The following is a 70141-nucleotide window of genomic DNA, read 5'->3' as shown; positions in this document are numbered from 1 at the left end:
GGATGTGGAGCTGTTGGAGCGAGGCCAGAGGAGGCCACGGAGATGCTACAAGGGCTGGGGCAGCTCTGCTCTGGAGCCAGGCTGAGAGAGCTGGGCTGGGGCAGCCTGGACAAGAGAAGGCTCCTGAAGGGGAGACCTGAGAGCAGCTCCAGTGCCTAAAGGGGCTGCAGGAAACCTGGAGAGGGGCTTTGGACCAGGGACGCAGGGACAGGCCAAGGGGAATGGCTTGAACCTGCCAGAGGGGAGACTGAGATGAGCTCTTAGGCAGAAGCTCTTCCCTGTGAGGGTGCAGAGGCGCTGGCACAGGGTGCCCAGAGAAGCTGTGGCTGCCCCATCCCTGGCAGTGCTCAAGGCCAGGTTGGACACAGGGGCTTGGAGCAAGCTGCTCTATGGAAGGGGTCCCTGCCCGGGGCAGGGGTTGGAGCCGGATGAGCTTTGAGGTCCCTTCCATGGAGCCTCACAGCCCGGAACGCCACGATCCTACCCCACGGCCTTAGCACGGAACCCCACTCACCGCCCCATGCCACGCACGTGTTCTCGCGCGCAGGCGCGTCCCGGGCCCAGCCCGGTGCGGCTGCGCACAGCGGGGCGAGGCAGGCGGAAGCAGCAGCCGCGACAGCGCCGGGTGCGGGCCGTGCTGCCCCGCCGCTTCCCTCCCGTCCGCCGGAGCGCCGCGGAGCCGCCCGCCGCCATGGCCAACATGGAGAGTATCCTCGGGGCGCGGAGCCCCTTCAGCGTCCGTGCCGCGGCTGTGGCCGGTCCCTGCTGGCGCGGAGGCGGCGGCGCTTCCTTGCGGGGGCCGGGGGCTGGCGGGCCTCAGGGCGCAGGGCCCGCGGCTTGGGCCGGGCGGAGCGGAGCGGGGAGCCGGCGGCACTGGGCCGGTGCTCAGTGTGGGGCGGGCGGCAGTGGTGTGCGAGGCCGCTCCGCCCGGGGAGGGGCCCCCGACGTGCGACAGGGAGGGGTGGGACTGGGGAAGCGCGCATCGTCGCTCCTGGGGGCGGTGGGGGCCTGGGCTCGCCTCGGAGGGGCTTTGCCGGGAGGAGAAGGAGGGTTGGGGCGGTGGGTGAGACCCTGCCTGGAGACGGGCCTCGGAGCCTGGGGACTGCCCCCTCTGCCTGGGGGAGAGGGGAAGGGGAAGCTCATCTTGTTTTGGCAAGGCAGGGTCGGCAAGTGTTAGCGGGGGGCGAGACGGGGGCGGCAGCTTTCCCAGGCAGCAGCAAATGACAGCCCGGTCCCTATGGCCGGAAAGGGATTTATAGGGCAGAGTTGTGTAAATGCGTACTGGGGACATCTGACTGCTACGGTGTGTGTATACAGACTGGACAGATGTCCGCCCTAGACAGCTACCGCTGTCGGGTGAACGAATCGTGCTGTGCTTCCTGGTGTTCAGGAGTTGCACACAGGGAAAATCCTTGAGGGTAAATTTAAACGTTCTTGCTGTATAAAAGTATCTTAATGTGTAGGGGCAAAAAGTACTTTAAAGGTTACAGAGGGCCTGGTGGGGTTGAGGTATGCTGGCAAGTGCTCAGCATTGCTGTTGTTGTGGTAGGGCCTGGTGGAGAGCTGGAGCAGGTGACTGTGAGTCATGGTTAATGGTGGAAGTTCAAGTTCTGTTTCACTTTGGTTATGGCACGTTGGGAAAGATGCTTCAAGGGAGGAGTGGGAGGGGAGAGCTGCGGAGCTGACAGGGTGAGCTAAAGCCACAGGTTGATGGCCCGAGTGAGTAACTGAGGAAGTTATTTCCAGATAAACTGTTCTGAAATGGTGTTTCAGTGTAATCGGTGTTAATAGGTGGTGTCATGTTTTACCTGGTTGTGCCAGTCTCTGACCTGAAGTATGCTTGAATGAACAACCTAAAGGTGTTTTCCTGTTTGGTAAATGACCTAATCCGTGGGCTCAGTGCAGTACTGCTGGTGAAAGGGATGGAGACCTAGCTTTTAAAGCAAAGAAACTGAAATGCAAGCAGCAATTCGGGTGTTCCTGGCAGCTACCTTAACAAGTACCCTCAGTGTATGGGCACAGCTGTTACTTTCTGTGGCCTGCTTATGATGTTTATAGGGTAACAAATACATCAGCAGACTTCCTAATGTATTCAGGTTGCTGTCAGAGCTCCAAGATGTGTGGCTGGGCTTTAAAGGGAAAAAACAGTTCTGGAGTAATTTATATACTTGAAATATTAAAGAAACCACAAGTACTTCATAATGTTTAGCTTTATGTGCTTCCTCTTGGCTGTTAAGCATTTGGTACTTGCTGCATCTTTCTCTTGGGATATCAAAAGGTGGCATGAAAGGAGCCTATAAAGCTTTGTACTTCCTTTTTGTTTGAGAAAGACTGACCTTATTTAGAAGCTCTCATCAGCAGCATTTCAAGAGTATAGTGTTTTAATTATTATTTTCACAGGAGGTAATCTGCTCCCCGTCAGCAACAGTTTCATGCTGTCGTTCTAAGACACTAAGAAGTTTTGTTCTATTGTTGTCTTAGACCTTTAAGATTAAGCAGGACTTGAACTTCTTAAAAAGAGAGGTTTCTCTTGCTTTGGTGTTCTTTCCCAAAAGTCGGATGCCAGAGCTGCTGTGTCCCCAGAATTGCTCACATGACCCAGGGCTGGGAGGCTGCTCTGTGAAGAAGCTGCATGAGCAATATAAACCCAAGATCATACTGTGGCTTCAAAGGGCAGCCCGTCCTCCTGCTTTGTACTCGGGCATAGGCAGCCACTCCAGTTTGTTATTGCGTGGCTATTTTATCTTTTTGTTCCTCAACAGCCTGCTTTTTCAGGTGGGGGTGTTCCAGGCAGGCCAGTGAACTGCAATTTCATATCTCTGAGAGTCCAGGACTCCGTGTGTGTGAGTGAAAGTAACTGGCAGAGCAAGACTTTCAGTTCCTCTTGTGGGATGTTTGGTTTGTTGTATTTATCAGTCTGAAGTAGATCTGTTAAACAGAGACAGTTTGAGATCTGAACTTATGTTTTATGGCCTTACATTTTAGAAGCCAGATGATAAGTGGCATTATAATTGTAAAATAGCTTGGTAGGTCTCCTTACTGCATGAATTTCAGGGGCTTATTTAAGTAATATTTTCCAAGTTTTAAGATCACTAACAGGGAAAGACAGCATACACTACATTTGGTAGCACTTCAAACACAAGAGCAAAATCCTGTGATGAAAGGGTTGATCCTGTTCTTGAACCCTTAACTTGTGCTGCAGAACATCTGTTTAATTTGAAGTTTGCTGCAAAGGAACTCAACAGGAACTCAAAAAAATGTGACAAAGAAGAAAAGGCCGAGAAAGCTAAAATTAAAAAGGTAAGCAGTGAGTCTGAAACAACTCTTTAGATCTGTTTACAGATTATGGCAGATTCTACCATTTTCCTGGTACACACGCTAATAATACCTTGGTAAATGTCTGATTTAAAATACATGATTATTAATCTTCCCATACTTAAGAAATACGAGGATACATTCTTGTGTGTCCTCTTGCACAGCTTGTGGCATTTTCTTCCTGAGAATATTGGTTTATGAATTTTGTTAGAGACTGTTGTTCTCAGAGTTAAAAATGTTTAATCTTATTGTTTATCATCTTGAACTGAAAGGGTTTATGAAGAGGAACTGCAAAATAGGTTTTGAGTCCTTGGAAGTAGTAAAGAGAGAGGCTAAATTGTTTTTTTTTGCTATTTTTGACCATGAGATACAACCATGCCAACTGCATATGTCTTTGGGTCTTAATACTGAAAACATTCTTAGGAATGAGAAAATCATGTTTCTGCAGCTCTGTAAAGCCTCCTACTCAAAGTGCATGTCGGATAGCATCCTTGAAAAGAACTTAGGAGTTCACATCTTGGAAAGTTTGAGAACTTACGGGGAGGAAGGAGGGGTTTATTTTCTCTTTTAGTAGAAAAGACGCTGTGATGAATTGATGCTTACTTAAAAAAATCAGACAGTACTCGGAAATCATGCTTACAGGAGCAGGGAAGGTTAAAATGCTTTTTCTTTTTTCTTTTTTTTTTCAGGCAATTCAGAAGGGTAACATGGAAGTCGCACGGATACACGCAGAAAATGCAATCCGACAGAAGAATCAAGCCATCAATTTCTTGCGCATGAGTGCTAGGGTAGATGCTGTAGCAGCAAGAGTTCAGACTGCAGTGACAATGGGCAAGGTAAGTCTGTTTTCACAAATCTATTGCAAGGATGAGACCTCTGATCTTAGAAGTGACTTAATTCTGTCTATAATGAGCTGAGAATTTCCAGTTTTCGTTTCAGGTGTAGTCAGTAGTTAATCAGGTACAGGAATCACCCGGGCAGCTGCTCTTTAGGAATAGATTGCTATCCACTATGTTTTGTAGCTAGTAACTTTTGTTAGCTGTTACTAAGGAGACAGTGTGTTTTACTGGTTACACTTCTGATTATTTTGCAAAGATATTGCTCCCCTTCCATATACATGAAGGCATGTTGTAGGACTTGTGACACCAGAGATTGTTTTTAGCTCAAGTAGTTTTTTATGGTAAATGGCTGTACTGTTGTTCTGTGATCTGTATGTTAAATATATCCCTTAATACTGGTAGGTCTTGAGACCTAACAAGAAGGTAATGCCATATACACCTCATTTTCTATTGAGTTTCAGCTCAGAATGCATATTTCAAGTGTTTGAGTTAATTTATAGAATTTTAAGTGTACGAGCTATAGAAAAGTGGTGTTCTAGATGGCAATAGTGGGTGCCCTACTACTTGGTACTGTAGAAAGTCTGGCTGGAGATAAGAGAGCTTGGTAAGAAACTGCTCATTTTTCTTTCATTGTAATATTTTCCTTTACCTCATTTCAGGTAACAAAGTCAATGGCAGGGGTAGTTAAGTCTATGGATGCCACACTGAAGAGCATGAACTTGGAAAAGGTAAATAGACTGACTTTTCTTGGAGCTGCATGTCAAAAGCAGAAAGGGCAACAGACATAAGTTTTAAAAAGGGGAATTCCACTCAAGAGAAAAGGCTTTGCAGTGGGGTAGATCCTAGAATAAGTTGTGAAGTCTTCATAAATGGAGATGCTCAAAACTTGGCTGAACAGGGCCCTGACCAACCTGCTTGAACTGCAGCATTAGATAAACTTCACACTTGACGTAGGGAGGGGGGCAAGCTTCTGATCTCTGAAAGCTGCCTGCCCCTTGTACTGTGGTTCTCTTTTTACCAGTTGAGAGGTACTTCTCTTTTGTCACCTGCAGAACATTGATTTGATGTTTTTTATAGATATCTGCACTAATGGATAAATTTGAGCATCAATTTGAAACACTAGATGTTCAGACACAACAGATGGAAGACACAATGAGCAACACTACTACACTAACAACGCCACAAGTAAGAATTTTTTTAAGGTGATTTTAAATGTTGTGTCTAAATGTATGGAAATGTCTGATTCTCTCCTTTCTATCTACTTCGAGGCGTAGCAGCAGCTGGAGCCTTTTTACTTTGCTTTGTGCTTTTTTGTGACGAAGAGAATATTGCAGATTATTGTCACAAGTAGAGAGGATCACATACATGTATTTTGGTCTATTTCACTCTTACAGCAGGCTTTATTTTATATTATATCTTGAAAACCTTAACCCTCCTACTAAATAAGCAGAGTTGTGAACCAGAAGACACTGCAGCATTAATTATCAAAACAGAATATGCTGTGAGAAAATAAATAGTTCTAACTCATTGATACTAATGACATGACATTAGTCACCACCAAATTAGTAGTGGTATATGCAATGGAAAGGTTGTTAATTACATACTTTCAATTTGTGGGAGTGTGTTTACTAAAATAAATCTTTAAATAATGCTTGACATAGTTAAGAATTCCTAGCAGCTGTTCCCTTGTGCTCTTCCACAAGGAACTAAATGTGCTATTCTCACAGAAGTTTTGACAGAGAGAGAAATTTGCTGGAGATAGTGCTTTGTCAAGAAATTAAACCTAAACCCAAATCCAGTAAACCACATCTATTGGAGATGAGCTTTTTTCCATGTTGTGCAAAGCAGTGTTTTAGTAGCTAATAATCCACACTTGCAATATTCAAGTATAAGTTTGAGAGTATTTATGGATAAGTTTAATTCTTTGAAAGCTAGAGCTCATTATTTTGGAAGCTAGAGTTCAATTAATGGGATTTTAACAGGCTGAGCACCTCTACTCAATTTTTTTGCGTTCATACAGGCCCTTCTGGTATTCTGTAAAAAGGCATTTACCTTTAAATCACTTTTGTTAATCCCCATTCTCTCAAGATTTAACAGAAGAGGTTGTCATAAGCTACAATATGCAACAATCAGATTTTTCTTCTTGCTCTAGAACCAAGTGGATATGCTTCTACAGGAAATGGCAGATGAAGCAGGGTAGGTAAAATTTTGACTGTTGCTTGATTAAATCTTGGATCCAGCAATCCTTCCTGATTAACTTCAAGGTCAGATACCCTTGTTTTATATGGTTCTGTCTCTTGGAAGAGAAGACAAATCACTGTTTTTCTTTCATCTCTGGATATAATTCTTGTAGTAGTTTAGTTGCTGGTATTTCATTCTGTTCTCACTCAGAGTTGCTGTGTCAGGATGCAAGGGTTATTGTTCAAAAGCCTAAAATCACTTGTCATGTCATGATAGCATTTCATTATTTACTTGGATTGGCATTAGCAATCCTTGCCATGTTTCTCCACAATTTTCTCTTTTTTCCACCCCTCTTACCACATGAAAACTTCCTGTAGTTCTGCTTTCATAAGCCAGATGTTGCTAAACAGGTTGTCATGACATATTTAAGCCTTTAGGGTTATACTGAAGTATTTCAGAGACTTTTACTTGGCTTCTTGGTGACACGGAAGTTAAAACTGTCAGTATTGGCTTGAGCATATTTTGTCATTCATAAGTATGCCTTGTCTGATACACCTCTGTTAAACACCTATCTTGCTCAGTCCTGATTTCGTAGAATTAATTGAGCTATTTCTAATTATAATATGACTTTTCTTTGCAATGAGTCAAATTTATTGATGAAGTTGCCTAGCTGGAGTACAGCATTCATGGGATGTGGGTGGCCTCATGCTCTCTCAGTATTCCTCTGCTTATCAATTACCGTGCTTCTTCCTGTAGCCGTGTATGCCTGACTTGTGTTTTTTGTTTTGTTTCTCCTATTAGTCTTGATCTGAACATGGAACTACCTCAAGGACAGACAGGTTCTGTTGGTACAAGCGTTGCCTCAGCAGAACAGGTAAACATTTCATTCCATTGGAATCAATATTTTCTGGAGAAATGTGGTATTATGAGATTGAATGCTTCACTCAATCAGACTTGCTGAAGTGTAATTAGATTTTAGCTGTCCCAAAGAAATGGCATGTAGTTAAAATAATCTTGCAATTCAAATAACTGTAACAATGCAACTTTAACATTAACAAAGTATACAACTGCTTTGTAAATCCAGAAAGTTTAGATGTTCTAGGTTTATTTTTGAATGGTTATTTCAGAGAGTTCCAAATGGCTGACTCTCCTGCCTACTCCAGAGTTAAGGAATCCAGCCATCTCCTATAGCATACATAAGGGGTTTGGGTTTTTTCTCTTTAATGTGTGGAAGGTCTTCAGAGACTAGTGGCAAAGATTCCACATTTGCTGTAGATGAGAGCTTAGAATTTCTTGTGCATGAGCAGATCCTGATGTCAGGGTTGCACAGATCTTCTGGTGAGTTGCTTTTCCCATTCTAGAGGGACACATTTGAGGGAATGAAAAGTTTATTTCTATCATCCTTCGTGGAAAAGGCTTTAGGGAACTTTATCTTAACTGACCCATCTTTGGGAAGCCCCAGGTATCCCAGGTTCTATGAAAGGTTTGGTTTCACCCTGTGCTAGGTCCCCTAAAACCTTCTGCTGTCATGCTGTAGCAGTTAAGTTGCATACCAGCCTTGGTCAGCCAAGGCTACATCCAAATAAGGAGGCATTCTGTAAGAGCTGATTTGCACTTGCAAAGATGATCCATGTAAAAACCATGAACAAACCCAGCCCTATCTCTGCTTGCTGTGTTCTGAAACTCCTTCCTAGATGTCTACCACTGGAGATAAGGTATCTGTATGGACCTGGGGTCTCACCGGGTACAGTCGTTCTTGAGGTCTTAAGTAAATCTTTTAAGTCTTGTGCATTAGAGAATTTCCTGTTATCCAGACACAAGATTGCTTGACCATTGCAGAACTTTGCGAAACTGAATTTTCGTGTTACTGATAGCTGGTTTCTTTGTGTTTTACAATTCTGCAGGATGAGCTGTCACAGAGACTGGCCCGCCTGCGTGATCAAGTTTAAGTCAAACAAAGCTGCAATTCTTTGTACATGCTTTCAAAACACCCTTTCTGTAGCTCTTCCTTCTTTACACAAGAGAGGTGTATACAGTATGGCTTATGTTATTTGAATACTTGTAATATAGGGTTCTTCACTCCTAGCTTGCTATTGTTTCTAAAATTCATGAAGTAACCCAAATATATCAGCTCTTTAATGTCCTTTCCTGTACATTTTGAAGTTGATATATTTTTGCAAGCTTTTTTCACGAAAGCAAGTTTAAGTTTTAAGCCAGCTGGTAATGTTGGTACCTTTTAGCTAAAGGAAAAGCAGGGTGTCATTGATAAATATTTTAAATTATGAAGTGATTTATTATTATTTTTTTTTTAACAATGAGAACTGTTTATGGTTGGGGAACTGATGTATTCAGTTCAGATGATAGTTGTTGTTAACTTTCTTACACAGCCAAACTCCTGGAACATGCAAAGGTGGACAGTGTGGTCTTAATGGAAAATATGCTTGTTAAATCGAATACTTTGAGGTTTTTAGTCATTTAAAGGTAAGGTAATTGTGCTGAAATTAATGGTTTAGTTAAAAAATGAATTATAAAAGCTGTTTTCATATAATTGGGAACTTGTACAGTGTCATCACTTAAGTGCAGGATGAATAAAATATATTTTTCAACTCTGTCAGTTCTGTTGAATGTTGCAGCTTGCTTGTAGAATAATGTCAAGTGCTATAGGTTCTTCATTTTGCGTGCTTCTCAGCATCCTGGGGTGCAGCCAGTTATGCCACTCACACCTCTTTTGTATCAACATGTAGTTCCTGTTAACAGGGAGCTCATGCTATCTGTTTTTATGGATTTGAGCTCAGAAGCCTTGTATGAAATAACTGAAGCCTGCTTTTCTCCATTCCTTCTTACTCTGTCTTAGCTTTTAATCTTGTCACTCCTTTATATGTAAGGACAAGTCTTGTGATCATATTCTATGCTTCAGTGCTTTTCCATACGTGAAAAATACAGAAGTGCTTTTCCTCAGGTTCAGATCTTCAGTCCTCCTTCAGCAGTTGGGGTCCAACCCTGTCTTCTCCAACCAGGAGAAGACCCTTAGATCAGCTTTTCCTCCTCTGCACTTTGTATCAGGTGAGATGTGGGTGAGTGGCACAGGCCAGCTCAGTTGAAGGGGGTTAGGCTGCATTAAGAACAGCTGTTATACCTCAGTTTTTGAGGTACAGTGTTGCTCTTTGCAGATAAAATAACATCATTTGTAGTATTGTGGGTTGTATGGAGAAGCTAGTTTGTTTTAGTAATACCTTTGTATTTCTGCACAGTTAAGAGAATCTACTGGCCTCCAACACTTGGCTGCAGTTGTGAATAAATGGTTGTAGAAATCTATAGCTGAGACTGGTCGTGATGTGATAAACAGTGATGCTAAAATTTCCTTTCGACTTTTGAGGCTTATTTTTTTTGTTCTATCTTTGTAGGGGTGAGGGAAGGTGTAAAGCACTGGACTTGGCATTAGTACTGAATTCGCTGGTGTTCAGGTTCACTTGGAATTCCCAGTGTTGGGAAGTATTTAAGAAAAAAACCCATACTTTGCTTTTTTTAGTCAAGCAGGATTTTTTCAGTGAAAATGTGCAAAAATGGTGAAACATTTCAGAGCAGTTTCAAACTATGTTTTGGATGTGTTTGTTGAATCACTCTGAAGGTTTAGTGGGATGTTACATGCTGAAGTATTCAAGGCTACTGTAAAAAGATAAGGAAACCAAGATAGACAAAACAGCCTAAAATGCTGTGGAATTCTCTCTCCCACTGGCAGCCTAAACTAAAACAATTTGTTTCAAATGTGGTTCTTTCACTTGTTTATGTTTCCTTTCAATGCAGTTTTCTTTTCAATGCCTTGAATGTTTCTCTTATAAATGGGAGAAATTGGAAGATGTTTAAAAATGCTGTGCTCACAGCTGTAATCTTGGTAAAATCCTTTCAAATTATTAAAAAGCACTGTAGGAAAGGAGCTATATATTACATTTATTTTTTTCCCCAAGCTCCTTCTGAACACTATAACAATACCATAGTGGTGTATCTATGCAACCAGGTTACCCCCAACTGGGTAACTGTTTGTGTGTGTGCCTTTGCCTTGCTGAATTTATCTTTTTTTTTTTAACTCAATTACTTCATCTCATTAGAGGATTGGAAACTCACTGTTGTGTGATAACAGCTGCACACCTCAGTTCACTTGATTGGAAACTCACTGTTGTGTAGTAACAGCTCCACACTTCAGTTAACTTTGTGGTTGCTTATGGATTCAGCTGTACTATGAAGTCCTGAGGTTTTTGCTGCTTAATATTAGACAACTTCAGCTCTCTTGTCAGGGTCATGCTAATGTTAAAGCTTATGCTGCCTTCAGACTGTTCCTGGCCATTCTTAAACTGTTTGAGGAGGCAGACAGCAATTCTGAGGTTCCATGCGGTTTGTTTTCTGAGTATGTTACCTTGCTGTGAGCCTTGGGGCTTGCCTTCGGGGAGTTTAAAAATAGAGGGAGATGAGACTGCTGCAAGGCAAATATTAAATAAGCTTCATTATCTTACTGGCTATACACAGCCTCTTCTGTGGGTTTGATCTCATTTCAGGCTTGCGAATTCCAGTACCAGAATAAATTCCCAGTATCCTTCAAAGGGATTGACAAGTAAGCATACGTGCTTGACTGACATCATTAATGTTACCCAGCGGGACTATGATGCAAAGAGGTAGGCAGGCTTAGGTGACCGGGGGAAGAAATAACGTCTTTGAAACAATGAGTTTGTGCCCTGCTGACTTCACTCGAGAAATGCTGTGTATTTCAGCAGCGCCAGGGTTTTGTGCTGGCTGCTTCTGAGTGTAGAACTCCTGCCCTCTCCTGGAGGAAACCGTTTCTCTTTAGAAGCGCTTGTGTCAGTTGGCATTCGGGAAGTTTGAACAGTTATTTTGTGAATATGTGTATTTTGTTTTTCTCAAGTCTTTTGGAAATGCTTGAAACTGAAAGTTACTCTTAAAGCAATGTTTGAGTTTCATATCCTTCCTCCATTCAGGCTCTCCTCAAAACAATGGCTCTTTTATGACAGCCCTGGCTGCTCCCTCCTGTGTTTTTTCTAAGTTGTCTGTGTTTGTAGAAGTTCATTTCATGTTAAATAAATAATGTGCACTTTTATGTAACCCTACTATCAGATAATGTTTCAATATTTGTGCTCATGAGCAGAGACATCTACAGTGAAACATTGCTTGAAATGTTGAAAGATGGTTTTGCTTCATGTTTTTTTCCTTGATTCCCAAAGTTGGTTGTGTGTGGTGGCATTAGTCTTCATTCATTTGAATTCCAGAATGAAAAGCCATGAAGAGCTTCAGATGAAAGAAGGGAGGAAAAGAACAACTTGAACTTTCTCAATTGCAGTGGGATAAAATGATCAAGTTGCCTTTGGAGATCCTCAGAGCCAAAAAATAGTGACATTTTGTTAAATATAATTAGCAGTTGTGTACAGAGATAAATTCTGAAGCTGGTGACATGTATAGAGAGGAGAATAATTTTTGTAGCTCTGGTAGACTTCATTTTGAAAACTGCTTTACTTGTAAAGGACAGTTTGTAAATGTAACTTCAAGTGGTCAATAAAATTGTACAGACAACTTCAGGTGTGTTCCTGGGCTATGTGGCTCTTTGCTGGTGCATCTTGGTCCCTGGGTAAACAAGCAGTTGTCATCATTATTTTCCTGTGAGATTATGATTAGAAATTTAAACCTTTATGGAGAGAAAGTAAGAAGTAGTGTGGGTGCTATTGAGAAAGATTTGGGGCAACAGTAAGTATAGCAATATAAAATATGATCTGCTTAAAATTGGTTGGGTTTTTATGTTTAGTCTGTTATGGAGTGTATCGCTTATGCTTAAAAAATCTAAGAGGGTTTTCTGCACTTGCCTGCGTATATAAGGGGTTGTGTGGGAAGCTGGCAGGAGCTGATGCGAGTTTGAGCTAAAACTCTCCCGTCTTTCTTTTCCGCATCCACTGTATTTTGGAGCCAGCAGAGGGAGCCTGAACCTTTGTTTTTGCTGCATAGGTCCTACACAGCTATTGTAATTCTTAAAGCAAAGAGGACTACCAGAGTCCTCGCTAGCTGGTTTAAGGAACAGTCCTGTGGAACCCGTGGTTTTGGGCAGTATCCAGTCTCTGTGCATGTGCCTGTATCAGGGCTTTGATCCTCGCCTAAAAGCTGCTCTGTTGCATGAAATACAACACGTTGGAACACCAGGAGCACGCTGCCGTGGGCACATCTGCGTCAGCCCCCAGATACCTTCACTAAAGGTGTTGAAAAGCATTTGTTTGATGTCTTTAGGCATTTATTTGGGACTGTGAGATCTACTGTAAGCAGTGAGATGACGAGTAACATCATGCCTAAAACTTGTTTTAAATTGTTTAATGTTTAGTTAAGTTCTCTTGTGTTTCTTTAGCTATTGTTGTTCTAGTTTTGTCCTGTGGTACTACTTTTACTTTATACAGAAAGGAACACACATGCTGTGTATGGATGGAAAATGCACTTTAATATCAAATTTAATTTTCTTGTCAGAAGTGTTGGCCACGCTGAGATTTGATTTGGTGAAGTATTCACTTTGGTTTCAGGATTCTCTGTCCGTGCATTGTGCTTTTAGCTTTAGCATTAGTATTCATCTAGTGCAAAGGTCTGGTTTGAACTAACGGCAGCATGTTGCTCAGGACTTCCCTTTTTGTCAAACAATATTTTTCCCATGAAATCCCAAGAAGGGTCAGTGGCCTCACTTGTATCGGAAGCAGCTCTCTTCATTACCATTCAATAGAGGAAAAGACCGATGCAAACAATCTGTAACTAATTTCAAGTGCCAATTGCGCCTTTTTAGCTTGGAAGAAGATGCAGTGAGTGAGTCTCAGAGGCTCTCGCTTGACCTTTACTACTTTTTATTAAGTGCTGAATCAGCTGTGATACACAGTTCAAGATAGAAAATCAATGGAAAATAGAAATTCCAGCTCTTCCCAGTTTTTTGGAAAGCTTTCCCATGTCTTCCAATGGTGCCAGTTTCTATGCATGCAGCATGCGAAGCAGCAGGAACCAGACCATCTCGCAGCAGATAGGCTGCCCTCAAGCTCTTACCTAGGTGAGGGTGACTTGGGGGAATAAAAGTACTTCAGTATCACATATGTCTAATTTAAGACCTGTGCATGTTGCTCAGGATGTTCTCAACTTGTTACCTCTGAGTGAAACAGTGTTCTTGCAAAAGTCGAAAGCAATAAATGTTACGTACCAGCTACTATGTGTGTCTGACAAGATAACGATCAGCTTAATTTAATTTCCCTACTATCTGATCCATAATTTTTATTACAATCCATTTCTGTCAAAATGAGCTGTCCAGGACAGTAAAACATTTTAAAACTTCCTTTAAGGGTACTCAGGTTTTCTAAGTTCAATTTTTAAAGAATTCTTTCTTTTTCATTTTTTTTTCCCCTAAAGATTAAATTAACATAATCCAGGAATCTTTATAAAAGATATTTCATATTGTTCTTACTCTAAAGGCCTCTGTTTCTCTTGCTGTAAAATGGGTTAATATTGGTACTGTTAAGCTCTGTTTCTGTTGCTGGAGATTTTGCAGTTCCAGGTACCAGTGTGAAGCCCCAACATTAGACTTGAAATCCATAGGAGACGCAGGCAGTCCCATTGAGAGTGTTGTAAATTAGTTCCAGTCTCTGAGAGACTGCTGTAACTAATTGATATGACCTGGAAGTGGATAAAATCCATAGCAGTAAGATCAACTTTTCCTCTAGTAATTTGACAAATAGAACCCTTTTTGTTCAAGTCCCTTGTAGGCTACATACCCCATTTGTTCTCTTGTGATGGGCATCGTTTCCGCATTGAAGTGATAATGATTTTCCAGATTTCTGCTGGTTTGAATTGCAGGTGCCTTAATTTGCTAATGCCGTAAGCAGGGAGAGATTCAACAGCACCAAGAAAAAAAAAAGGATTCCTGGTGGCAATTGTGTATCAAAATCATTCCTTATCCAGTGACATTGCTGTAAGTATTTGACCACTGCTTGAAATATCTCTATGCAAAATGTATACTTCTGACAGCCGCTTCTGCAGAGAGAATTGTTTGTAAAGAAAGCAGAAGTATCAATGTGTATTTAGTGGTAATTATTACATTTAACAATGACACTGCTTTTTTATTCAAATAGTTAAAAAATTACAATGCAGAGAGGTTCATACTTGTCGAACCCTGGGTTGTCTTCTGTAAGCAAATAGAGAATGTCCTGGGTTCTCTTTCAAATGTAATGCTTTTGTTGAAGTTTTACAGTTTCAGTTAGCCTGTGGTTAGAGTACTAAGTAGGCCATGTATTCCCAAGCTCTTCTTAAAGGTTTATGCCCGATGTTTGGGAGATCTGGATGTTTTCTCAGGATACTGTTTACCAAACCGTGCAAGTGTTCCTCCTGCTGCTCTAAAAGAAGTGCAGGGAGACTGGTGGGTTGTGGAGCCACTGGTTCTCATTTACGAACAACATGGAAATCAGGAGATCTCGGGGGGGGGGGGGGGGGGTTGACTCTTGCAGAGTAAGCTAATGAAACGGGACCGGTGTGCTGGAAGCCATTGGAAACTGTCAGTGCCTAATTAATTTTATAAGAATAATTGTAGGCAGTGAACTAAGTAACTAAATACATGCCACTTTCTGTATGGGCAGTGACCTGAGTTTGTTTGTGAACCTCTGATCCCTGCCCCTTCCAAGCCTTCATCCCACCTATCCTCTCCCATCCCTGCCACCAACAAATCCACTGAGCTCCAAAACAGTGTCTCCATGAATAGAAACCCACCAGCAGTAAGTCAAGGGAGTCCGGGCTCCTATTTATCTGTGCTCTAGTGGGATGTAAACCTAGGTCTTCCAGGGTGAGAGGTTGAGGGATGTGTGTCTTGTTTACCTGTGCTTTTCAGATTATGTTTTCCTTTAATCTATTAAGCAGGCACACCATTTTGTCCCATGCCGTACAATGGGATCACTAACGATGCGCTTAATTACTACCAAACCACATCTGAGTGACCATGCCAGCAGCGAGAAGAGTCAAAGCCCCGTTTGTCAGCCAGGAGGAATTCAGCAAGGCTGCCCCCACCTTCCCTGTTTAATAGAAACATCTTTCCACAAGAGTGCTGTGGTGTCTCCCTGATTTATACACAGCTTCAGTGATGGGATGAAGTCCATATTGGATGGCTTTCGCATGAACTCTGGCTGATGGCTAGAGGGAAACTAGGTATTTACAAGTAGGAATGAGCAGATTCCAAACTATCAACAGATTTAAAAATCGAAGTTTAATTCTTTTGATAGTTATTAAAAAAAAAAAAAGAAAGCCCTATGGATGCATGGATTTAATTCATCCGTTGTAGCCACTTCTGCCTTTCAACACTTTTGAAGCTCTTCTCTTTGCTGAAGCTATTCCATTTAGATGTTTGCATGTCAGTGCATACTGAAGAAGGCATTTGGACTTAATTTTTGGCCCTGCTGCAAAGCTGTTGTATAAGCAAATCAGCCAAGGTATATGCTATGCTGGGCTGGTTCACAGACACAATGGGATGGAGAAGATACAGCAGCACAGCTGCTAAACATATTTACCATTGAATGGTTAGTCACACTTCTGGAGTTTTAATTGAATTACCTTTGACAGTGAACAGCAAACCTGGTGGGTGATCTACTAAATTTAACTGATGAATGGGCTCCCTAAAATCAATTAGTGTCTAAGGCTGTGAGCATGAACACATCCTGTCGCTCTGCAGGGACCAGCACGGGATCAGAATGACAGCAGCAAATGTGAGACAAAGTGAAAGCATGCATCTCCTGCCGCTGCTGACCTCTGCTACCCACATGAAAGAAAAACAGGAGTCTAACAGGAGCTGAAAGAATCTGACAGTAAATCATTTAAGCTCTGTTTTGCAGAACTGATACAGGATGCTTCTAAACTGCTTGATTAATGCTGGGCAGTATATTAAGAGCAAGATGTGGCAGAGAGAGAAGGCTACTGCCAAATGCCTTCTCTGCATCGGTGCACCAAGCTGTAAGAAATACCATCTGGTTGCTTTACTGTTTTTCAGAAGGCAGGGTAGTGTGTAACCAGCAGGAATTAGCTATCTTCTTTTCTTTCACTACAGTGATAGGGTTCTGTCTGCAGCCACAGAGAAGCCTTCAGTCTTTTGGATGGTTGTTATCTGAATAATCAACTGATGGCAAAATGCGGGCTGGAGGTTCCTCTGACCTTTGCCTCGTCGCAACCTGACTCCGTGCGCTGCTCAGTTAGAGCATGTAATGAGGTACAGATGCCACAGATAGGATAATTGAATACACACAAATATTTGAGAGACTTTCAGGTTGACAAACTGATGAAGGCATAAAACTCTTGATTGGGGCTGCTATCTTTGGGTTTAGGGGTGAGTGAGAAGAGCAGAGAAAGAGGAACAAATGGTGCATTAACCTGCTTGCTTTTGCCTGACTTTGTCCAACGACCAGGGAGTGCTTCCTGAGGAGTAAATCTGTGCAGACACTTGATGTATTTGGTTTGAGTGTTGACTTCAGTGAAGACTCACTTTGGACCATACCACATGTGAATTTTTTAATTATTTTTATTGCTGAAATGGGAAGAAAAGGTGTTGAGTTCAGCGACAGCCACACTGAAACCTGTCCAACAGCCCTTGCAGGCATTGCCATGATCCAAAACCTGGGGGGCTCATCCCCTGTATCCACCTTCCCAGGCTGGTGCCCTGGGTACCACCTGGCCGGATGTTCTGAATTCAGTGCAGGGCATGGTGAGGCTGTTCTTTCCTTGCCTTTGTAAGTGAATAGCACGGGCAGCATTTTTTTTCTTTGAAGAATAATGGTATTATATTTAAGTAAAAATTCGCAGGGGTTCTGCAGTGAGCATGGAAGCGCTGGCAGAGGGGACTCCATGCAGTTGTTGCAGATAAATAGGAGCACTCTGCTGGGACTGTCCTCAGCCACATCTTCATTTACTCACCCCACGCTTCCCATGGAAGCATTTCAAATATTGTTAGCTTTTTGGAGAGTTAAAGTCATCCCTTCCCTCAAGGCAGCATCAACTTGCAGCGCCGATATGTTGCACTGGGAAAGGGCAAAGCTGACAGGTATCACTTGATACTTACAGAGAGAGAGCATGGCTGCACCATCAGGAGGAGACAGTTCTGGCTGCAGAGTACCTGGGGTGGTCCCAGGTCTGGGTGTCAGGAACACATTTCACCCCAGGCTGCCTTTGCCAGCCTCAGCTTGGTTAATGCTGGAAGGCTCCCATCAGCTGCTAATAGGCAAAACCTCATCTAAACCCCCAGAGTCATGCAGGAAGAAGGTGCAGCACCATTGCCGCTGTGAATGAAGTGAGTATGGCCACCACACGGACCTTGTACAGAGAGGAAATCCCAGCAGAGATGCTGGTGTGAAAAGTGATTTATCAATCCTTGCCTTGCACAGAGGGTCCAAACAGCATAGGAGACATTTGACTGCACTATGCCACAGCTATGGGTGCCTTCTGAATCTCTGCAGCTGAGCTGGAGATCTTTCGTGAGACTTGGCACGTCCTGCATCTGGCTGTCGTGTTGGGAGAAGACCATGGTGTTTGGGCCAGACCTGGACCATCCCCAGCCACGGAGATGAGAGGAGATGGAGCAAGCACTGTCACGCTGCTCCAGTGCTAGTCCTGGAGCAGCATCTGTCTGACTCCAAGTGTTTCATGACTGCTTTGCAAATGTGATTCCTTTTTTCCTGTAAAACACCAGAAAAATAAGAGGGTGAGATCCAGCATGTGCTGGCAATCTGCTCTGAAGTTCTGTATGAATTACATTGTGCATAACACAAGCATATTTCTTAATTCAATGAATTTATAAACAAAGGGCTGTTGCCCATGCAGAACAGCCCAGAAAGCCCTGTGCTGTGTCTGCAGTGCTTTCTCTTCTCCTTGCTTTCCTCCTCTCCTCCTTTCAGGGCTGCCCCAAGGTTTTCTTCTGAAGCCTGGCTGCTGGGTCAGCTCCTGCACAGCCCAGGACCATGTTGTGCTGACAGCCACGCTGCGCTGCCCAGCTCCAAACACCTCATTCTGTTGCCTATGCAAGTATTTGGCTTCGAGATGAATATGTGGGAACGTGGCTCCAAACACCCGGATCAACCCCCTCAATAAGATCTCATGCATTTTCAAATGGTATCTGCCTTGATTTGGAAAATAAAAAGCAAGGAAAAAACAACAGCTAAAAACCTTTGCAGTGCACAAAGTGAGAAATGTGGCTTTAATTTAGACAACTAATCGCTTCCAGCTGAACCAGCCATTAAAAACAGTTGAAGAATTACAATGTAAATAGATTAATGCAGACAAAGCAACATGTGCGCTATTCCATGTCTTCTTGTTACCTACAAAATACTTGGGCAATGACACACTGTTAGTCTAAGCCACTTGTTAGGTTCTGTGCTAATCAGCTAAAATTAAATAAACATGACTGATAAAAATGACTGTTGTGTTTGAAAATTGATGCACCAACAGAATTTACTCCAGGAGATAATTACAGATGATTAAGTAACAAAGAAGTAATTCCTGCAGCAAAGGAGGAAAGCTCCTGGTGCAGGGAAGGGGCACTTTGTGCGCCATCTCTTACTCTCGAAGGGATGAGCTGAAGCTGCAGGAAGGTCTATGGGCAACCCCAAAGGAGCCTTTCTACCCTGGGAGTCTCCAGGGGCAGACTGAAAAAGGGCTGGAAAACCAGTATGTTGCTGTTGGAAGAGCACATACCTAGATTTTACCTCTGACATCCCGCTCTTCCCACTCAAGGGATCAATCTCTTCATTCAAGTTTGTCCTTTCAAACACAAAGCATTGCATAGAAGTGCTCACAGGTGAGCCGAGAAAGTGATAAATATGATACCTTTCTAAATAACAATGTCAATTTAAATAATAAAGCTGATTTCCTTTGTCATCAGAATGAGAGCAGATTAAGATTCATTTTCTAAGATGGAAAACAGCCTTCAGGTGGTCCTTTTAAATATTCATTCTTGAAGCAACTTGTTATTAGAGTGGAAGTATGGACTGGAAGCCTAAGAAAGGGAGTGTTTTCCGAAAGGAAGACTAAATGTGGGAAGGGGTTCTTTGTTTTCCCTCTTCACAAGGCCTGTTGGTAAGAGCTTCGTGGTAATAGAGACATCCAAAGGGCTGTCAGGCTGTCAGACATAACTAAATGAACGGCACGGGATGGTAGCAATGAGAACAAAAAGGGTTTCATTAGGCTGGGGTTTCCAGGGGCCAGCTCATTTCTCAGCAACAAGGGTGACAAAAACACCAATTTATTTCTGTCCTAGGACCCAGTGGACGTACGAGTGGGATAAAACCGTGCTGGTGGACTTTGAAAACACAGTCAGAAGAGATGTCAACGGACCCCTGCAGCACGGGCTGGGAGGACTGAATCCCTGGTAGGTAATGGGAGGCTTCAATGGGACACATGTGGGCGTCTTCAGGTATTGTAAACCTCAAAGTATGCTTGCTCCAATGGGAGAAAGCAGGTCCTGCTGTCCAGAGTACAGCAGACATGAAATACGCCATCCCATTTTAAATGGAATGTTTTATCGCAAGGAGCCATATTATTAAGAACCATATTATTAAGCCGACTCCTCCACAGATCTTGACACAGGCATTTCTACATAACTTTCTCTCCTATTTTCTTTAGCGCACTCCTATCCTTTAGTATCTCACCAAAACACATGTTCAGGTTGAGATTAGCCCCTATGAAATGAAAATCGCTTTGGGTGCGGAGGGGGAAGTGGAATATTATTCTTTATCCTGAATTGAAATATTAGAAGCTGACTTCTGAATTATACTCTGGGGTTACCGAGCTATAATTGAGATTGAAATTGGTCCGCTATTTTTGGTACAGCCTGGAAAGCTCCGAGTCTTATTCCCATTTGTGCTGGTGGAAATCCCCACCCATCAGCTCAAATTCTGCTCTGCCTGCACCTTTGGGGTGAGGAGTGCCTCCCTGGCTCCTTCCTCCCCAAAGTAATGGTAAATGACAGCCAGTCAAAATTGTAGCTGGCTGTTGCTCCTTGCCAAAGAGGCGAGAGGCAGGCGAGAAGGGGCTTCTCCCCCGAAAGCTGATTGACAGGCAGGGTCAGGACAGGGGAAGCATTTGCTGGACCCTGTCGGATCACGGGGAGCTGCTGACAGCTCGCACCGCAGTTCGCTTCCTTCTCTCGCCGGCGAGATTTATGCTGTGAGTTCTAATTAAACTCTGCCTCGAGCAGCCCGGGGGGAAAAATCCCACCCCAAAACGGCAACGTGCTCCTTGAAATCTCGGGGTTTGCTCTGCAGGTGCTCTCTAGAGGTGGCTGGTTTTCTCTGGAGGAGCAATGCGTGATGCTTCCCAACGCCGCAGGCCTGTAAAGCGAAGTTGGTGTGGGTTTGCACTCCCCACGCCAGTGCCGTGCATCAGCACACAGCTTTGCTCAGCGGACGGTTAGCAGTCAGCTTGGGAATTTGTTCACTGCTCTCAGGACAAGGCTGGTGTGGGCTGGGTCTCCAGCAGCTCCAGGCTGGCCACGGCAGGAGCCTCATCCAAGTACGATTTAGAGAGTGCCAAAAGGACACGGACACTGCAGGGCCCCCCTGCTCTCCCAGCAAGGCAGAATTCCCCTGGGAATACATTACAGGGGTGTATTACAGACAGTACGGTGCCCGTATGCTGTGGTGGAAAGGACAGAAGAGCTTCCCAAAACAGAATAATCAGTGGATTAATGGATTAATCAGTGGATTAATTGCTGCCTTGTCGTTGGCAGCAAGAATCAAACAAGAAGTTAATATCAAATGAATAATTCATAGCAGTCAAATGTTTTAATCTTCTACTGATTTGGTGCATTAAAAGCTGAAATAGTACGATATGTTGCGAAATGGCAACTTCATATGTAATAACAGCTACCTCTCATTGTCACTATATATGGAACATTATTTGGGCAGAGAAAATCATTGGATCTAAATCACTGCTGAGCTTAAGAATAGTTTGGGAATGATGATGCAGAAGAGTTGGTGGCCGGTGGGTTGTGAATATTTTGTGCTTTAGGATCTTGACTTTAAATCTAGAACTGTTGCAACCACCAGAAGCACTTCGTGGTGGCACTGGTCTCGGTTTGGTGTGTACTGGGGGATGGAGATAAATCCCTTGCGGGATGCCATCCATATGGCAGCAGCTCACCAACTCTGCTCTCGCCCACAACTCTGAGGAGAAAAGAAGAGCTGATATCACTGAAAAACCCTTTACTGCTTCAGTCCTGTATGCTTCTGTTAAATTATTGGCCATATCCTGGCCAGGCTGCAAATGCAAACCATCAGCCATGCCCTGGGCAGGCTTCTTTGGACCCCACTCTGGGTGCTTTATACTTCCATGCTGGAGGAAAGGCCAACATCACTGTGGGTTAGCTCTGTTCTACTTGCACTGGGCTTAACTTTGGGCAGTGCTGACCATGTGCAGCCCAGGAGCAGCTGTGAGGTGGCCCTTGCAAGGTGGGATATTGCCTCAGCCTGCGGGAGCTGTCATCTGTCCGTGCCTGCAAGGGTGATGGAAAAAAGCCATGCGAAGGTGGGGAGGTCCTGCTTCTGCCTCCTGCTGCAGTCCTGCAGCATCAAAACTGTTCAAAGCCAAAAGGGGACAAAAAGGGCTGCGGCGAGGGGAAATGAGGCCGTGTGGGATTTCCCGGAGGAGCATCTTGGTTTGCACTGGGAGCAAAGCAAAATAAAAAGTGAGATTAAAAAAACAGAATGAATAGGAAAAAAACAGGGAGAAAGGATTAAGAAACAAGAAAGGCAAATGGTCCGTGATAACCCGGATCTCATTGTTAAACGTTATCGGTGTCTACAGGTTACTGGGAAAACAAAGGGGACAGATGGCAGGGGCCAGCCTTGCTGGGACAGGGCTGTTTGCTAAGGGCTGTGGCCAGTGGCAGCCCCGGTGCTGCCTGGGAGGGAGGAAATTCCTCCTTAAATCTCAATTCCAGATTTGGGAGCTCCTCAGGAGGGTGCCCTGGCCGCGGGATGGAGGCTCTCAGCCCCTGCACAGGGAGAGGAGGCTCGGGCGCAGCTCCGCTCCCCTCTGGCTTTCTCTGGTTTGTGCTTTTGATGCTGTTTCTCTGTTATTTTACACTAAAATTGCTCGTGTGAGTGCTGGCAGCCAACGGGAGGGAAGGCGCGAGGGCAGCTGGCTGCTTTCAGCAGTCCTTGCTCTCACCTTGGTGGTCATTCAGGGCTATTGTTTTCTTGCAAAATGCCTCCAAATCTGTAGTGGTAAAGCACAGAAATCAGAGCAGTATTTACCTCTGGGTTCCTGTGTCACAGAGGGTAAAAATCCTCTATGAAAAACCAGTGCTCTAAGCCAAAATCAGTGATTTTTAACTTCAAGCCTACATTTCAAACCCAAGGAATCTTCCTCTTGCTTTAACCCTCTGAATGAGCAAATCAGTTTTATCTTGTCTTTGTCACTGTGGATAACTGGGGAGAGTTATCTCTCAATACATCAGTGCAATAGAGGATCTTCGCAACAAATTGTTTCCACTGCTTCAGCAAAGAGGTGTGTTGGTAGGGTGGGATCGGAATGCTGGGAGCAGGGAAGAAGGCACAGAGCTGGAAGTCGAAGTGCGCTAAACTGATGGACAATAAATGTTAGCCAATTAAATACATATTAACCAATTAATGAAGCCGATAATGCATTCAGTGGTGACAGCGCTGTGAGAACTGAACCGCCAGAGAAAGCTGACTGGTCCTGAAGAAGATGTTGAATAATTTTCTCCCATCATCTCAGAGGGAAACAACGCTCTGTGCCTCGTAGGCGAAACAAAATAATGCTGCCAAGGACACTAAAGTGCTTTCTCCGTGATAGTTCCAAAATATCAGAGCGTGGGACGCTCATCCCAGCAGGAAGCATGCCATGAGAGGGTGCTGCTGATGCCCTGGGAGGGAGACTGGGTGCATGGGAGCAGAAACCATGTGCCGTCCATGGGAAGAGGGTTTCTTCATTGACAGGGGTTTGGGGGTTTCTCTGGGGCTTGCTGCAACCCGCAGGGACCATCCGAGCGCCGTGACCTCCAACCCCGCAGAGCTGGGAAAGGGCAGAGCAGGACAGCAGGATGGGGACCCACCACTGGGCTGTAGTGGTGGTATCCAGGGAGGAGCGTGGGGGCAAAGCATATTGATTGCGTTGGGAGCATTGGAAACACGCATGCATTCAGTCCATGCTGTTTGTCAGCGCTTCTGACGCGCTGACGCGGTCTCCGGCTGCACCACAGGGACCTGGGGGACACATGAAACAAATCACCTTTGTGCAGCCCTGCCTCCCTTGCTTCCCCCCGGCTCTGCCCCGGGGCTCTCGGCGCCCCACAGATTGATTTGCAGACACGTGTCAGTGGGGCGCCTCCGTGCAGCCCCGGCATTTCCCGGTGAAGCCACCCGAGCAGCGTGTGTCTGCTATGGGAGAGGTATCCCCTTGCAAGGAAAACACGGGGCAGGTGCACGTGCTGGGAATGGAGCCCTGCAGCACGGGCAACCCCAAAGAACCTGATTTAGCAACTTATCAATCGGTGCAACCAAGCAGGAAGCATGTTGGGGTGCGGGGCTGAGATGGTTAAATGCGATGGGGTCTCTTCTTTTGTTATTGAAAGAGTAAAAAATACCAGAGGCATGACCAAGGAATTAGGAATTAACGTGCAGCTTATAAACACGCTGCGGGGAAAAGCCAGGAGGAAGCAAACAAGACCCAAAATAGATTTATCTCCCAGAGTCCCGTGAAGCCAAGGAATCCGCTGATGTAAACACAGGAATTGAAACTGGCCACATGAAACAAAGCTCCACTTTCAGTGGCACCTGGGGATGGCGAGATGGAAGTAATTCCTCTTTAATGAAGATATTGTTATGTGTCTGAGGCTTTCGGCAGAGCAGCAATCTCCGCTGCCTGGGAAAAGAGGGGATTAAGTTACAGTGGGGCTCTGCTGGAGGAGAAACCCCCTGTTCTAAGCAGAACCTTAGCTGGCGTTATCTGTTTAATGTGTTGCACGCCTTTTGCGGCATAAACATTTCCAGTTCATTTTAATTTCATATCGTAGGAGAATAATAAAGACAGCAGGGTTATTGCTCGCAGCTGCGTGGATGTGGCAAATGTAACTTGAAGAGCTATTCTGTCAGAGAGACAGAGCCAGATATTATTGTTTCTTTTTTCCCTTACAGTCTTGCCAGCAGTTAAATAGGCGACTTTATTAAAAATATTCATGTAATTAAAATCTATAGTCTTGAAAGCCTTTATAGGAGCTGGAGTTAAACCAAAATAACACATTTACCGTCAGATGTTGTAGGTTTCTAACAATATGACGCTGCTTTGGTTGATAAAGCGAAAAACGAAGGTCTTTTAACTTACGTCATGCGCTCCAAAATTCAGGTAGCTTTGAAACGTGCAGTGATTGATGCAGCTTAAAAGGAAAACCTTCCTAGGAAACATTGGACTTGCTTATAGAAATTCGTTGGTAATGATCTGGGGAACTGGTGTGTCCTGAGAGGGAGAAGTTTTAACCCAGCACACGTGTAGTTTTAACAACCAGTGCCCAGGTTTTCAGCCATTGTCCATCAGTGTGATGGATTGACTTTCCCTTCTCTCACTTCCCAAACCCCAGCCCCGTCTGGAACAGGGGGTTTTCCCAAAGTGAAGGAAATACCCCCGGCAAAAAAGCAGACCCAAGAGCCACCCAGAACCGTTCCTTTTTTCTGCCTTTTTCTTTTCTTCCTCTTTTTCTTGAAGCTCTGTCCAGTGATAAACAACTGCTTCAATCTGCTGCGCTGATCAAAAGAAATGTTTTAATCAGTCCCAGGCAAAATATCGTGCTATTATGTTATCACTGGAGCAAATCGTCAAAAATACAAAACAAAAATATCGGTTTAATACGCTCCAGATCAGGAATGTCTTGAAGGAACTTCCCCTCCTCGCAGGTGTGTCCCATTTTAAGGGGAAAAAAAGAAGAATTAAAGCTGTGGGGCTGGCGCTGGGGTGAGTGGGGCTGTCAGGGCAGAGCAGCCGACATCGAAACTGACCAAGCCCAATTGCTGCAAACAAAGTGCTCGAAACACTTTCCCCTTCCCCGGAGATGTTTTGATTCTGGGTTTTTTTCAACTGACAAATTACGTGAAAATCACCCACGTGTGATTTACCTGCTGTGAAGCAGATCCGCAGGGATTGCCGCAGGGACACCGACCTGGTGGCTGCTACCTCCAAGCCATGGCTCTGTCTAGTGGGATGCATCCCCAAGGAGACCCAGAGGATTCCAAATCTTGGAGACCCAGAGGATTCCAAATCTTTCCCACCAGGAGCCGAATCAGGGCCTGGATCTGATGCAGCGTGTTGGGAGCCATCAGTGGATGCAGGAGCATCCCTGCCCTGTGAGCCTGATGGTTAGCAGAGGTACTCACCCTCTCCTCTGAAAGACTTCAGCTCGAGCAGAGCTGGATCTCATTTCCATCCTCTGCTCTGTTCTGTGTCCAGGAGACCTACCCAGTGAAATTCCTGCTTTTTATGGCCCATGATTCCAGCTGCATGAGTGATACTGGAAAACAATTTAAAAATAAGAGATCTTTCAATCATTTGGAAAGCTCGAGTTTGGAGCAGGGTGCTGTGGCTCTGTTGCCTGCCAGACCTGGCAACCACCCTCCTCACATCAGTAGCTGACAGGATGCATTCTCAGATGGACCTTTCATACATGTTGGGTTGGAGAAACTAAAGAAGAAAGTCAGGGCTTTCCATGAAGTCTTCAAAGTGGTGAGAGGAGCTGGTCGAAGGCGAGAGGTCCAAAGTCACATGTGCAGCTCTCAAACCTATTTGACCAAAAGCCACCTCAGAAAGTGGGGATGTTGGCTTGAGAAAGAGGAATGGCAGCAGGGATGGGGTCACCCAGACCCGGCCAGACCCAGGCGAGCTCTTCCCTGTCCTCTCCTTGACAGCCCTTGCCTCAAGAGCTTTTCATTTGCAATCCCAACATCCAACTTGGCAAGTGTCAGCACTTTCAAAGCACGAAGGCTTTTGAAATGTTGGGTTTTATTTCAGTTGGAAATGAAGTTTGGGGCTTTGCTTTACTTTGATTTGGTTTAATCTCAAAAATCTCCAGGAAACAGAGTTATATTTCTTCTACCAGTCTAAATTCTTAAATTCTGGTAGTACCGAGAAGCGAAGCAAAAGGGGCTGATGTTATCCGTTAGAATAGTCCAGATAGAGACATTATCCTGCTTTTATGAAAGCTAAAGGCTGGATTCATATTTACTTGAGCTGCAGCAGAATCTGGCTTATATCCTGGACATTACAACATACTGTTTCAATCTATATTTTTATTAGCAATATCGATAACGTTAGAAGAGATATGATACAGGAAACAGCTTATCAACTTCGATTAATTTTAGAGTAAGACTTCTAATGAAGATAAAAGAAGAATTCAGCAACAGGCTGAAGCTAAAACTGTTGTTGGGAAATGGAGACATGCTGTGCCTGCACATCCTGAGTGGGGCAAGTGGATAGTCAGCATGGTTTCTACTCCATGGAAGAAAAATAGTGGGTAACCAATATGTTTTTGAAAACCATTAGATCTCCGCTTTAAATTTATCAACACTTTCACACATAAAGATTCATTGCAAAGCTGTAGAAATGAAGATATTTATGCAAAACTTAATTCAATCCCTTTGTTGTGCACAGGCAGTGATGCCCGTAGCTCATTCTCTCATGTTTAAAAACTCAGGCAAACGTTCATATGGAAAGACATGTGAAATGCTCTTGTTGCAGGGAGAAAACCCCTTAATTCCAGCCCCTAAACCTCAAGTCCTGTGAGAAGTTGTGATCTGACTTACCTGAAGTTACCTTTGAGACAGAGGTTTTGTCTTCAAGCAGCCCCACAGCTTTTGGACGCTCATGAGCTTTCCGAGCTGCCCCTACTTGCGCTCCACCATCTGACATTACTTCTTAATTATAACACTGTTTTACTGTATTATGAACAGTTTAGCACTTGAAATGTTGATCCGTATCTGGATTTATGCTCTTTTTATAGTATAGAATGGCAGCCTGCGTAGAGGGCTGGTTGGGGATAAACCAGTCCAGCCTCCTGGATCACTCAATTTGGTCCTGGTGTTGGAGACACTCACAGAACACAATCCCACCCCAAAAATTTACCACGCTGTCTTAAGGGCTTTTTCTGCAGTGCATTTAGCATCCCATCAAAAGCAGAAACTCCAAGGTGTTTAAAGTAACACATGATGGAAGCTGATGGCTAAAACCAGCAAGTGCTTTTGTGGGCACAGCCAGGGCAGCATCCGACTGCACAAACAGATACTGTGGTCCGTCCCTCAGCAATTCTGAGTGGTGTTTAATATCACGTATTTGAGACCTTCCAGGCAAGTTCGACAGCAGTGAGCATCTCCTCTCAAACCTCAATTTAAGAAAATGGTATTTCTGCTGGTTTCAGGCTGCAGTACAAAGCTAAGGGATACAGCAGCTTGCTCCAGTGGACTCACAACCAGAGCAGAAGGCAGTATCCACCCCCAGAGCATCATCTGAGTAATAGCAAGGGTAACGCTGAATAACCATGCAAGGCCATTTCTCTTTTCTTCCTTTTAGAGTTGAGACCCGGTTTTATTTGCCGGCCTGACTGGAAGCAGATGGACTTGTCAGGGCTCACTCTGCAGGTGAGCCGAGTGGGGCGGATGAGCTGCTAAGTGCTCCCAGCTGCTGGGCAGGGCCCAGAGGAAATTGTTGGAGCTGGGACCCAGCTCAGAGGTGAGATGTGGAGCCAGCGCCAAGAAGGTAAAGTGAATTTCTCCAAAAAGCTGTTCTCTGAAAGCCTGAGAGAGGGAGGCTTTTAAAATGAGAGAAAATACCTGAAAACCTCTTTAGTGCATCTAATATATCTTCATACTTCAGAGAGTTAGAAGCCATCCTGAGCCCCTGCCCCCATCTCTGGTTTTGTTCAGGATCTACCTCCTTAGACAACACCTATTAGTTTCCCTGGGGGTTCTCCCTTATCGTTGGTGTTTTCCTCTCCAGAAAGGTCTTGAATTTTGCTTACTGGTTTGTGTCATTTGATTTATAAGCTCAAGGGGTCCTTTACAAAACCTGGAAGTGTATAAGTATACTTCTTACACTTGACTGCTATCATAAACTGAAAACTCGGTGCTTTAGGATAAGCACTCTGGGAGGAAATTGTTTGATGTATGAAAGTAGATGGTAGGTCCTTCTTGTGGATGTCACCAAAGTGACGGAGAGGAGAACCGGTTCTGTATAGTATATATAAATACCTATAAAATTCAGAGGCTACATGTGCTCGGGGAGAGCAGAGCTTTACTAAGCATGAGCAGCTTGCAGTGCGATACTGAACATCTGCAAAAGTCCTTGCAGCCGGTATAATTCCCAACAAGCCTCAACTGCTGCATCCAGGCGGACACTGGCTTTAACTCCACAGGCTCCAGGAGGCTGCGATTTGGACAGACACAGCTAAGTGCAGAAAGAGGTGCCCAGAGCTTTCGTCCTGAAATGCGTAGCAACCGTTGAGAGAAAGGTGTTTAACAAGCGTCAAGTTTTCACTCACGTTGCAAGGAAGGTGTTTTTTTTCATTCCCTTTTCAAATTAGTATATAAAAAATAACCCTTTACCTTTTGAAAGCTGGTTTTCCACAGCACTGGCAAAGCGCAGAGGCTGCCGAGCCAGTGTGGGAGCATCTGCAATGGTGAGGCAATCCTCTGCCATGGCTCCAGTGCCTCTGAGAGGCACAGTGATAAAGAAGACTGCAATGCATGCAGTGTGTAACGGCTGAGGAATGAGGTATCACTTGTGGCCCTGCAAAGTGCAGCTCCAGCCACCGAGTGTTCATAGCACAGCCCCTAGAGGAGTCACAGGGGACAACCCCCTGCCCCCAGTACCAAAGATACACCCAGGGGCCAGGAGAGACTCTGAGGCACCAGCGATCTTAAAATGATGCCGTCAGATGCTGTGGCTCTTATTTAGCTTTCTGAGCTGTGTTTTAAGAGAGTCACTACGTATTTTTGTGTATTCCAGGAGACAGACAGCCAGCCAGAACTACGAAGAAAGGACACGTAAATACTGCGGAGGCATCTGTTTCCAATAGCGTGTGTTTACATATTAATGTGCAATACAAATTTGTAAACATGAGCATTCGAAACGTTTGTAGGAACCGATACCGGCCTTTTCCCTTTCTGCAGCTTTATTGGAACAGCATGTCCCCCCCGGCCCCAGCCACACGTGTACATCGTTTTAATGCTGGATGCGTTTCAAATGTTCTGGGTGCTTATTTGTTCTGGTCTATCTTGCTATCCAATCCTCGTTTGTTTTGCATAATTGTGATACAAATTATCATCTAATTACAGACCAAACCTCAGAAGATCAAATGTAAACCAAGGCAGTTCGATCGGAAAAAGCTACATCCGACGCTCCCTCTACACATTTGGCTTCCCCAATAGATGTATTGAATTTGGGTGAAACTGGATAGTAAACTTCACTCTAATTAAAAACATTATCGCTGGGGTTTTGTCTCCTTGGTTTTTAAATGAACCTCCTGATGTTTGAGCTCTAAGCCCATCCCATGTCCCAGTGTGGAGCGCAGGCACGGCACACACGGTATGGCCAGTTTTACTTGCTGAGTGCTATAAATGGGATCAGATATTCCTGAGTAATTTCAAACTCCTCTTGAGAAAAGTCAAATGACCAATAGCTAAGATTGCTCAGAAAGTTTAATCTAAAAACACCTGGTTATCTTTTTGCTGTTCCCACTGAAAAATAACACCATAATACTGTATTTAGGTTTGCATTAACCCACTAAGTCCGAAGAACTGTGAACTCTTGCAGTTGCCATGGCTTTTCAGATAATGCTAGTGGGAAGAAGAGCAAAGCAGCACATAAAGTATTTGTATTTACAGGTGAGTGGTCCCACTTGAAACACTGACTTCAGTTACCCCAGTTTCACATTTAGTATCTAATGACTTATACTGACTGACTCTCTTGAGTTCTGCTACTCACCTCTCACCAGCAGCCGTCTTACAACGCACCTCTAGAAAGCAGCGTGCAGGTTATCCATTACTTTGGACACAGTTTTCCTCATATAAGCAGAACCATCTACGTTACAGTGTGAGCCATTCAGCTGAATTACTGTTGTGGGTATAGAAAATATTGCCATGCTGGAACGGTCAGGGAGCCTTGGCTGGGTCTGAGGTGACCACGGGGGCATCAAGACAGAGCTATGACTGCCTGAAAATACTACCAGCGTTATTGCCATTTGTTACAGTGATTTTTGAAATTATAACATCTGAAGATAGAGGCAAACAAAATAGAAACTAACCTCAGATAACCCAGCTCTGCAGTGTCTCTTATGCCACGCTCCTATGGAGCAAACTGGTATTTACATGCCTGCCTCACCCATGATGATGAGTACTGCATCCTCCCCAAAGCTCAGGGCTGACACCCAAGGGACACACACATACTTTGCAGGAGCCAGGTTCTGGCTGTGTTTGTTCCGTGTGGCTACGATTTGAGAGGGTGGTGAAATCAGGCTCCTGCAGGACCCATGTAGGTGCATTGAAACCCATTCCGATTCCAGGGGAATCGGCTAAGCATTGCTTTTGAAGCACATCACCCAGCTGCTGGGTTTGTAGTTCGATGCCAAAGGGCACAGAAGAAGCAGGCAGCCCCGGGAAGCCTTGTGCCTGCTTGCAAACAAACCTGTTCCAAGTAGGAATGAGGTGCATCCTGTCAAAAGAGCCTTTGCTCAGCTGTAGTAGATGGAATTTATCCAATCTCAGTATAAATATTTATCCCTGTAAAATTGTCCGTACTGAAAGTATCTATTCTAGTCATTGTCAGTTATGACGTTGACTAGACAAATACTGATTTGTTGGATCACCAGCTCATAGCCAGCATGGAATATCTTAAGCAGCTACAAAAACCCTTGGAAAATTGGAAGTTACCCATTGCATCCACCCACGAATCCGTGACTGATCTGCAAAAGCCTTCCAGCTCCCTAAAAGTTTAACCACATGCAGGGGCCGGTACTCGATCACTCAGCCTGCAGGGAGCGGAGGTCTGCAGCACCTCACAAAGCCGGCCCGTCTGCAGGAACTCAGCCACCGCTGATGGCAAGGGATGGCTTAGGAATAAGAACTCCCAAATGAAAAATAAAAGGTCCTTTTTTTTTTCCTTTTTTAATAAAAATAGTGAGATAAACTGCTGAGAAACAGCACGAGAGAGCAGGTTGGTTCGTTTTTACAGTTGTACAGACCATTTAGCAAGGCAAGCACGGCCCACCGTTTCATACTGGTATCGCTGGAGCTAAAAGCAGGTAAATTAAGGAAACCAACATTGCCTGTTTTTTAGCAAAGCCTCATGCAAGTAAAAGTGTGACTTTTTGTTATTTTAACAGCTTTCGATATTTCTTGTTCTGCTCTCAGTTTGTCATCTACTATGGATGAAAAAAAAACCAAAACCCTGATACAAATTTTGATTCTTAAACCTGCACTTACCCCCTATATAGTACTTACAGTATTTATGTTCGTAAATGCAGGATTCTTCTATCTTACTACCAAATTGTGGCTGGTCCCAGCTCAGCATTATTTTCAGATCTCTGTCCTATATCAGGTAATAAATTTGGCTTTAGGTAGGGACAGAGCCTCAACCAAACAAAAAATAAAGCCTATGCCCCAATTTACTGTGAGTTATATTGTGCCCTTGGGAGCTAAGTATTTACAGGAACAACAAGAATACCCACAGGTTATAATAAACCAAACAGGACTCTTGGAAAGGAATTTAAAATGTCATGTTTCGGGACCTGTAGAGTTGTAACTCTTCAGAGAGGATCTGCATTCTCCGCAGGACAGAGCCAGGAGCATCCCTGCCCCTTCCCTCAGGCTGGTGAATGCGATCCCAGGTGGGGCTCCTAAGTCCCCCAGGCCGGAGGTACAAGGCAGGAGAAGTGTCCTGCAGAGCTCCCAAGGGTGTTTCATCACATGCAGCTCTCTAAGATGTATCCTCTCAGTCCCTCGGCATGGATCCATCTCACCACGGGGGAGATGGGTGACCCCTACATTCCCTGTTCCTTCCCACCATGCGGGTGCCGCTCTGCACTACCACTTCCTGGAGCTCTCCAGACAGAGGAACACGGAGAGGGGGGTTCTGGGGCACCACTACCTCAGGCTCCGCATTCTCATCCCCACAAGGTAGGAGCACATCCATCTTTCATCCTGTCTTTCTTTTACCTTGGCAGCAGACACTTGACTTTGCATCCCCACCCTGAAAACCGAGTCACCTGGGTGAGCAAGGCAGTTTCATGTCACTAAGTAGGACCCATTAAAGCCAAGTGAACTTGAGAATAAGCTTAAGCACTTGGCCAAATACAGCTCCTGTGCTGACTCAATGTCTTGAATAGTCCTGTTGAAATTAGTGGAAAAGCTCCAGTGGGGTGAGCAGAAGCTCACTGGGGCTTTGAGCTAACTATAGGCAAGCTGAAGAGAGAGTCTGAGGAAAACATATTTGCAGAACTGTATATGTCCATGTTCCCACTTCAGAGTGCAAATATTAAGAAGGTGACTGTACAGTTTGCTCCTAACCCACAACCATGACTTAAATATTACCTAAAGGTGCCACCTTGCTGTGGATCATCTCAGACCCTCTACGCTCCCAGATCCTCCACCCTCCCAACAATATGACACATTTGCCCCCATAAAAAACTAAATGCCTAGACACACCACTCCTGTACCATGCAGTATTTCATAGTCAATAACTAGCAAGCCCTTGGGTATGAAGGAAGGAAAAGCTTGCTTTACATATCAATGCTTAGAAATATATAATTCCACTAAAGGCAATGGTTAATTGTTGGGTGCCAGTTAGAGTGATTACATCTGCCATCTCTCAAAGAAGCCGGAATGCTGTCACTCACTTTGAAATGGCTTGCTGCATTCATCAGTCTAGATGGCACAGAGAAGTTGTAACCATACAAGCCATATGGAGGATGTAAAGAACAATTAAGTGCTTCCCGAGCAATGGGATTTGATGGGAAAATGTTTCCAGATGCATGTAATCCACACAGCATTTGACTAGCAGAACTGGGTACTTGTAGACATTGCCCGTTTAAGTCTTCAGCCTTAGCGTTTTTCAGATTGGTTATGCCGAGGGAAGATAGTTTTGGCACGTCCACCATGAAGTGGGGTAAAAGATGTGGGTTGGTGCCTCCCAGTTTGTCATGGCTTGGGAAGATGAGAGACTGCTGTCTTAAGAAGCTTGTAGGACAAATCTTGTAGTAGAGGGGCACACTGAGGTTGTGTAGGTAGGTCTCGGGGCATGACACACCAATGTTGCTTGCTGACAAGTGAAAGGCAGGAGGAGAACACGATGGAGAGAGCAGGGGGTTGAGAGGAGAGGGCGTCCCACCGCTGGAGGTCACCGGAGAAGAGCTGGAGCTCCCACCTGAAAACAAAAGCAGAAGTTGTCCGGGCTGGGCTGGCTGACGTTCGCAGCCAAGGGATCCGTGGAGCACCCCGGTTCCCATGTCAAGTCTCCCTGCTGGTGGTGTTCATCCAAGTGCAAATCCGCTCCAAAAATCAGCTCCTGAAAAGTGGGAAGATCTCTCCATATACTATTTGTTGTTACTTGTCTGACAGCAGTATTCCTACGTATCTAATCCCGTTCGCTTGACTGGGGCAGCTATGAAGTTGAGCTCCGCATATGCAGTACCTGCTGGGTCTATGCTTCATTGTATGACCAATAACTCTCTCTTGTTATGCACACTCTGTCGCTATTTTAAGTTCCCTATATTTTGTTCAAATTACAGGCAGTTTTTTGCCCCTGTGCATAAGAACAAAAAAATGTATTCAGCCTGATGGAGATTTTTTTGTACCTTCCTGCTCACAGGAATTGACTAAATTTCCTTGGCTTCCCATGCAATTTGAAACACACCCTTGAATACTGTCGGTGTCTCCAGAAGCTTTAAATGCACATGTCATCTTAACATCCTCCTTTCTGAACTGAATCAATGAACACTTTCATAGTTTGGTAGAAAAGTGACACAGGCTCACTTCACATGTGTGTGCGCTGCCGAGGCCACTGGTGTGTAACATCAGGGCTCAGCATCCGCTCATCCTCCTCCAGAGCATCAGCCAGAGCCAAAACTATGAGGTGGTGGCTGCTCTGGAGTGGGACTGGTGCTCTGGAGTCCCCGGCCCTGGTGCTGAGCTGATGGTGGTTTCTCCTAATGCCTTTAAGAGCTGCACGTCTCTGCTGCACATTCATTGCCGCATTCTTCCAGAGGGTTTTTCCCCCACCCTTTATTTTCTTACCAAAGTCACGAGGAAAGGAATGAAGGGAATATGGATCCATTGTTGCTATGGGTTTTTCTCTATTTACATTTCATTCCAAGCAATACACCGTCTGGATGTGATCTGATCAGACTTTATATGCAATCAGAGGCACAGAGCCAACTGTGTAACAGAGCCGGACCTGCTTGTATAGCAAACTTTAAAAAAACACAGAGTTTGGATGTGCTGCAAATGCATTCTGCAAACGCCCAGCAAGCGGAATACCTTACAGGTTGGGTCACACATGGGCAGCACCTAGTTGGGATGATGTGGGAATGTTTTAAGGCTCAAAGGTCTCACCCTTCCCTGTTAATCCCAGCGGGTACATCAACACTGACTGATACAGGGCAAGCATCCTGTTCTCTCCTGGTGTTCACAGCCTGATGTCCTCCCAGGACTCAGGGACTTCCGTAAAATGGTGTGATTGAGCTGATATTTGTGAATGCAAGGCAGCGAATGAATCCCTATGCTACAGCAGAGCGAAGAAGTGTTAGTATTTGCTTCAAGGTATCCTAAGCAATAGTATCACACGATTCCCAGTACAACTTTGGGAATAGGGATCGCAGCAGCTCAAACAGTAGATGCTTTCTGACATTTCTATTAGGCTTAAAAAGCCTATTGCCAGTTTCTTTCTTCAGCGTATTGTTCATGCCTTCTTTTAATTTACGTGCTGGTTTTAGGGCTTTGGGATTCCTATTTTTCCGCTTTTCTTCATAAATAAAATGGAATTGGAGATTTTGTTATATTTACATCGGTCCAGGAAACTGACCCCAAAGAAAAATAGCGATTACATTACGACTAGCAAAAAATAAATATAAAAAAGAAAAAATCCCAGGAAGCCTTAATATTTTAGCACCTTTACAATGAGCGTTGTTGTTGCTGTTCTCTGGTTCCCCGCTGCAGCCCATCTGCGAGCTCCTTTCCTCGGCCAGACAGGTTCAAAAACTGCTTTTTTTTGTAAGGTCTTTCATATATATATATATATATATATATATATATATATATATATATATATAAAATAGGTAATATATATATTTAAGAGTAATCCAGTTCTCTTTACAACCCTTAAACCTCCTCATTTCTCCCTACCCTGATTTTTTTCTACATTTTATGCCTGTGCAGCATGAATTTGTGCTGTGATTTTTGCAGTATTTCCCTGCAGAGCCAGGAATGGGTTGGTGTGCCCCAATAATTCGAAGGGTTCCCTGACATAAGTGAGAGTTAAACTGGGGACTTTAAGCCCAAACCGGCGCGCTCCAGCGTGCCAACGCTCTGTTCCTTTTTTCCCCATGGCACTATGAATAACCAGTTTTCAACTCATACTTCCAAAAAGCGGTTTTCTGGGCAGGGGCTGTAAGGGACGGATGGGTGCTCCTTAGGCAGAGAGAGGTCGTTTTCCCTGGAAAACTTTCCCCCCTTCACTGCATTTCTGCGGCGGTGACAGAATGTGGGGCTGCTACACCCTAAAACCCGGATAATTTTATTTTCTGGTGTATAAGCCTTCTCCTGCCCAGGAGCAGCAGCTGCAGAAGCCGCCGCCGTCACTCGAACCATGCTTTTAACTGTACTCACACGGGTTGGAAACAATCGGTGTAACGAGATCGGAGCCGTAACAGCCCGATTCCAAATTCGCCTCCTGCAGACCCAGATGATCTTTCCTGTACCCCTAAATCTGATTTCTCCCGCGGATGAAGCCGGACCGCGCCACTGCCCTTCTCCCCGACGCTCCCCAAACCGATTTGAACGGGAGTTCGGGCCGAAAACGCTTGGAACTGGCTTCCCAAAGCGTTTCGGTGACCGCCGGTTCGCTTTCCGGACCCGCCTCGTTATCTTACCCGTTGAAGACCCCTCGGCGTGCCCCCGCGGAGGCTCCGGCAGTGCGGCAGCGGGGAGAGACGGGGTACGAAAAGGCATCAAACAGGACTTACCCTGGCTGTCTGCGCCGAAAGCCTTGAAGTCCAGGGCGAGGGGGGGCCGCCACGGGTAGGTCTCCAGAAGCCCATCCAGGACGCCCCTGAGAGGCGAGACCGGGCTGAGATCGGCTGCGGGGCCAGCGGGCGCTCCGAGGCAGGCGGAGGGACGGCCCCGGCCCTTACCTGTTCCTGCCGGGGTCCCGAAAACCTTTGGCGAAGGGATTCCTGTCGATCTTCAGCTTCGTGATCTGCGGGGGTGGAAGCGAGAGCGGCTCTTGAGGCTCGGGGCGGGCAGGGACCGGCCGCTGTCGGGGCTCTCCCGCTCCCGGCCCCGGTACCGCCGGGGCTCTCCGCAGCCCCCCCGGTGAGCGGTACCTGCTGGTTCTGGTAGGCCGTCACGGTGGTGAACTCAGTCTCCTGGAAGGAGAAGGTCTGCACCCCCTCGGCCGGCAGCGACTGGATCTGCGCCAGGTCGAAGCGCGAGTCCTGGGCTATAACGTGGACGCGGGGCTTGTACTTGTGCATGGACTGCAGGATGATCTGCGCGGGGAGAGGCCGGCTGAGCCCCGGGAGGGACAGGGCAGCGCAAAACCCCACGCGAGACTCGCGGGGACCCAGCCCGAGTCCCCCAGCCACGGGGCAGGAGGCGCTGCCCTGCGGCCGGTTCCTCCCGGGGCTGCCCCACACCTACGTGCCCCTTGTCGTCCATCTCGTTGTTGGTGAGCTTCACCCGGTCGAAGCTGATGATCTGCCTCATCCAGGTCTCCCCCGAGCAGGGGGAGTCGGGGTGGATGTAGAGCCGCGGGGTGATGCAGGAGTGGTCCGTGTTTCCTGCCACCATCCACTGCGAGCTGTGATAGACGTACCTGGCCCGGCCGGCTGCGGTCAGACGGCGGCGAGCCCTTCTCGGCCTGCACCTATAGCATCTATAGGTGCAGAGGGCCCGGCAGCACCCCCCATCCGCCTCTACAGCCCCCAGTTCACATAAGCGCACGGAGCGGGCGGGATCGCGCGCCGGTGTCGGGGTGTGCGGCTGCCCCGCCGAACCCCCCGTACCTGTATCTTTTGGAGTCCACCGGGACGACGTCGATGGCGATGTAGTACTGCCTGAGCGGCTCCAGCCCCTTCACTTTCACCCTGACAGAGGGGAACATCCTCCTGCGGGCAGAGGGAAAGGTCCTGAGCAAGAGCTGCCGGTTGAACGGCGAAAAGGGGTTGAAAAACTAAAAGGAGCATGGGGTTGAAGAAAATATTTAAACTCAACAAAACCAGTGAAAGAAAACCGGAATGAAAGGAGAAGACCCCAACAACAACAAAAGTTTTTAAAAAGGAAAGTGAAAAAAAAAAAAAAGAGAAAATAAGACAAAGAAAAGGAGAAGAGGAGGAAGAAGATGAAAAAGAAAACACAACGAAAAGGAAAGAAAAACCCGACGGCGGCGGCAGAGGAGCGGCGGGGGCCGTGGGGCCGGTACCTGCCAGCCTTGGTGATGATCATCTCGGTGCCGATCTCATGGAACCTCCGCCAGAGCTCGGAGCCCTGCAGCTCCACCTGCACCCCGGAGCCCTCCTCCCGGCTCTCGGCACCGGCCTTGGGCCGCTTTTCTGCGGGGGAGACAAACGGGAGGGCCGGCTAGGGGGGCTGCCGGAGAGGAGGACGCCTCTTTCCGCCGCCGTCCCGGCCCCGAGGGTCCCCTCCGGGCGGCCCCGCCGCTACCGACCCGCCTCCGGGGCTCTGCGGCTCTGCCGGCGGCCGGCCCCGGGCTCCTCGTCGCGGCCATCCGGCATCTTCCTCTTGGCCGAGCGTCCCACCAAGGCTTCCACCGAGAAGGCGTGAGCCCGGGAGCTGAGCGCCATCCCCCCCGGGCAGGGGGTCCCCCCGGGCTGCCACGGGGCTCAGGCGGGCGGCGGCGGCTCCATCCAGGTCGGTACCCGGCGAGCCTCGCCCAGCACGGCTCCCGTCGGGGGGCAGCGGCCACGGCGAGATCCTCTTGCATCCAACTGAGTCAATAGACGGCTGCAGCCTCCGCTGTTTGTTTTGGAAAGTGGAGGGAGCGTAGGAGACATTGAGTGACATTTCATGGGAGTGAGGGGGGGCGGGTGGAGAGGGAGGGGAGGTGGGGGGGGGGGGAAGAGGAGCCGGCCTCGTCTAGGATCAATAAAAGAGTTACTGTTCTCCATTAAATTGTAAAACTCAAAGAAATTTGACATAATTGCACACTAGGGGCCACTTTTCCAACAAAAGTGCAAATAACGTTTAACCAGAACCAGCGCAAAAAGAAAGAAAGGGGAAAAAAAAGAAAGGAAAGGGGAAAAAAAAATCAGTAAGGAAAGGAAAGTGAGAAAAAAAGAGAGAGAGAAAAGAAAAAGGGAAAAAAAGAAAATAGGGGAGAGGGAAAAGAAAGAGAAAAAAGTGGCATGAAGGAGAGGGGAGCCCCGGCTGGGCTGTCCCGCAGAGCCGGTCACTGGCGGCACCTCCGGTGTCCCCGGCACGACGGAGCACGGTGTCACCCCGGGCTCTGTGACAGAGCAGGTCGCGGGTTCCGCCTGGTGTCCCGGTTTTTGCTCGGGTTTCTGTTTGTTTGTTGGGTTGCTTGTGTGTGTATTTGGTTTTTAAGGCAGCTCTGGCATCCCGCTCTGCCATCACCCCCGCGGAGTTTCCACGGCTCCGCTACAAAGCGCAGCCCCGCAGAGGCAGCTGCGCTGTATTAGGGGCAAAAATCCCGGTTTTCCACTCGGGCAGCTCCTGGGAGACCGGGAAGGGGGACACGAAGGAGATGGGGAAGTCGGGGGAATGCGGCCGGACCCGCAGGTGCGCAGGGAAAGGGCTGCGCTGGATTTGCGCGGCGACTTTCGGGCCCCCACCGGGAACCCTCTGCCGTAAGGAGGCTGGAACGCACCCCCTGATTTATTTCCCATCCGGGCACTCTCCCCAGAGCCGGCACCAAGGGGGATTCCGGGGCTGTCTTACTTTGGGGGGGCTGGAGGAGCGGTGGTATTCATGCTGAGCAGGGTGAGTGTCCGCATCCCCAACCCCCTGCGCACCCCTCGCCCTGCTGCCTTTCCCTGCAACCAGCGAGGTCAGCTAGGATAGATGAGCCTTGACGGGAAAAAAATGTGGAAAGGGATAAAATTCACAGGCCAGCTGAGAAAGCAGGTTCAGGGTGTGTGGCAGCAGCTATAGGGCAGGATAAGGGGCTCGGCGCTCCGTGCCCCACTTCCAGGCGCTCCCAAATCTCGGCGGAGCACTGTTTTAGTCAAATGTTTAACTTCACAAGATTTCTTGTCGCGTTTGTTAGGGTCCGTGTCCTGGTGCACACATTTCTTCCAAGCTTTGGGCTGGCAGCAGCCTGAAAACTGCACTGTCTGTGTGGAGACAGCCAAAACCAAACGTCAGGCAGCCGCTATCTGACAGAACTTCTGGCAAATGTGCACTTTGAATGCCCCAGGCTCGTACCCTCAAATTGTCCTCAAATCCCTATTCTGAGAATGCTCCTTACTCAGCTGATGGTGGGCTTTGCACGCTGATACTCATTTATATGTTTATACACATTAATATGTTTATAACCATTTATACGTTAACACACGTTTATACTCCAAACTCCTGGCGTATCTCACTGGGTCAGGAGTTTGTCTAAGGAAACCACGTTGGAGGAAGTGAAGGGGTGGAGCTCAATGTCCAGTCTGGAGCACATGCTTGGAAGATAACCCACTTCTCCAGCCGCTGTCTTACATCCCTGTCTGTAAATGGGCTCTCAAAGATCCTATTGAACTTGTGGCATTTACAACAGCAGTTGGGACAGATGAACCTAAGTATATGGAAGGGCGTTTATTGAATTTGCTTCCCCAGGCTTTTGTGGAGTTACATGGGTGAGGAGTTAGCCTGGACCCTGGAAAGAGAGATGGCGCTTCTTAGGATGGCCTTCAGAGAGGCTGATGCTTACTAACTTTAAATTTTATTGGTCAGGATGGTACTCCCCATGGTACTTCAAGGTACTTCAAAGCCAGGTTGCTTGAAGCAATCTGGTCTAGAGGAAGGTGTCCCTGCCCACGGCGGAGGGTTGGAACTGGCTGAGGTTTAAGATCCCCTCCAACCAAAACCAATGTGCGATTTCATGACTCTCCTCCTGCACAAAGTGTCTCAAAATCTGGGGACCAGCTATATAGTGTCCTGTGGCTTTGTTCCCCCATTACTCCACCCTTCTACTGATGTTCATCAGCTTCAGCCCCACAAAGCCTCAAACGCTGCCGACGTGGTTTTCCTTCGCACAAGGCACATCCAGGTGCTCCTGATCAATGCTCCTGCAGGACGGGTGCATGACTGCATCAGGGGGCTCTTCTGGGACGTTATCCCACAGCCATCCCTGTCTATTGGCACCAGCAATAGGTGGAGAACAGGGCAGTGGAGGAGCTTTGGGAGGTTCAGCAGGCTCCGGCCAGGATCAGCTCCACCTGATCTTTAGCTCCATCTTTAGCTCTTCTTACAGAGAGAAATGAAACAAATTTTATAAACATGGTCATAATTATAAGAGCATAAGCTCGTGATTTAAAAGCCAGGTGAATGGCGGGTCCCTCCCTGAGCCTGGCAGGGACTGACACTGCGCTCCCCAGCTCTGATAGAAGCCAGCTGAGGGCACAGAGTGTGAACCTTTATCTCTGCTGACATGACATATTATTAAAAAGCATTTTGAGTAATCTTTTATTTCCTTAGCATTGCAACACATTTCAAGAACTTGGCCAGGGATCAACCAACCCTTTTTAATTTCCTACAATGAAAAATAAAACAAAAATAAAGCCCAATTGAGATGATATAATCAGGAACATTTTGAGGGTTTAGGTCAAATTAATATGTCAGAGAAGGGTTTTCAGGGGACTTGGAGAGCTTTAATCTGTCAAAGACTGACTCAGACCCTTCTTGGGCTTTGTAATCTTATTGTCTTTACCGAATTATGTGATGGTATGTCATGATTACCGTCATCAGAAAATCGTGCAAATAATCATTTGGCATAGAGTTCTGAATAACTAACTTAATTTTAAAGCAAGTGTTATACAATATGCCAGAAATGTTTGCTTAACTTGAAAATGATCTTTTAATGCTGCCCATTAACCTGTTAAAGCACACAGGTAAACTCCAGACACAGGCTTGCCTGACTGCTTTAGGGGCAGACTTTGGGAGAGTCGATTGTGTCCAAGCTGGGCTTGATTTTGCCAAGATTTACTTTGCATTTACCAGAAGAAAACAAAACAAAACAGCCCAAAGCAAACCAAACCTGACTTGTGGCTTAGGGGTCATATTTTAATATCACCCCCACTCAATTATGCAGTTTTAACACTTTTCCCTTTTATAATCTCCACCTGAATGTCATAGATATGAATAGATACAAAGCTGCAATTCTAAACGTGGTGCTAAGGGCATTTTCATTTCTAAATGATAAACTGAAGGGGTTGTTTGTTCTGTGCTTCACAAATCCTTAGGAAGATAATTTATTTTTCTTTCTTTTTGCTTTTGGGGAAAAAAAAGGTTTCCAGACGTGCAGTTCCTCACCATAGGGATGCAGCACTGCATCCTCATGTACCGTTAAACAAGCCCTCACTCCCATAGCACGGCTCCGCGACTGCTTCACCACCATGACGCCAAAGCAACACATGGGTGTGGGTGCACCTCTTTCCCCGCTGGGTGTGTGTAAGGTGGGACGCACCCTAAGCAATCTTTTCTGGTGGTGTAACTCCTCTTCTCTCACTGAGACACTGCCGGAGCCAGCAAAGCAGCGAACCCCAGGCCGGTCCCTTGTCCCCATCTGCTCTCCTCTCGCCGGCCTCACTGACGTGGCCACATTTGCTCTCACATTTTCCCTTTCAGGATCTTCCCTCGCCCATACAGATGTATTTTAGGATTGATTTAACCATGTTTGCACATCTACTAACTTGTTATTCCAGTACTCACAATCCAGTTTGCATTTTTCTTTCAGCTTCCCAACGTAATTATTCTTAGTAAATAAATTAACTACAATTTCTTTTTCAGGTCTCAACCTATTAGCTCGTCATGTTGTAAATACAAGTAAACGTGCTGCCTCAAATCAAATAGGGATAAATCTGACACTGAAGAAATGCAAGCCAATACCTAACATTCCAGTGTGCAAATACTATAATCTTTGTGGGAGAAAAAAATAAACTTATGGATGATACAGTGTGCCACAAACGGCTGCCACCATCATTGAAGAGAAGGGATGGAAGGTTTCCTATGGGACTATGTTCAAGTGATAATAAAAGTTGCTAAATTCTCCGGCTAATACACAGGCTGCAGCTGGAGTGGATGTGAACTTCAGCTGAATAACCCGTCTGTGGGCTGAAATAATGCTGCTTTGGGATCTATGGAAACATAGATTTGCAATATTCAACTTAATTTTTTGCAAATTGAACTACCACCTCACACATGTCATTAACTAATTACTTATCAACAGACTAACAAATATTTCTTTTTCCTTAAAGCCAACCTTTCAAACAGAAACTCCTGAAGACTAAGTAAATCTTGGCAGAAAACACCCATAGCAGCTTAGAACAGCTCTTAGGAGATTGTTTTCCCTCACATTCTCAGATGCGCTGTCCCACAGCAAAGCTTTGATTTCATTCTCCATCCTATTTTGCCCATAATGAACTTTGAAAATCCTCTGCTCTTGTTTAAGAGCACAGCGATAGTGTGGGCTCTCCATTCCCTGTCACACTGCCGTACGGCTGGGACAATCCTGCAATGTCCGGAGCAGGAGCTGATGGCAAGGTTCAGCCTCTCCTTGACCTCAGGAGCATCCTGAATTAATCTCATGGTAAAAATGATGTATCCAGGAAAGAAATGGCCATCCTGTGGTGGTGGACAGCCAGAACTGAAGTTTCTTGGTTGGTTGACCTCCTAAGGAGGCTCTTCGCCACCACGTGCACTGCATTAGTTAAAAAGATATTAAAATAAGTGTCTGTTATGTTATTTTATACATAAGCCTCCCCAAAAGGCTGCACAGGGAATAGGATTAAACTTTAAGGAAATGATTCAGTGAAGTGAAAACAATATATACAGCGTTTGTGGAGAGTTAAATCAAATTAGGGGACTCATATCACTTCATGATGCGAGAAGGATCGGTGGTGCTCCCAGCCACAGCCAGGGAAGTTCAAGAAGGGTCAGTAATGTAGAATTGCTGGTCTGGTAAGGATGAGACCATTGTGTGCATCTCCAGTACCAAGATATGATATGTCACCACGAGAAGGTTCACCCAGCATCTCTGGCTGCAGTTGCGTGCCCGGTTGAGAGCTTCCCTGGGGCTGCCAAGGGCTGTGTAACAGAGGCTTCTATCAGATATCTCACTGCAACCTCAAAATATTTCCTGGGTAAGCAAGATCTCCTGGCTCTGTGCTGCAAGGAACCTTTTCAGGGTCACCCCTCCTAGCCCAGGTCCTGGCTTTCGGCTGGTGACCGTGTGTGAGATGTGAGAGTGAGGAGAAGCTGTTCCATCCCTTCTTCGATCGCCACCAAGTGAGAAGCCCCTGCCAGCCTAGCCAACCCACCAAGCAGCTCTCCCACCGCCTTTCCTTCATCCCGGATGAAGGATGAATGATGACTTCTCCAGAGCCAGGACCAAGACCTGGCCCCTTCCTGCTCTAAGTAAAGAGAAAAATTCCTGCTGTGTTGAACTTTTCTCATAATACTTAAAGAAAATACTTAAAGAATGTGTAATAATAGGGGATTTAGAGAAAGCAAAATTAACCACATGGACAAAGCAGAAAACCTTAAGAATTGCACCAAAATGTGTCCTGTCCTGCTTTACAGAGGGGAAGAGCTCTGGGGGAAGAGAAGGTGACCCCACATGAGCCCCGTGAGCTATGGGACCCCTAATCTCCAGGGTCACTCCCTGCTCGTCTCACCAGTGGAGTATAGAGAGGGAAAAGCCAGAGGTCTCACTTCAGCTGCCAGGGAAACCACACAGGAGAAGTGAAATGAAAACAGTTATGGGGAAGTGGGCACTGAGCTGTGTTATATTCCTGTGCAGGAGTGAAGCCGGACAGACCCAGGGATGCCTCTCCTGTCCTCCCTGGTCAGCGCTGAGGCCATGGAGAGCCCACCTGACTCTGGTTCATTGCTACCAGAGTCGCTACTGCATGTCCTTTTACAGGCTGCAATAGCTGCCTCTCCCTGCAGCACCACAGGCCCATCTGCCCGTGTGCCAGCTGCCGGCTGTCTGCATCTTCCTTATGGCACTCCTTAAGCAAGTGATGCCCCAAAGGGAGAAAGCCCCTTGGCCAGGACAGGGATCCTGGGGAGTTCCATGGTCCAAGGTGATGCCTTTCACTGTGAAGCTAAGAGGCTGCTGTAGATATTGGCTTAAAAAGTCAGTCCTGTCAGGGACTTCCAGGTTTATGCGTGCAGAAATGGCAGGTTTCCAGGGTTCACTCTTCTACCTCACCAAATCATGACGTCTGCAATAAACTTTGCTCCCTCCTTCACCAGGATTAGAGACGGTGGGTCCAAAGAAGATGTGATGGTTTATCCACAGTTCCACTAGCTCTGGTGCACAGTGCTTTTCCAGCTGTTTGGTTTTGACCTGTTTCTTCCCACCACCACCATCCCTGCACGACCAGCACTTTGCCGGAGGAGTCAGCCCCAAGACAGGTTTGAGACGTTTCCGTCCTTCTCTGTCTACAAACACAGACTCTGGCCTTAAACTGAGCAACACCTGGGAGAGGTTGATGGGCTGCAGAGAAACTCAGCTTTGTTTTGTTAATCCATCCTCAACTATTGCAGGTGATTATTGCTGTAAATGCAAATACAGAGGGATGAGAAAAAAGCTTGTAAGAGGTGATGCACTGAGGAGAGGGACAATAAATCAAAAAGCTTGCAAAGAAGCTTTCACTCATCTCCAAAGTACCAATGTGGTTTTGAGTTATTAGCTTGGTTAGGAAACAACTTTTGGAATTAAACAGGAAAGAGGCAATCTTAACATCTCCTAAGATCTGCCAATACAAATATCTGTCGGCAAATATGTAAAATAATAGCTTTAAAAACAAGAGAAAGAGTCACATGAAATTTTCTGAGGAGGGTGATGTCACCCCCCCCCCCAACCAAACCATATATTCTTTGTATTTGAAATTAAAACCGCATGAACTCTCCATGCAAAGCTGGGTGAAATTCTCCTTTTTCAAGTATCCCCTTAGGGATGGCGGATATTATTTTCTGGTTTTAATTTCAAAGTAATAAATAACTGTGATTGACTTGCCACCCAATAGCACCAAGTTGTGCAAAATAAGTAAATGCAGTCTGTGCATGTTAATGTCCAGGTAGTTGCTCTATAAAGAAGTATCTATCAAAGAAGTCTATCTGTGGCTAGTGTTGCTGGAGCAGAGGAAAATCAGTGTTAGCTGAACTGGTCAATGAGCTTCAGCTTCACAAGGAATTTTAGCTCAGAGAAGAGGAAAATCTGTCTCCATGGTATTATCTCCCTTTCCAAAGCTTCCTCCTGGCTGCACTGGGTCACAGGCTGTGGACTGTAAATTATACAGCCAAAAGCCGAGTGATCTTTTTCAATAAGGGAAGAAGAAAACCATGCAATGTTTTAACATATGAAACAGCTCAACCTATGGCTTTCTTTTGCTGTGAATGTGGACAGTTCTGTTGAGATCCAAACCATTGAAATTAGCGAATAACCATCTGGCTCGGTGGCGCAACACCTCCTGTGGCCATAAATTCAAATCCCAACAACATTAGCTGGGGATTTGCTCTGAAAGGTCCTCGAGTAATGTAAAAACAAGGTGAGATGCTGAAGCCTTGTGGGAGAGCTGTGGCTCGAGGTGGAGCTAGCTCCAACCAAGCACCCCTTGGCTTTCAGAGAGAAATAGGGCTCTTGGCTTGCCAGGAGCATCCCCTCCTTGACTCTCGGTGCCCCATCCCACCCTGAGCCCCTCCCTGGGGTCTGACATCCTCACCTAGCACAGTCCCTGTGGTGTATCTCCATCAGCCCACTCTGTCCCAGCTCCAAGACTCAGTGCACACTCTTGGGGGTCACCAGAGCCATAGTGGACACGGACTAGTGCTTACCAGGTACTGTATTCTAACTGAAGTCTCCAGGACCAAAGCAAGGTAAGTGTGGAGATGCTAGAGGAAAGATCCGGCTTGGGTTGCTACGGTCTGCAAAGAGTTTTTCCATCCTTGACTGGAGCTCACACTGCAGAATGGGAAAACTTGAAGGGGGGAAAAGTTTTTCTTTGTTCTGAGCAATACATGGATCTTAGCTGCTTGCCTTACATTTTATTTTTTTATTTAGATAAGCTGCAATATAAAATCAAGGGTATGGCTATAACATACCTGAGAAGCCTTATCAGGAGGCAGAGGAGATACTCATAGAAGCTCTGAAATCCGTAACTACTATGCTTTTGGGCAGCATGGTCCTGGAACCCGAATCAGGCCCTTGGTCTGAAGCATCTGCCTCAATACTCTGCCCTGCCAGCCTTGGCCAGAAGGCTGAGTTATGATTGTAGCTCACACACAAATATTTGCCTCTTCCGAACCCCCAAGACCTGGAACCAGCAGCTGAGTCTGATTTTGGCTCTGCAGCAAGTTTTATCCATCGAAATATTGTGTATTTTTTGCACATCTGGTTGTATTTGGGGTGATATTACCTTTCAGTGCTGCTCAAGTCTGTCTGTGCCCATTAGTCACTGGAGTAAATAGCCACTCCATCTGCAGAAGTGCACTGTGGGGAGCCTGGTGGACATTTTAACTTGAAATGTAATTGGTAATTCATTAGCAATCCTGTGTTTGAAGGCTTAGGACTGAGCATGGCATTAAGCCAAGTGACAGGGCAGGTTTTGCTTCTCCTGTGGTATGGCCACCTAAGGCAGAAGGTTGGATGGCTCCTACGCTGCCCGAAAAAGTCGTTTAGGTTGAAAAAAAGCCCTTTAAAATGTGTGTATTTCCCCAGAACACAAACCCTGCCCTGTGGCACTGACCGCGACTGGAGCTGAAACTCACCCTACTTTTGTCAGGGCACCAAAGCCCCGCGGAGGTTCCTCAGAGTTGATGACCAGGAGAGATGGTCATCACCCGGTGCAGCGTGGCAGGAACTGCAGCCCCTTGAGGATCACCTGTGGGCTCCTGTGCATTTGGACTTCACTCTTCTCTCCTCTTTCCCTTCCTCCTTATGGTGGACCCTGTAGCAGATCACATGTGTAGGGGATGGAGAGTCTCTGTGATCTGCTGGGAGATGGTCTGTATTTTTTCCTGGATTTCTGCCTATGTTCATGCGTTCACTGTCTTTTATCGTCCCACATTCCATAAACTTAAAGCACTTCCGTACCGAACAGAATTAATGCAGTTCACTGAAAAACATGATAAAGCTCAGCACTGATGATACCAAATGCTTTTGCTTCGCACATTCTCCAATTCTCAATCCTGACCTACCCTAGAAACAGCAAATTCAGTGAACAACTGAGGATCCATGAAAGCTTTGGCTGCAGCACTGCTTTGCTGTTAAGGGCAGGGAAGGAATCACATCCTTTATTTAGTGTACTTTCATGATGGGTTTTGTTAGCATCACTCATATGGCACTACCCAGCACAAGGACAGAGCAAAGCTGCGGGGTGGGAAGCTTGTGGGGAGCTGCATGCGTGCCACTGCCATCCTCTGAGCATGGCAGGGTGAGGGGTGCTCAGAGCAGGAGCATCCCACCTGGAGACAGGATCAGGAGATGCTGCCAGTGCTCTCTGCCTGATGGAGAGAGGCAGCAGATGGGAACTCTCCTACTCACCAGGTAGCTCTCATCAGGGCTCAATTAACTGGGGATGATGAATCCCAGTTGCCTGGGAGCGATGGTTTCCCCATCTGAAAGACCAGCCACGGCTTTGAGGCTGCTCGCAGACATGCAGCCATACCTACCATGGCATTGCCTGGCCCGGCTCAATGTGGTTTGTATTACCTTGTCTGGGCAGCTGGAGTTTGGAGGTAAGAGAACTGCAAAATGTGTTTTCCTCTAATTATTATAATGTGGGTTATAGCCATGAGATAAGGAGTGTATCTATACTCCACTGAACGGTTGGGAATAAATATTTAAAATACAGCACTGAGGTTTTTCCCTCATAATTTATATAAAGAATAAAATGAAAGTAGGAGGATTAGCAGCAAATTAGTACCATAAAAATCTTGTCTCCATGGCTGGCAAATATAGATGAATGATAGACAAAGGGGTATCGGCTCTGTGGGTCAGCCGCTGGGCTCGGCTGTGGAGCCACGGAGCTTATTGTTTGCCTTTGGGAAGGCAGCTGCCCTCACAAACCAGCCTGCGAACGCCTGCCAGTTACTGTATGTGCGAACAAACCCCAGTTTGAAAACTCTCTCGGTTTCTTCGCTGTCACAAAAATCAAGAACACGGTGAGAATAATTTCCAAGACAAAAAGAAAGGCCTTAATTTATCAATGACTCCATTCAACAAATAATATTAAATACCTTCTCCGACCGGGAAGCCTGCAAACCTCATGCTGGGATTTCACACACGCCAGAGCCGACACTGCTGCAAGGAGCCCTTGGACAGTTTCTCCATCATAAAGTTACGTAAAGCTTTAAATTCAAAGGAAGAAAGTTAAATCAAAACCCTGTAATGCTTTCTGGCTTGGTGTCTGTGCCTGCAATTGCCTCTCAGACCACTGCAAGCAAGTGTGATTGAAGGATAGGGGTATCATTTACTTTCAGCAGTTTGTTTCCCTTCTCGTGCATCTCGGCTTGTCCTCTGCGTCTGTCAGCCAGGTCCTTCTTCCCTCCCACCGGAGGCTTAAAAGGAAGGAAAAATATGATTGCTATTTATATTAAAGGCAAAAGAAAGTGGGAATGAACCCAGTGGGATGCATAATGACTGCAATATTTTCAAGTAAGATTTTTACATGTATCGTTTTTTTAAATTCAAATAAACGGAATTGAACTAAGTCTGCCTGTGAGCCTCCTGCCTCGTGTCATTAGAACAGCGGCACTCACATCTTATGAAAACAGCGTACAAAATATACTCGGTGATAGTCTCACTACTGAACATCATTTGTTCAATATTTGCCCGCATTGGTTCAGTTCTGGTCGCAGTTTGTGTGAAACCTGCACTGGTGCAACCCTTGCAACAGTCCAGCTCCAGAAAGATGCAGATGGCAAAGCCATCCGGTCACAGTGATTATGTATCATTAAGGGAGGGGGTTTCCCTTAGCGCTGCAAGGAAAAGTCATGGTTCTCATCACCCAGCCATCTCATGACCTGTCTTGAATAGTTCTGCAAATAATTCAGAGGAAAAGTTAAAACCAGCAAGTGGTCCCCAGTAACCTCGCTGCTGGGAAAAACCCTTTTTGCTCTCATGTTGAGCTCCATCCTCTGGCGAAGGCTTAGAGGCTGGGGAAGAAACCGGTACTCGGCCCCAGCAGCGTGGGCCATGATGCTGGGGACAGTTTTCAGACTTCCTATTTTCTCTCTCTTAGAGCGTGAATCTCTGGCCACTGCGGAGACCAGCCCTGCCAGGGAGATTTTGGAAGGGTTTGGTAGGGGCCATACAGGATATCCTGACTTTACAGCATGGGATGCACAAATTCACTGAAGTATCCACTGAATCCAGCATCTGTTTCCGAGAGCTGCTGAACGTGAGGAGATGGACTTGCTTAGGTTTAAAGCAGCAAAAAGCATCAGAAAAAGACAAATCCAAGGCTCATCATGTAATACTTTGTGTTATACTGCATTACATGTAACGCATTTATAATAGCATTATAAACAGGTTCTTATGACAACTTCTTGTCTTTGACTCCAACCAGGTAGAAACTTCTCTGAAATCCAGGAGATTACTCCAGAAAAAACCCTAAATTATCCCTAATGTCCTGGTACCTTTGAAATCCGTGGGAGCTCTGGCACTCATTTCTGGGCAATCAGGATTTTGACTCACATGAAGAAAGGTATCAAAGCCTGGCTCGTATGCAGAACGCAAAACACAAATGACGCAGCAGTCATTTGTTTGAGGATGAAGTATTTCTTACCCCACTTGAAAAAAGCCCTACAGCAACAGAAGAGGAAGAAGAAAGCCTTCGCAATTAACCCCAGCTAAAAAAGCCTGCTGCAAATGAAGTATTTTAAACTCTATTTGGATCTTTTTATAAAAAAAAAAAACACCAAAAAAGCGTATCAGTTTACGTTTATAGCGTCGGTATCAACCGGTACTTTAAATCAAATTATAGCTGTATCAGGCTGTTTAACAATGTTTCTTTTTAATTACGTTTACTAGTCCCACATGCATTTTTTTTTTAATAAATTAAACAAACTTAATTAAGTTACATGACAGGGGTTAGGTAAGACAGCAAAAAGCCCAGCGAAAACACAAGGACTGATAAATCCTTTTGGATATACTCATATTTTGCACTTCTAAACCCCGCAGCCTTCCAGACAGCATGATGAAGGTGGCATCCCCAGCACCCGCAGTGCCATGCCCCCGCTGCGGTGCCCAGACCCCTCTCACTATAAGGCATTTACCTTTATATATGTTCTAAATCCTGCTTTCACAGAGAGTTTTAACAGCTCAAAGAGCTCCTCATAAAACTGAGAAGCGCTGAATTTCCATTAATTTCCCTGCATTAGAGGCATAGGCAGTGCATCAGGCCTAGGTAAAGACCTGCCTGACCTAGGGACCCTCTTGTTGGCCAAACCCCAGTGGTGGGAGATCTTGGGGGCCACTGCACATCCTTACCTGCAGTCTCTGGCAGCAGTCATGGTGCAAAGGAGAGCTTGGGGATTTCAGCTGCCTTCCCTGGGAGTCAGAACCCATCCCTGCAGCGTTTCGGTTTTGTTGGATTGAAGAAACCCCACCGAAATCAGGGGCTTTGTGGTGGTGGTCACTTTGCAGAAACTCCTTGTATTCACAGAAAGCAAAGGCACTTGTGCTCTGTAGCAACTACCAAGAAAAAGGCAATTTTACTGAGAAAATGTTAATAAAAAAGTACAGGACGAAGGAAAAGGAAGTGAAACAGGGTGGGAGCAATGGCTTGCGTTGCAGATCTGGAGGGGTTTCTGCTTTTCTTGGTTTCTCTGAGCGCACACCGCAGAGAGATGCTCTGTGAGCTGGGATGAGCTCCCGGGAGGGCACTTGTGGCCAGGGCATCCCGTTGCTTCCGTTTTTCTGATGCAAATAGCACAAAACATATCCAGAGTCTATCTTTAAAAGGTAAAAAAGTTGCCACGATGATGGCAGCTGGGACTTATTGCAGCGGGGAAAACCCCTGTGCTTGCACAGCCCTGCTCCAAGGAACAAGATAGGGCTGATAGCATCGGCCTGAATTTGCACCCTGAGGAACCCACAGTCACGGTAAGATTACCAGGGATTTTTATGGGGACTAAAATTGAATAATCTCATCGAGGGTGAGCAAAGCAGCAAATCCCCCTGTCTCCAGCCCTGCAGGAAACACAGTGATGGGAGCAGATGAGTGTGATGCTGTGCACGTCCATTGAAAAGCCTCACAGAACTGTGGGGTCTGGATTGTCCCTAAGACAAATCTGACATCCCCATGAAGACGGACGGCCATCACCGTGCACAGAGAACAGCCTTTTGGTCCTCTCTGTAATTTCCCTGACTCCAAGGGCTCTGCATCTGGGGCTGCAAGGATGAAGTCAGCCCCGGAGCTGCTACGGGCTGGAAATGATTTCACCGAGCTGCAATGCAGATGGATTAATTCCAGTACTGTAAAGTCAACATGGTTGAACACTGGCTACATCACAGTCTTCATTACTGTGGTCTGGATCGGGTTTTGATGAAGTAATTTCCCTTGGGTTTAGCACTTAGAAAACATATAGGGCGTCCTTCTTGGATTTGCCTGGAGAGCAGTGCCCGCCCCCCCCCAACCACCCCAAATTGGCCTTTATCAGTTGCACATGGACCTCTGTGATTCGAAGGGGTTTCAAACGAGGCCCATATGGTCCGTGGCACATGATGCCCAAACAGTCGGACACATGAAATGAGATGCAGTTTGTGTGCATACGATGGATGTTATTAATAACAAATGATATAACACTCTAAGGCTGTATCTTCAAATGCGAGGAGACATGGGATGAGTGTGGATTAGCAATTCCTCCATCCTCCATAACTAAATCAACTCCCAAATTGCTCAGCATTGGGTTCTTGGATATGAGGAAGCCAATGCTCATCATCCTGCTCAATTTACAGTGTCTGAGACTTGAAGAGAGCCCTTCATGCAACATAGATGTTTATTTTGGTTCCCCCCCCCCTTTTCTTTCTTAGCTATAAACTGTAATTGAATACTTGTCATGTGCAATTTGCTTCTTTGGGAAGTAGTTGTGCAAATGTGACCAAGTTTGCTTGGGCACCAGGCTCTTCCCACTGGTGCCGTCTCTCTGAGATACCCTCTTGTGTGAGCCACCCTGCAGAAAGGGTTCTGCCTCCCTTGTGTGACACCAGGGCCTGGGTGAAAGATGCTTGTAAAGGGGTAATAATGGGCTCTCACTGATCCGATATTAATTCATTCATTTCCAAAGACCTCTTCCTATCACAGCTTGATGTTTAATGTCAGTGCCCAGGTCCTGGTTTCCTAAAAGAGGGAAGAAAATATTTGTGATCAGGTGACACTAAACCTGCTCTATTGCAAATAGTAATGAATACATCCGTGCGTTTTACTTTGCATCTTGCAAGTCATAAAATCATAGAAGTGTTTGGGTTGGAAGGGACCTTAAAGATTATCTAATGTCACCCTTTTCTAACCCATGGGTAGGGAAGGATGAGGTGTGTGATACATCAGTGAGGTCCATGCAAGGAGATAATCTGCATCAGTTCAGCAAATCCTTTCTTCTCTTTCAACTTGCAGTAGAGGTTGCATTGAACCCTCTGATGTGCTCACCCTGCAGCTTTAGCCCATAGGCCTTTCTGAATACACTTTACAGCACAATAAATACCTGTAATGAGCTGGCAACAAAAAACTGTGAAAACACAGAGAATGCTGAAAGGCTGATGTAAAGTGCTGTGCGCACATCCACGTGCGATTACCTCTCCACAGGCAGCATCGCAGGGGCAGAAACTTGTGGGGAAGCTGCATCAAGGGTCCCCCCGCAGGTGGCTCTTGGCCAGGCAATCTGGGGTGGAAACTTGCTTTTTTGGCAATAAGAATATAAAGTATATATGGTTAAACTGAAGCAAAAGTAGGCAATTTGTGCATGGTCAAAAACTAAGCCGTTTGAAAGACTCAACGTCATTCTTCTTGAATTATTTTCCTGCACAGATAACATTTTGTAGAGGGGAGGGTGGGTGGCAGGCAGGTAAGTGGGAAAACAAAAGTTCATTTGGGCTGAAATCAGAGTATTTTAATTCTTTCTAATCTTTTAAACCAGGACTTCAACCCTGCATATTACTCCACTAAATAAGCTTGGCACAAAGCACCTCACCGGCTGCTCTGAGGGCTCTCCGCGCTGGTTGGTGTAGCTCTGTGCCATTGAGAGAGGACATGGCAAGGCTTTTGTTACCTCTCTGTGCCTCGTGGGTGAGGAGGGATGGATCCAGCCTCTTGCCCATGCTCACAGTGCCGCTGTTTCACACACACCAGGTCCTTGCTTGCTGCGCCTACTGTCTGCACCGCCGTTGACGCTCCGGTTTTGCTGCGGGGGCTGAATTAAAACCCCTCAAAAAGCACAGGCTGCTGTTGCCATTTATTTGCTGCCTGTGCACAGCCAAGGAACAAAAAGCCGTGCCGCGGTGCAGCTGCTGGAACGCCAGGCGGCTGCAGCCACTAGAAGCTGTCCCCAGGAAGCGCGTCCTTGCCGCAGGAGCTGCTGCTTTCATCTCTAACGAGAAGCAGAGGCAGAAGCTGCTCCGCGGGTCCATACAGCCGCAGGTCAGGGAGCAGGATGTTTGTGAGTTCCCCCCGAAGAGCTCTGCTTCCAGCGGGTCTTTGCTGCGAGTTCAGTCCTTCCAGCTCACCCGTCACCATCATGTTCCGGGGGGGCAATGGGTGCCAGGACCACCCGCTGCAGCACGGGACTGGTGACAGCCACGGTGCCACCGGCACCAGCTCCAGGCTGAAGGGATGCTAGGATGGGACTGGGGATGCTGGGACTGGGGTCTGCGGGTACTAACACTGGGGTTCGGGGGATGCTAGCTGAGGGGTTTGGGGGTGCTGACACAAGGTTGCTGCTGTTGCCAGCACCACGCACGTTTAGGACAGTCGAGGTTTTATCACACTCCTCATAAAGCACAGCTGAGATCCAAGTCCCCTGTTGCCATCTTGAGGCAAGACGGTGCTTTTCTTCAGCCACCAAAGCAAGAAGACAGCTGCCCTGCAGCATCATGTATGTTTGGTGGATCTGAAACTTGGTCTGCAGCCCCGTTTTCTTGCGATGTTCATTGCTTGTGAAGTTTAACATGAGTGCTTCCCGGCATGGGCACTTGGGCAAGAGAATGGGGAGACAGCGCAGTGAATGGAAATAGCTCTGCTTTATTGTTTTCTAGTGAATCCCAAAGACAGCACGTGCGGTCGTCCTGTGCAGCTGAGAGGAAGCAGCACCACAGTCAGGTTATTTTTATGTTTGGAAAAAAAAAAAGATTTCTTTCTCTCTGTTTTCTTTTGTGGGTGCTCTCTGGAGTGATAATGTGGAATTTCCTCTGAAACTCGAGCAGGGTGAAGGAAATTAATTTCTCCCTTTTTTTCCTCTATAGAAATTATTTCATATGCCTCAGACAAAGCGCCTTACTAAGTAGACCTGCAAGGTTTGTAGTTAAAACGACTCTCAGCGGTGCCATTGCCACTGATGGTGTGGGGTCAGGATATGCTGAGGAAGAGAAGCTCTTGCAGCAACAGGCAGCAGGGACAGACGTTGGGCTGGGCTTGCTTCTTTGTACTGAAACGTTTTCCTGGAAAATACAGAAAATTTATGAATGTTTCTGAAGCATGAATGTGAAATGTTTATATTTAAGAGCTAGGTTTATTTGACTCTGGTTATTACTCATTGCCCTTTTATAAAGCAATCAATTATACCTCTCTTAAATCATTTATTTTAAGCCATGTAACAGAAAATCATAGGGAAAAGAAAATATTCCACGTTTAATCTCCAAGGTGAGTGATTTAGTGCTTTCACAAGCAAAAGGAGGTGAGTGCATCAGGACGGTTACAACAGGAGAGCGGGTTAAAGCACAGTGCCGAGTGCAGCGCTGCTGCTCTCCACTCTCAGGGCTGGATTCAGATCACAGCTTCTGCTGAGCACTAAAAGATACTGCAATGCATTCTTTCACATTCTGCACTATTTACGCTATTCAGTTTAAAGAAAGGCAAAGAGAGGGAATGTGGGGTTGGTGGCTGAGGGCCTGATCCAGAACCAGCCCAGGGAGCTCAGATGAGGCTGGGAAAACAGGCGTCATTTCTCCCCCTTTTCCTCCCTCATTCCCTCAGTCAGAATTCAGTGAAATGTTCACTTTTTTAATTGCTTCTTTTTTTTTAAACATCGGCAGCTTTTATTGGGTTTTATGTTAAACTGCAGTGTTTGGATTAAATGACTTGGTAATCAATTTATATTCACAGTAAGTGCCTGGAGTGATACAAATGGTCATCATTATTTCCGAGATTTTCCTAAAAATACATCCATGTTGTAGAAGCTTTCCAGCCAATTCTTCTCTTTTTAATTAAAAATGTTCTTCTTCCTTCCCCCAAACTTATTTCATGTCTTTTTCTTTCTGATTCTGCATTTGCCAGTGTAAATTAGAATTAACTCCATTGCATTTAATTGTTCAAACAAAAATGACCATGCAAACACTGTGGGACCACTCTGGACTTTCTTTGCCTTTACCTCTAAAGCTCTCTTTTTCTGATTATTTTGCTGATTGTTATTAAAACTGATTATTGCAATAGGCTGGAGGAGGAGGAGCAGCATCGCTTTGGATTTATGTTTGTCCCAGATCAGTCACCTATCCCGCTATCGGAGTGTGAGGCTTGGTTGGAGGTCGCCACTGACCAGCAGACCCAATGACTTGTTCCTGGATTTTTAGATATAGTATTTACCATATATTTTATTTTATTTTATTTTATTTTATTTTATTTTATTTATTTTATTTTATTTTATTTTATTTATTTTATTTCATTTTATTTTCCTTACGCTGCAGACAGTCCTCCTCCTGCCCTGCCAGTTGCTTTACCCACTGCACAAACACTTCCAACCCAACCGGAGCTGCGCAGAGAAAGGCGATATGAGGCACATGGGTTCATAAACTTACAGTTTCCTCTTTATTGTTTTCTTTGTCAATCTAAGTCCCCACATAGAGGGGCAGGGCTGCGGTCATGGGCAGGAGATGGGAATCTACCTCTGCCCTCTCCGGAGCACTCAGCCCCCTGTTACACTGAGAAAATACAGTATTTCCACATACTGTCAAAATTCACCCTCTCTCTTTCTCATGTTTTCTTTCAAAAGCTGGTTCGTATTTCATAAAATAGCCACTCCTGAGGAAATTTAAATAATTCCCCTTTTCTCCTATATTAAAAGAAAAAAACCCCAAAACACTAATAGCAAACGTTGCCATTTATCAAATCCCTGACATGAACCAGCCTCACTGGGAGGAATTCGTGTTATGTTTATTTACTAGGTACTCAGCACACTGCGAGCTGCTCACCCTGGCAAACCACACCAGCCAGGGATGCTCCACCAGCATCGTCCCCAGCGTTCAGGATGAAGGAAAAAATCCCAAAGCGACGACTGAAAGGTTTTCTCTAGGTTTTAATCAACAGCTCTTTAAATCTTCAAGGTCTTAACTCCCATGTCTGCATCTCTGGAGCTGCGGGGAAGGAACAGGCAGCTTAATAGCTGAAGTACATGGAAAACTGTCAGGATGTGCAAGATGCGGGGCCTGAAAAGTTGCCTTGGCTTTGTGCCCCAGTGAAGAGGTTTTTCATTTCATGGCCTTTCACGGCCTTTCACAACACCACAATTTTTTTCTACTGAATTGGGCCCCGAAAAGAGTAACTCTAGACACAGTGAAATTTTCCAATGCCGGAGCCCTTCCCCTGCCCTTTGACAGCTTCCCTGTTATTTTTGCCTTATGACAAAATATTTTTGAACTGATGAGAATAGAACACCCACTTCTGCCTGGATCTGATAAATACTGTTTCACGAAGTATGGTATTCGAGTATGGACCCAAAATCTGAGGAGGTATGTGAGCATTCGTCTTCCTCCTTGCACCAATTAATGGTGATAAAAACCCATCTGTGGGAAGAACAAGGATCACAGTGGGGACTTCTGGTCAAAAAATGTGCCAGGTTTTCACTAATTTCTGGGCAGAAAGAATTGTTTCAAACTCTTGGAATGCGAATTATTTTATTCGCTGCTGATGTGTGTTTTTGGCAACAGGAAAACAGGAAACCAGTTTGGAAAATATTAGTGAAATGGAAACCGAGGTTGTAAAGTATTTCAGTCTGGAGAGCTTTCGATTTTCCAATATGCGAACGCGGCAGAAGCAGAACTGTAAACCAATTAGAGGCAATTTAATTTAAGAGCCTTCTCACGGAGGGAAGAGATCTGGCGTGTATACGCTGATGCAGTAAGCGGCGAAGACAACACAACCCCCAGCACCTGTGGAGGTTATTGCTAACAGAGACAGAGCGGGGATTTGATGCAGATGTGCCCCGGCATCCATCTCCCTCCCTTCGGCAGCAGATGAAAAAGATGGGAAAGCCGTGTCATGTTCTTCCTTAATTTCTTAGGGAATTTGAGGCAGGTTTTTAATTGGACTGGTAGGTATTTTGGAAGGGTTTGGGCTTATGGCTGAGTCCTGTTTGGCCTAGCTGCGATATTATGCCATACAGAGTCTCCGCAAAAGCCCACGGCAGCATCCAGCCTGCACAGGGAAATACACTCCAATGGCAAAAGGGATAGAATATACACCAAAAAAAAAAAACCCAACAAAGAAACAAATAAAAACAAATAAACAGATAAAAGGGGCAGAACAGAGAAATAAAGTGAGTTTGCGAGTTTGCTCCATTTATACGCACTGATGAGTCCTCCCAGCACAAACCACGGGGGCTGGAGTCCTGCTTCCCAGCAAGTGACCAGCCCTGGCAGCTGCTCCTCATGTGCCTTCTCTCTTCCTCATTTTTCTGATGACTGAAACATAGTTAAAGCAAACTGAATTCCTGTTCACCCTTCCCACTGTCCATTCGCATCCAGGGACACAGATGGGCTGATTTCACTCCTGTTTCTCGTTGGCTTCCTGACCATCTTGCTCCCGTGCCGCCTCCCGGATGTCTGTTATGGTGGAATGGGGAGGGTTGGGTTGGGCTTTGCTGGCCAGGTCATTTACTGCTTATCCCACATCCTTAGGAACCTTCCCAGGACCCAAACACCCTTTTGATGGGACTTTGCCGTATTCTCTTAGGAATTCTTCCAGCCATAACTCCCAAGATAAAACATCTCTCTTATAAGTACTTTCCCCTACTAAGAGTCCCTGCAGAGACTCTTCTCCCCCCTCAGCACACACCACGGCAAGCACTCGCAGCCCACTTTGCATCCTCAGAACTCACCAACAAATTGCTTCCACACTACACCCCAACTCCAAAAATCATGCAGTACAAGGGTTAACCAACTTAAACATTTAAAGAGTCATGAAATGGACTGTTTCCGCTTTCCATCTGGCTTGTATCAATTTTAAGTCAGTTTCAGAAGTACTGCTACACAATCAAAACACACAATCTCCCTAGTCAGATAATTCAATTTTATAAATGAATTACTTATGTGCCTATAAGTAAATACATTCCTAGGCAGGGAGATATTGACTGCTGTCAATGAAATAATGAAGACCAGGGGAAGTGGCTGTGGCTGAAGCTCTGGCCCCTTGGAGACATCCTTCTGGGGTGCAGTGGGGACATGGGTGGAAATGGTGAGTTGTCCAGGGGTATGGGACATCATAAGCCACCACTGAAGGCCACAGTGTGGACCACAAACAGCACCATGGTTATGAAGCAGGGATGGACTTGTCTATATGATTTGCAGTATCTGGGGGGAAATATGTTGAAAGAGACAGCTGAAAGGGAGACAGAGCTCTGGCAGTGGGGGTTTAGAGGGTCCCAGCCTTCCCATGCAGTCCTGTTCCACTTAGGGCATCTCTAAGCAAAACATTACACAAAGGAAAATATAGACTCATGGCTTCAAGTTCACCCTGGGGCTAGGAAACCTGTGAGGATCCTCTGATGGCTGTGCATCTCAGGTACGGATCTTGGCCAGGTCCATGCATTTCTGCTTTCCTTCTATCTTCATTGCTTCATTTAATGATGAGCTAAATGTGCCACAAAGCCTCCACTGGGCTGGGGACCAAGGAAGAGTTTTGGGCTGGGGACCAAGGAAGGGTTTCAGACTGGATCTGGACCTGGCGCAACAGTCAGGGCAGAGGATTGATCCCAGCTGAATTAGAGCAAAAGTTTGAAAGGGGAAAGATTTTGTGACTGACGAAAGAAATGGCAGCTCCTTGGGGGTAACGGAACTGTAAAGCATGATTTTGTTACTACTTGCCCTCCAACAGCTTCAGAGCGAGGTCCGTCAGGGCAGGAAAGGCCAGCAGTTCTGGATTTTCTGGTTTATGATCAGTTTGATCAGTATGAACACCACGTTTAAACTGAAGTTGCTCCCAGTTCCTGGCGTTCCTCAGCTCCCCATCACCCCCAGGTCCATGTTTGCCTTCTTGTGGCACCACTGGAAAACAGGAACGAAAGCAGCTCGGACTTCAACTGAAATAGCTCAGATTGAACAGAGCTGCTCACCCATCACCCCAAATGCTGGCAGCAGTCCCAAAATGGGCTGTGCCCAGCTCATGGGGCAGGTGAGCCACAGGGAGCTCAAGGTTTTGGGGAATAAATTGCTGTTTTAGCTACCCTGGCTCGGGAGGGATCTCTAGGCTGGCTGAGAAAAGCAACTACTGCTCCGCTGCATCCTTGGGTCCTGTCGGAGGGTCAGGAGGACCAGGGCAGGTCCGGCCCTAATCCAAGGGCAACCTGACCTTGAGGTTGTTCCAGCCAGGCACGTCCTCTCCCTCCCAGCAAATCCGGCACATTTCTGCATAATAATGCAATAAATCTTCCTTGCTGAGGGGGATTGGGAGCAAGGGTGATGTTTGCTCTCTTACACTGCGACTCAATTGCTGAATAAATAGAGTGTTGAAAGCCTGGAAAATTCAGAGACAAGTCTTCAAAAGGACAATTTTAGGGGGTACAAATTATAACCACAGAATCTGCATCCACATTCTGCGTCTGCAGATAATTGTAAGCATCTGTGGTGCCAAGTAGGAGGGTGGGTGGGAAGAGGTAGGCAAGCGTAAAAATGCACGGGCATGCTCCTCTGTATTGCCATCCGAGGTGTAAAAGCTTGGACACTGCAGGCGCCAGGGAAGAGCCACGTACTCTGTACAGTGCCAGGTGAATGTGTGACTCAAAGGATACAAGAAAAGTACTTAATTAAAGAAAGTGATGAAGTGAAATGAATGAAGTGAAATGAATGAAAAGAATGACATAATAAAATAAAATAAAATAAAATAAAATAAAATAAAATAAAATAAAATAAAATAAAATAAAATAAAATAAAAAATTAAATTAAAATAAATTAAATAAATAAATTAAATTAAATTAAAAAAAATAGTTTGCTTTTAAATGTAAAGTCCTGGTGTGCTTAAATGCTATGAAGCAGACTTGGAGCACTTCTTACCCAATGCTCTCTTACCTTAGCAGGAATCAACCCTCCAGAAAACACAGAAATCCCAGTGTGCTGCTCTTTGAAAAGGACTTCTGCCTCCTCACCTTAAAAGTGCTGAATAAACAGGGCCCATTTTGTCTTTTACTCCTTCTGTTGGTGCTGGCAAAAAGAAATCTTTGATGCTCAAGTCCTGTATTTTCATCTGTGAAACTCTATGGGTGCTGACAGCTGACAGGCACTTTTACAGTCATTATGCATTTGGAGGGTAATATGCGTATTTTGGTGCTTTCCTGTAGAAGGTAACTAAAGCAAGGTCTTGCCAATAGCCCACTAAATGACACCTCTAAAGACAGTTTTTTCTGCCTTGTGATGGCTCGATCCTTTTATTATAATGTTGCAGGCGAAACTGGCAGAAGTACAGTTCGGCATTGCCTGAAGAACAGCTTCCGAGCAATCAGCTCTCTGCAAAGTTCAGGAGGTCCCTATTTTCATGGGGGAAGTGCTTTAATCAAGATTAATTTTTTCCAGTTTTCAGTAATTGGAGCTCTTCCTGAGTTTTCCTCAACTCTCCTTTAGGATGAAATTATCAAATTTCCATGGCAATTAACGGAGCAAGTTTGAGCATAAGGATCTGTACAATGGATGGCAGGGAACGAGCAAGACTAGGTTGGAAGATCTGCGTGAAGGATGTCTAGTGGTGTTGTCCCATAAAGTGTCACTCTACAACACACAGTTTTTATCTGAGGTGCCGCTGGCCTCATGATGCTCACAGAAATCTGTGACCTGCTCTCAGACTCTGTGGTCCATCAGTAAGATTGGTAAGGACTAGCAGAAGAAAGCAACTTTGACCTGGATTTTGGCTTTAGCTGAATATCTACAGATCTCCTTTGTCTTAAAGCCACCTCATGGCAAAGCCCTGGTGCAAGCCACCCACATGGGGTGAGCTTTGCAGGTGATGGGGAGCAGTCAGGGTGCGCACCCTGGCCTCAGCCACAGCCACGATGGTCTCCTCAAGGTCAGAGTGGGTGCTCAGAGGTTAGGGGCTGAGCTTGGGAAGGCATCTCTGCTGACTCAGTTACTGAATGTCCCTTCCGAGGAACTTCATTCTGATGACCTGAAAAGGGGTATGATCTGCCGTGTACCCACCGAGGTAGAGCACAGCGAGCTCTGCAGCAGAGAGGAGAGGGAGTGGCGGACTGAGAGAAGTAGGGTGTTTTCCCTAGTAAAGGAAAGGAAAGCTGTTTAGTAAATGTAGAGATTGGCAGAGGCTTGCCCCAGAGCAAAAGAGAATTTTCAGTTCTGTGCTTTGCAGTTCCTGGGTGTAATTATTATGATGAAGTGATAGCAGGGAGGCAGCTGCCCATAAATAATGCACCAGCCTATGGCCAAATGCTGCCCCTGCAAAACCGAATCCCCTTCCAACACCAGCCGGGACTGACCCCTGCCCCGAGCAGCACTGTCCTCTGTGGCAGATGGGGATAGGATTTAAAACACAGGTGTGCATCCAAAGCCCAGGAAAACACCCTCTAATTCTGTTACATGGCTCAGCTACTCCTTTCTGAACCTGATGAATAAATGCAACCAAAATATTTAGCAGAGGCAGCTACAGGAGCTTGGGTTTTCAAACCACACACTCCTTCAGTGGGGCTCGGGTCCTGTTTGTATCCTCCTGCTGTCTGCAGTAATGGCAGAGCTGCCCCAGCTTTGCATCTTATGCAAGAAGCAGGAGGAGACTGCCCGGTTCTCTTGCTCCATTACGTGATGCAGCATCTGGAAAGGAGAAGAGCTGCTGTTACGTGGTGAGTAAGCTGTGGAGCGCAGCTTAGGAACCAAGAGGGAGGGTAAAGAGCAGAATAACTCAGCGTCTACCACACTCTTAGAAAATATATTGAAGAAGAAAGCTCTGCGGCCATCCACTCAGGACAGCAGCATTTTCTCTCTGGAAGACAATTCAAAGTAATCACTGTCCTCTCTCAATGCATTTTGCATCATAGTCTTTGCCTTTGCAGCAGTCTTTGGCAGTGAAGGAAGTTGCTGAGGCTGATCACAGCCTCCCACCCCTGGACGATGCTGCCAGTAAGGTTTAGGGAGAGAGGATGTATTGGGCAGGGAGGGTTGGTATGCCCAGTGCCATAAAGCCCCAGCTTCCCCAAGCTGTGACCAGCTGCACCAGGCTCTGGCACATCTACTTCAAGAGAAAACATGATCTGGCACCCTCCTGAAAAGGCTTCTCATTTTCTTTTCTTGCCTGAAGGAAATGTTTTTCCCTGCAGCAGGAGACACCTGCGGATGCAGCCCCAGCCTATTGTGGGCTCACCCTGGCCATATGAAAGACATCATTTCTCCGCTGCATTCAGCCCAGGATTGTGTTACCCTGTAGTAATTCACTTACAGTTAGCAAACAATAAATCCCTGCACAGTTGGTTGAGAAATCTGGGCTAAGAAGGTAGGGAAGTGTATTATTAAATCCAAATGGCTCTACAGCCCAAGCCTGTCTTACTCACTTCATAGCAAGATTAACAATATTATGGGGCATGATAAATTCAGTGCTGTAATAGCTGTTCCCCAAGTACACCTTAAATAAAGTGATAGCTTTCTCAGTGAGGCTTTTATCCTGACTCTGTCTGGATGTTAGAAGAAAAGAAATTGTGAGTATTTTTCTTCCATTTCAGCACAATTCTTTTAAGTCCTGTTCTTTTCTGTTCAGGCTGGCTGGTGGCAAGACGGCAGCTTTAGAGCGAGCCTGGGGCTGCCCCAACACTGGTACAAATCAGAGCTTTGCAGAGCAATTTGGAGTAGGCGGCTGCAATGTCTGTTGCAAAATAAATCCTTTAAAAGATGGATTTCAGACAGCAGCACTAGCTTTAAGATATGCTCCACAGGCAGCATGCAGGTGGGGCCACGGGTCTCTCAGCGTCCAGATGCAGGATGCTCAGAGGTGTCACCTCCGGTTCTCATGGCCAGGAAGAACAGTGTGGACTGTCCCTTGGTAGATGAGTTCCCCTCAGCCAGAGTGAGCTTTTGCTGTTGATGATTTATAATACAGAGCGGAAAGGAGCAGAAAGGCACTAAATCCTGACATTTGCCCCTTATCATCAGACTTTTACACTGGCTTATGACTTTCTGTTTATCTCCCAGCTCTGCTGCCAGCTGTATCACTGAACAGTAACATTATCTGTTCAGCCTTTCCAAAAACAACCTTGGTTCAAGCCAGCACCAAGACAAGAATATTTTGGCCTTTGTTTAAGGGGGAGATGAAGACTCAAGGTTGAAAACTCCGTGACTGTGTTGTCACTTGGAGTGAAAATGCATGATTGCTCATCCTCATCTAAGCCCCCATTCCAGTCATGCAGATATAATCTGTTCCCTTGACCTGGATGACTTCTTCACAGGCTGAGGGTCCTCCAGGAGCCCAGTGCAGCCCCCCCAGAGCAGCAGAATTCCTGATGGAGTACCACTAACTCAGACCTGGAGCTTGGTGTCCCCAGAGAGGTGTTAAACTCAGTGCCTGAGGTCTGCCAACCTGCCACTTGCTTCTCCCTCCTTAGGGGTCCCTGCTTCCCACTTGTCTCCTTCCTCCCACACTGGGTACTCTTTCCTAAGTGGGTTTGCCCTAGCAAGAGAACATGAATCAAGATCAGCCCTGTAAAACACCAACATTCTGCCCAGATCTCAACCTCTGCCCAGTCCAGGCTTGCTGGGACGTTTGAGAGGATTTAGGTAGCTTTTTGAGGTCTGTTTTTGTCAGGCTCTGTGTCTTTTAGCTTGGCTGATGTCCAGAAGGAGCCACAATGAAGGCACTGACCAGAGTATGTGTTTCCTACAAAATCATGAAAGGATGAGGCTGCAATCCTGTTTGCCAAATTTAGGCATGTGCAGCCCATTTCTGCAGGCTGAGGAGCTGCAGCCCCGGCTCTCGCATGGCAAGATGTCCTTCTGCACACATGTACCATGCAGGGAATTTTACTTGCATCACAACCTCAGTGACTTTGGTGGGGGCACCCTGCATGAGTCCATACCTGGCCAAGCCCCTGTGCTTGCGGGTTATTATTCATGTACAGTACAGTCCTTCTCTGTTCAGCAAAGCACTTAAGCACATGTCTAATTTTTAGCTTAAATTCACTTGGCTGTATCTTAAATCAATGGGACAATCAATCAATGGGATTTTTTCCTTCATAAGGAGAGCAGGGCCAGAAGTTAATATGGAAAGTCACGGGCGTTTCTGCTAAAGGCTAAGTTTATACAAATGAATATTCTAGCATTGTTTTCAAGCTTATTAACCCTGTCATGCTGTTATTGCCTCCAGTCATTTTTTTTTAGAAAACAAATAAACAGCAAGCATTTGTCCGTCTCAGCAATAAACTATAGTGGCAGCAAAGTTAATCTGGTGTTAATTAGGCTTGTGGAAAACTAAATCAAGCATCAGAAACCACAGATTATTTTAGGCTTCCTCCAGCATAAACACAAAGGCTTGAGGATCCATAACGTATTATTTTTGTTGACAGTTTTCCACTTTTACCCCAATTTATTTCACGTATCCGATAGGCTGCTCCTTGATTGCTTTTAGCTCTGTCTTCTTTTGGCCTCAGTGTGGCAGTTTGTTAATCCTTCCTATTTTTGTGTATTTAAGCAGGATTACAAACTTCAAATACATTGAAAAAGGAACCTGTATACAATCTTTCAAAATCACTTAAGTGGGCCAATGACAGAAGTCCCAGCCTTGCAAGTAAATACAGAACACTTCAGAAATCATCCCCAGTGTTTATTTATAAGCCATTTTTAATTACTCAGCAGGAATGAATGAAAGAACTAGAAAATAGAAAATGACAGAGGGTTTTGCATTGAGTTACAGCTCATGGAGAACAAGGGAGTGATCGCCATGCTTTCAAGTCTAGATATGTAATTATGCCCTGCTGGTTTATTGACAATCTAATAAAATTAAACTGCAAACCATTTTGCAAATAACAGGGGGATCTCTTGAGAGGCTCCATGCAGCACAGAGAAATAGCAGATGTCTCCATCCAGAGAGCAGCAAGTAAAGAAGACAGGTAAGTCACAGTGCAAAAAACTCCCTGAAAGATGAATTCAGGGCCATAAAGGTTAAGAGAGAGATAAGCCAGAGCTTGGAAGCTCACTCAGAGCAGACCCAAGAGGAAGGTGCTCACCTTCATCCTCAGCATCCACCTGAGGATGCTGCAGTGTGGTACAGTACCACTGTGTCTGCACACCCAGCTCCCTGCTACAGCTGCCCCTGGTCTAGCAGAAAATGATGGCACATCGATGTTTCACTGCCTGATCTGAGATTGCAAAGAGTGAGGCTTTGAGACAGAAGACAGTTGATGTAATGACAGCCCCAAGGAGAGTCAGGACATGGCAGCCTGGGGATGAGCATGTTCCCTGGCAGGGCTCAAAATCTGGTAAGGCTCAGCTGAGCAAGCAAATTTGCAGGAGGTGAAAACGGCATTCAGAGCACTCCATAATCTGTATGAAATGGAACCATGATGTTTCAGAATGGGACTGCAAACACAGCGGAGGTGTCAGTATCTTGGTCAGCAGCCACCAGGCTGCTGGGGCCATAAGGTGGTTGAGAATTCTTCTGACTGCTTCCCAAGATTCAGCCTCCAAAGCAATACTTGCACCTCTGGCTGGAGTTTGTCACCGGTTCCACTCACTGCAGGCCCATCCTGCCAGAAAGATTTCTTCTGGTAAGGACCACTGTGTGGTATTTCAAAACGAATGCGGCCATGGCAGCTACTGGGGGATTTCAGCAGCTCCCAGGCACTGGCTGGAGGCTCACCAGCAGTTAGGTGATGCTGTGGCACCACAACGGGGGCAGTGATAGCTGCAGAAGACAGCTTGAGCAGAGTCGGAGCGGTGGGTCCCCAGCATCTAAGCACAGTGTTTTGTGAACTCATCCCAGGGCCAAACCGATGAGTAGGCACATGAAGTGTTGGTGTATGCAAAAGCGTCCCTGGAGCCTCCATCCCTGCAGCATGGCCCAGTGACAAGCAAAACATGCTACATGGCATCACAGGAAGGCAAGAATCAGTAAATGGGCAAAACACAGGTAAAATACCAGTTTACATGAGACTGGTGAATTAATCAGCAATCCCTGCTCCTGCACATTTGACTTAGGGTTACCGAGGTATTAGGGTTAATAAAACAAGACCTGCAAAGAAAATCAGCCAAATAGAGTAAGAGAAAATTGTCCAAGCTTTTCTATCACTGTTTAGCCCCAGAATGATTGCAGGGTGATGAAGGAATTTGCCCTGCTTCCTGGGCCACACAGCATCAAGGGCGTGCAAGGGGTAGAAATTTCTTGCCTGATAAAATCATGTTCTTTCAGTTTCTGTGGCACATGAAGAGGTTACATCACATAGCAGTGTAAATAGGTATTACACATACACCTTCACATGGGCATGAATTTCTCGCAATTTAGTCTGTAAGCAATTTGGTGAAGCAACAACAGGAATAACAAGCAGTGCAGCGATTTTCCACCTTAAGAAATAGCCGATGTATGAGGCTGCTGCTCCCCTGCTTACTTAAAAAGACGTGATATTAAACCTGAGGACTGCACAAAGAAGAAGTCTGGCTATTTCCCCTTTCTCAGTGCCAAGATCCCCATTTCAGAATAGCCCAAAATGGGAAGCTGCAAGGATATACCTACAACACCCATATATACAGTACATATAACGCTTGCCAAATGCTACCAGCACCGCCATCAGACCTCACTTTTCCCCAGTGTTTATTCTTCTTCAAGCTTCTATTCCCATCAAATAGGAACATTAGATTGCCTGAGAAAGAACGGAGTGTTCATTTATTGGGACAACACGATTTTCAAGCTGATTTGTATTAATTTTGAACATAAGATATTTTATTTGCTGATCCTGTTTCTTTCCAGGAAAAACTGAAGTCATATGACAGCAAATCATGCCCTGCCTGGTTTTGATCACTTGGCATACTTAGACCCAAGCTCCTCAAAGTAAATATTTCCTATGAAGATCATTAAGGGTGCGACCAACATGTAAGGAACAGCAACAGGAAAATACTGCTTTAAACCTAATACTACACCATGTTGCATTCATTAGTTACTTGACATTGTAGCTGGAACAGGAGAAAATAAAAAGGCATGGAGCACAATGATATTTCAGTTTGTTAAATGCTTCTGAATCAGTACAATTATCCCCCCTCAAATTGCAAGAGTTCACCCCCTGTTTAGCAAAGGCACAAGCTGCCTGTGCACTCATTGGTACACTTTCAGGTGGGCAAAAGCTGTTACAGTAAGATATCCAACCTGGATACCCAGGATGCGATTTGGGAGATGCCGTGTTCCCTGCATCACTAAAAGAGAAATAATACCCTCCTGGAATACTGCGTTTAGCTCTGGGTCCTTTAAGATCAGAAGGTTGTGGACCTGTTGGACTGAGTCCAGAGAAGGCCATGAAGATGCTCCAAGGTCTGGAGCAGCTCTGCTGTGGAGGCAGGATGAGAGAGCTGGGCTTGTTCAGCCTGGAGAAGAGAAGGCTCCTTAAGGGGAGACCTTAGAGCAGCTCCAGTGCCTAAAGGGGCTACAAGAAAGAGGAAGAAATTCATCCCTGTGAGGGTGCTGAGGCGCTGGCACAGGGTGCCCAGTGAAGCTGTGGCTGCCCCATCCCTGCAGTGCTCAAAGCCAGGTTGGACAGGGCTTGGAGCAACCTGCTCTAGTGGAAGGTGTCCCTGCTTGTGGCAGGGGGTTGGAACTGGATTGATGATCCCATGATGGATGATTGATTGATGATTGGGTTGGGTGATCCCTTCCAACCGAAACCATTCTATGATACAAATGTTACCAGGATATAACTGTCAGCCAGGGCAGCCCAGTCCAGGACCTGCACCTTCACCCCAGGCAGCACAGCCATGAGGCTCAGGGCTCCCTGGATGGCTGGTGGGACGAGCAGGCGGGGAGCACCCACTGCCCACTGTGCTCCCGGAAGCTCGCCAGCTCCTGCATGCTAAAAACCAGCCTTTCTTTATATTTAGAAGAAAAAAGATGACGCAGTCCTGATGGTGCTGGAGGAAGGAAGATAAGGCAGCGGTCCTCCTTCCTCCGCGGCCACCCAGCGGAAAGCCCAAGCTTTATCTGTCGAAGGCAGGGCTGCCCAACTCCTGTTCCCAGCTGAGGGGCACGGACCAGGACAGTGCAGAAGTTTAACAGCAGAAAGAGCGGCCAAATGGTGCAAGCAAGGTGGTGCCCATGCCGATCGGGCGGCAGAGCTTTGCTGCCTGGTGACACCTTCCCCCTCATAAACCAGCTTTTTAATCAGGGTTTCTGTTAACTGATCAAAAATCAGCTTTGCAAGACGTTTGTCATACAAATGCATGCAAGCACAATTATATTAGAGATACTCAGAAGGTCAGGGCGCTCAGGATTCCTCATAACTATCGCAGCTCTGTCTACGGCTCTAGGCTTTCAGGAGTATTAAATCAAACTTATCCATATGTAAGTGTGCAGACCCCTTTATTGTCACTGATTATGCGAGCTGGCTGGGAGATGCACGTGCCTAATGTGAATGCATACAGCCTGGATGTTACTCAGACGGCAAGAAACATATTCCCTCTGCCCGGCACTGCTTTACCTTTTGCTCCTGCTTGGGTTAGGCTCCATGTACGTGCCTACGGCGTTACCATCTCAGGAGGCTGTTACAGAAGGACCGGTGGAAATTAAGGAAGGGCAAATATGAACTTCACAATAAGTGAATTTGCTTAATTTCGCCACAAGATGGAGCCTTGAGATTAAAGCTTGTTTTGACGTTTGATTGTCATTGAAGAGAATCAAGCCACATTTAAATATGCATGTTTAAGTCCCTCAGATG

The 70141-nt window shown here is 46.0% G+C and overlaps 2 protein-coding genes and 2 long non-coding RNA genes across 7 annotated transcripts in view; 1 reads left to right on the top strand and 3 right to left on the bottom strand.

The window, feature by feature from the left end:
* LOC136019363 (uncharacterized) overlaps window positions 1-552 on the bottom strand; it is a 1579-nt gene extending 1027 nt beyond the window's left edge. The window contains exon 1 of the long non-coding RNA XR_010614849.1: window positions 515-552. This is a non-coding gene — a long non-coding RNA (uncharacterized LOC136019363). The remainder of the gene's footprint in view (window positions 1-514) is intronic.
* A 16-nt stretch (window positions 553-568) lies between these two features.
* On the top strand, window positions 569-11912 carry CHMP1B (charged multivesicular body protein 1B). 2 transcript variants are annotated; one of them, XR_010614848.1, is made up of 9 exons: window positions 569-707; window positions 3203-3300; window positions 4005-4151; window positions 4814-4882; window positions 5232-5339; window positions 6307-6350; window positions 7137-7209; window positions 8240-9398; window positions 10886-11912. XR_010614848.1 is itself a non-coding variant. In XM_065689477.1 (8 exons), exons 1-8 carry the CDS (start codon window positions 692-694, stop codon window positions 8282-8284), a joined length of 600 nt encoding a protein of 199 aa, XP_065545549.1. In that variant the 5' UTR covers window positions 569-691; the 3' UTR covers window positions 8285-11912. The 2 variants fall into 2 exon arrangements, 1 of the variants encoding a protein (XP_065545549.1); XM_065689477.1 differs by having other exon boundaries at window positions 8240-11912.
* Window positions 11913-31552: 19640 nt separating this feature from the next.
* On the bottom strand, window positions 31553-38567 carry TBX22 (T-box transcription factor 22). Its single transcript, XM_065689359.1, has 8 exons — window positions 38310-38567; window positions 38064-38193; window positions 37648-37749; window positions 37283-37457; window positions 36967-37131; window positions 36775-36839; window positions 36607-36692; window positions 31553-33791 (listed from the first exon to the last, which is right to left on the bottom strand). The coding sequence occupies exons 1-8, from the start codon at window positions 38443-38445 to the stop codon at window positions 33181-33183; spliced, it is 1470 nt and encodes a 489-aa protein (XP_065545431.1). The 5' UTR covers window positions 38446-38567; the 3' UTR covers window positions 31553-33180.
* Window positions 38568-40096: 1529 nt separating this feature from the next.
* LOC136019514 (uncharacterized) lies at window positions 40097-51576 on the bottom strand. 3 transcript variants are annotated; one of them, XR_010614924.1, is made up of 6 exons: window positions 51321-51576; window positions 50468-50633; window positions 49304-49387; window positions 49067-49177; window positions 46664-47775; window positions 40097-45383 (listed from the first exon to the last, which is right to left on the bottom strand). It is a non-coding gene; the product is annotated as an uncharacterized LOC136019514 (long non-coding RNA). The 3 variants fall into 3 exon arrangements; XR_010614923.1 differs by lacking the exon at window positions 50468-50633 and having other exon boundaries at window positions 46664-46790; window positions 47597-47775; XR_010614922.1 differs by lacking the exon at window positions 50468-50633.
* Window positions 51577-70141: the final 18565 nt, after the last annotated feature.

Source organism: Lathamus discolor, chromosome 9 (genome assembly GCF_037157495.1).
Source record: "Lathamus discolor isolate bLatDis1 chromosome 9, bLatDis1.hap1, whole genome shotgun sequence".
NCBI classification, from domain to species: domain Eukaryota; kingdom Metazoa; phylum Chordata; class Aves; order Psittaciformes; family Psittacidae; genus Lathamus; species Lathamus discolor.
The sequence above is the reverse complement of the archived record's forward strand: the minus strand, read 5'-3'. Positions and strand labels throughout refer to the sequence as shown.

Coding starts and splice junctions, on each gene's coding strand:
- CHMP1B (XM_065689477.1), top strand. Junction 3,301..4,004: donor AGAAAGCTAAAATTAAAAAG/GTAAGCAGTGAG, acceptor TTTTTTTTTCAG/GCAATTCAGAAGGGTAACAT. Junction 6,351..7,136: donor GAAATGGCAGATGAAGCAGG/GTAGGTAAAATT, acceptor TTCTCCTATTAG/TCTTGATCTGAACATGGAAC.
- TBX22 (XM_065689359.1), bottom strand. CDS start 38,445: ATGGCGCTCAGCTCCCGGGCTCACGCCTTCTCGGTGGAAGCCTTGGTG. Junction 37,458..37,647: donor GTGGACTCCAAAAGATACAG/GTACGGGGGGTT, acceptor CGGCCGGGCCAG/GTACGTCTATCACAGCTCGC. Junction 33,792..36,606: donor TTTCGGCGCAGACAGCCAGG/GTAAGTCCTGTT, acceptor TTTTGTTTTCAG/GTGGGAGCTCCAGCTCTTCT.